Source organism: Apium graveolens, chromosome 7 (genome assembly GCF_009905375.1).
Source record: "Apium graveolens cultivar Ventura chromosome 7, ASM990537v1, whole genome shotgun sequence".
Classification (NCBI taxonomy): Eukaryota; Viridiplantae; Streptophyta; class Magnoliopsida; order Apiales; family Apiaceae; genus Apium; species Apium graveolens.
In genome coordinates, this window is record NC_133653.1 from 56,584,307 (window position 1) to 56,656,395 (window position 72,089).

The following is a 72,089-nucleotide window of genomic DNA, read 5'->3' on the forward strand; positions in this document are numbered from 1 at the left end:
ATGCAGATTATGCAGGTTGTCAAACTGATAGAAAAAGTACAAGTGGTGTTTGTGCTTATTTAGGACAAAATTTGGTTTCTTGGTTAAGCAAAAAGCAAACGTCTATTGCATTATCTATAGCTGAAGGAGAATATTTAGCATCTGGTAGTTGTTGTTCGCCCCTCCTTCTAGCGCCAATGATAACTCTATTTCTTCCCCAGTCTTCCCCTCTCTCACTCGAGCTCGAGCCCAGTCCACATGGCAGGTGATGTAGGAAAAGAAGAGAGCAAACCGAAAAGAACTTGAGAAAATGAAGGAGTCGTGGCGTGAATTAACACTGCCCTAAAGTTGAATTTGCCCCGCTACGTACACATGGCCTCTTGGCATTCAACCTCCAAGGTTACACGACTTCTATTTCTTTGGTGTAGTACAACGAAATTGATTGAAAACACTCTTGATCATTGCCCAAAAATATACTTATATCTATATGAGAGGAAAATTGTTTTGTGTGTGCAAACATGAGGGGGAGACCTCCTTTTATAAGAGCTCAAACTTGTAACTCCAAGAATGGCCAAAAGACACCATTAATACAAGGAGGTAAAAAGGCTCCAAAGTGAAAAGTCACAAACTGAAAAGTCTTGAAGATTTTTCTAGAAGTCTTGAAGATTTTTCTAGATTTTTCTTTTAAAGCAAACTATAGAAATAATATTTATATTAATATTAATTCTAACATTCCCCCACATGCTGCAAAAGAAAAATAATTTAAGTAATTTAATGGGCAATGGATAGTCGGTTTCTTAAGCACCAATGTCTTGTGGACTTGAATTGATACCGGTGCATACAAACATGCCTCAAAACCATGTGAGGTAGAAAAATCCTTGAACCTCTCACGGAAGTTAGTGAAAACATATTTGCGCACTTTAACCTTTCTCAAATCAAGAAGTGATTTCGCAAATTATATTTTTATATAAGTGCCCCCACATTGTACCTGGATTTTCGTGAACGCTCTAGAGGTCCTTCGCCAAAGGACTCTCATAAGGGGTTGGGCAATAGCCCCACATTCACATAGGTAAGTTCATCAAGTTTGTATTGTCGCAAACCACCTCTTACGAGACTATGAACTTATTAAGAGCATTAGCTCATCCTAACACATGTGACAATAATAAAAATACTACATCACTTTATTAATAGGAATGGTAGTAGTATATAAACATGAGTTCTTTTATGATTTCGTTTGACCCATTGAACTTAAACAAGTTTAAGATGGGTGTCCATCACAATTCACTCCACAATAGGCTTTAAACCCATTCCTTGTGCTGACTCCAACACTAATTTTCTACAAAGGCCTTTGGTGAGAGGATCTGCAATATTCCTCTCTGATTTTACATACTCGAGTGATATCACATTATTTCTGATCAGACTTCGAATTATAGCATGCCTCAAGCGAATATGTCTTTTCTTCCCATTGTAGAGTTGATTATTCGCTAGTCCCATTGCAGCTTGTGAGTCACAATGCATTGAAACTGATGGAGCTGGCTTCCCCCACAAAGGAATATCAGCAAGTAAACATCTTAGCCATTCAGCTTCTTGACCAGCCAACTCCAACGCAATAAACTCAGATTCTTGTGTGGATTTAGCATGACAAGTTTGTTTTGAAGATTTCCAAGATATAGCAGCTCCAGCAAGAGTGAATACATAACCACTAGTAGATTGAATCTCATCATTATCCGACACCCAATTTGCATCACAATATCCTTCCAAAACATGAGGACTTCTTTGATAATGCAAACCCCAATTTATAGTACCCTTTAAATACTTCAACAATCTAATCAAAGCACCCCAATGATCACGATTAGGATTGTGAGTGTATCTACTCAGTCTACTAACAGCATATGCTATATCAGGCCTGGTATGATTCATCAAAAACACTACACTTCCAATTATCTTGGCATACTCTTCTTGGGAAACACTATGACCTTTATTCTTTTTCAAATGAATACTAGGATCATATGGTGTCTTCACAGGGGTACAATCAAATTGATTAAATTTCTTTAAAATTTTCTCAACATAATGAGACTGGTTTAACGACAACCCATATGAATTCCTAGTAATTTTTATGCCAAGAATCACATCTGCCTCTCCTAAATCCTTCATATCAAAACAGGAACTTAGGAAGGCCTTGCTAGTATTTACCACATCAATATTGGTACCAAAAATTAACATATCATCAACATATAGACATATGATCACACAACCAAATTGATCAAATTTAGAATAAACACATGCATCAGAATCATTTACTTGGAAGCCATCAGAGATGATAGTTTGATGAAATTTTTCATACCAGCCTTTCGGAGCTTGTCTGAGGCCATACAATGATCTTATAAGCCGACATACCTTGTCTTCATATCCCGGGACAACACATCCTTCTGGTTGCTTCATGTATATCTCCTCATTTAAATCTCCATTTAAAAAGGCAGTCTTCACGTCCATTTGATGCACAATGAGATTATGAATAGATGCAAGAGCTATTAAGGCTCTAATGGTGGAAATATTTGCTACGGGAGAGTAAGTATCAAAGAAATCAACACCTTTCTTTTGTCGATGTCCACCAACCACTAACCTGGCTTTGTATTTTTCAATTGATCCATCAGATTTATATTTCTTTTTAAAAATCCACATGCTTCCCAGTGCTTTACAACCTCGAGGAAGATCACATAAAACCCAAGTATTATTATTCATAATGGACTCAATTTCACTATTAATAGCCTCTCGCCAAAAATTAGAATCAATTGATCTCATAGCCTCCTCATAGGTTTTAGGGTCTTCTTCAAGAATGAAAACATTTATCTCCTGCTCACCTACAAACTCTTTTTCAGTCAAAAAAGTAGTTAGAAAATCAGGTCCAAAGCTAGTCTCGACTCTAGCTCTTTTACTCCTTCTAGGCTCATGATTTGCATCGGTAGATGTAATATTATGATGTGACACTGATGAAGAAGATCCAGATGCTAAACATGATTGCACATTAGCTTTCATAGGAAAAATATGCTCAAAAAATTCAACGTCTCTTGACTCTTTAAATGGACCAAAACCATATGCATCTTTAAGAATAAGTCTATATGCACCACCATTAAAACCAACAAAAATACCATCAACAGTCTTGGGACCAATTTTACTTCTTTGAAAATCTGGGAGCCCAATTTTTCCCAAACACCCCCACACTTTAAGGTAACTCAAGTTGGGCGCGAAACCCTTCCATAATTCATAAGGAGTTTTATCAGATTTTTTATGCGGCACACGATTAAGCACATAGCAAGCATATAAAATAGCTTCACCCCACATATTAGAAGGCATTCCTGAACTGATAAGCATAGCATTCATCATATCTTAAAGAGTTCTATTTTTTCGTTCAGCTACCCCATTTTGTTCAGGCGTATATGGTGCTGTAACCTCGTGAATAATCCCATTAAGTTCACAGAATTTCTTTAGAGTTGCTCCATCATATTCACCACCCCTATCTGTTCTTAACCTTTTAATATTTTTATTCAATTGTTTCTCAACTTCAGCCTTATATATAAGAAATTTTTCTTCGGCCTCATCTTTCGAACTCAACAAGTAGAGCTTGGTGAATCGTGAAAAGTCATCCACAAAAGTAATATAATAACGTTTACCTCCTCTACTCATAGTGTTCTTAAAGTCACCTAAATCACTGTGAATTAATTCAAGCAATGTCGAAGACCGGTTTCCGATTTTATTAAAGGCCTTTTTAGGGTGCTTTGCTTCAACACATACTTCACATTTATCAAAAGATGTATTGCTGAATTCAGGGATTAGCCTAAGTTGTTTAAGCCTTTTCACAGAAGCAACATTTACGTGACCCAGTCTAGCATGCCATAAGGTAACAGATTCAGCAATATAAGCAGAAGCAGTAGCAATTTTATTATCAGTCAAAATATCAAGTACAAACAGCCCACCATTACAAAAGCCTTTGCCCACAAAATCACCATTTTTAGTAAGAACAAGTTTATCAGATTCAAAGGTTAATTTAATACTAGCTTTGTTCAATAAGGCTCCAGAAATCAGGTTTCTACGAATATCAGGGACATGCAAAACATTATGCAAAGCAATAGTTTTTCCAGAAGTAAGTTTAAGAGAAACCTTTCCCTTTCCAAGTATACTCACAGTGCTTGAGTTGCCCATGAAGACACATTCTCCATCAGATGCTTTATCATAGTCCTGGAACATATCCTTATTTGAACAAATATGACGAGTTGCACCGGTATCCACCACCCATCCAGAAATATTGCTCACCAAATTTACTTCAGATACAACAGCAGCTATGATTTCTTCAGTGAGATTGGCCTGAGTCTGAGATTTGTCTTCCTTTGTTTTTGAACCAGGTCCCTTTCCTTGCCTACACTCCTTTGCGGCATGCCCGAATTTTCCACAAGTGAAGCAATTTCCTTTAAACTGCCTTCTCCCTTTGAAGTTCTTAATTTTCATTTTAGTGCCATGGAACTGATTTGGACCTTTACCTTTTGGTCCTTTCGTTTGACCTGCATCTTTTGACTCAACAAGATTAGCAGTAAATGAAGAATGACCAAGTGTTGTTTCATTTGTTTGAATTCGATTTTGTTCCTCAATCTTGATGTGAGACACTAACTCTTGCAGAGTGAAGTCCTTCTGTTTGTGCTTCATAGAATGAACATATGTTTGCCAAGATGGTGGTAATTTTTCAAGAAGACAATTAGCTTGAAACATTTCACAAATTTTCATTCCTTCAGCAATAATATCAGCACATAAATATTCATACTCATGAACTTGTTGAAGAACAGGCTTATCATCAGACATACGAAAATTTAGCCAACGACTACATGCATATTTCTTAGTCCCATAATCATCAGAACCATACTTGGTTTTTAAAGCATCCCAAATTTCTTTGGCCTTTAAGGACTTGCTATAGATTAAATATAAAGCAGATGTCATATAATGCAATAACATTCCACGACAAGTCTTATTATCCTTCTCGAAATCTTTTCCAGAATTTTCAGGGGCTGAGTCTTTAGTGAGGCAATAATCTACTCCAATTTGACTCAAGAAAAACTCCATCTTATCGGACCACATTTTATAATTTTTCCCATCAAAAGGGTCTAATTTAGACATATCAGGAATAAAAGTATTGGAATTCATGGTGGCAGATAAGATATATGCTAACACAAAATTCAACTTTAGTATGTAGGAAAAGAAGAGAGCAAACCGAAAAGAACTTGAGAGAATGAAGGAGTCGTGGCGTGAATTAACACTGCCCTAAAGTTGAATTTGCCCCGCTACGTACACACGGCCTCTTGGCATTCAACCTCCAAGGTTACACGACTTCTATTTCTTTGGTGTAGTACAACGAAATAGATTGAAAACACTCTTGATCATTGCCCAAAAATATACTTATATCTATATGAGAGGAAAATTGTTTTGTGTGTGCAAACATGAGGGGGAGACCTCCTTTTATAAGAGCTCAAACTTGTAACTCCAAGAATGGCCAAAAGACACCATTAATACAAGGAGGTAAAAAGGCTCCAAAGTGAAAAGTCACAAACTGAAAAGTCTTGAAGATTTTTCTAGAAGTCTTGAAGATTTTTCTAGATTTTTCTTTTAAAGCAAACTATAGAAATAATATTTATATTAATATTAATTCTAACAGGTGACGCGTGGTTAAGCTGTTATATGGGGCTTCTGCAAAATAAAACCAGAGGGGGGGCTGTGTCCCGCGGAAACTCGGGTGTGAGAATAAGAATGAGGTTTCTTGAAGAAGAAGAAGAAGAAAATGGAAGAAGAAAATGGAAGAGGGAGCTATTCAAAAATATATGTATAGTGGTGTGTGTATAGGTGTGTAGCAGACAATATTATCCAACTCTAAAAGCCTTTTCTTGGGTCCTTTTATAGGCTCCCATATTTAGGGTTTTAGGAGTTTGTACCTCTTCATCCTAGCCCTTGATGATTCTTGGTTGGTGAGTGATTGGATGGTTCAGATGGACCGTGGGACCCGACTGTCCTTTTGCAATTGGGGTGTCCTGAGATTCATACACATGGACGGCTGAGATGTAGTTGTTCCATTTCTGGTAACATGAGACAGTTGACATTTCTGTCATTTTCCACGTGTTCCGTGGACCATACCGGCTTGGGTCTGGGTGTTGTCTATTTGGGCTTTTATATCATTTTATTTGGGCTTGATTATTTATGGCCTATCAAAGCTATCTGACAATTTGATAATTTTTCGGTAACACACTAAAATCCGTATTAGTTAGGCATAATAATTAATACCTATAACGCCGTAGGTGTGGGTGTATGTGTGCACTTTCACTTTAGTGTATTTCGGAAGACACAAGAGGACTCATTTTATGTTGTGCCATATGCTCAAATAATGTCGGACTTTGAAATTAGGGGGATGTTTGGGCCGGGACAATGTGTTTTTTATGTATCATTAATTTTATGAACTAATCCAACTTATTATATTGTTGTTGTTGTGTATATACAACTATATAGATATTGTTGTTGTTGTTGTTGCGGTAACACACTAAAATCCGTATTGGTTAGGCATAATAATTAATACATATAACGCCGTAGGTGCGGGTGTAGGTGTGCACTTTCGCTTTAGTGTATTTCGGAAGACACCAGAGGACTCATTTTATGTTGTGCCATATGCTCAAATAAAGTCGGACTTTGAAATTAGGGGGATGTTTGGGCCGGGGCAATGTGTTTTTTTATATATCATTAATTTTATGAACGAATCCGACTTATTATATTGTTGTTGTTGTGTATATACAACTATATAGATATTGTTGTTGTTGTTGTTGTATTATGGTTGTTGTTGTTGTTGTTGTTGTTGTGTATATACAACTATAATAGATAAGAGCCTTAAAATAAGCGTCTAAGACTTCATTTCAAATGTTAACAGCTCAAAGGTACGGATGGAGTATTTGTTTGTGTGTCTGGATTTGATGAACTAATAGACTTGTTATCGTTGTTGAAATATAGGTTTATGTGAGTGAGTGGTTTGATATATTGAACGTAAGGGGTGGGTTTGCTTATGTGCTTGTCAAATCTGCTACGAGGGAGCCTGAAAAGGTGGTCTCCAAGTCCATTTGACGATGCTCGTATTTATATGTATATTTGTCCACGTTATTATCTGTAATCAATGAACATGTTAGAGCTTTATTTTAACTAATCTGTCTTATGTTGAACAACATATGTATAATATGTGTTGGAAATTAATCTAACTTGTTTTATTTGTTTTATTTGTTTTATTTATTTATGTTTTGTGTTTTTTGAATAATGGTTGTTACTAGGCCGTGCTATTAGCTTTAGACTAAGTCTTCCAGTGTTTTTAGGAGAGTCATGGGACGATAGGGGTGTTAGAGACTTTCCAGGAGATAGTTGCATGGTTATAGCCACCTTAGTTAGATTATTTCCTTATATATGTATGTACTCAGTTCAATTTTAGTAAGAGAATAACACAAATCATTCTAGTACTTACAAACTTTGAGTATTAGGTCATTCTGTGTGTGCATAAATAGTTTATATAAGTCTTTATTATCTTCATTTGGTATCAGAGCTCCCCAGGTTCGAAGGTCATGTTTATGTCAAAGTATCAACCACGACACACATCAAAATCCATGGAGACACCAAGAACAAAGGAAGGTGTTGTGGCTGTGAACTACCCTATGCTAACCAAGAGCAACTACACTGCCTGGTCCCTAAAAATGAAGGTCTTCATGAAGGAACAAGGTGTTTGGGATGCTATTGAATAGAAAGAACCCAGGGCTGCAGTAGATGAAAGGACTGTGCAGATGGCTCTTACAGCCATTTATCAAGGTGTGCCTGAGGATGTGTTGTTGGCCATTGTAGAAAAGGAAACAACAAAGGAGGTTTGGGAGGCAATCAAGACAATATGTATGGGGGTGGAACAAGTACAGGAGGCTAGGGTGCAGACATTAAAGGGGATGAAAGACTCAGAGAAGATAGAAGATTTCTGCTTGAAACTAAGTGGCATTGTGACTAACATTCAAGTTCTTGGAGAGGCTATGGAAGAATCCAGTGTTGTAAGGAAGATTCTACGAGCTGTGACTGATAAGTTCCTCCAAATAGCTTCAAACATTTAACAATTTGGAGATGTTAAAGTCATGACAGTTGAAGAACTGGTGGGACGTCTCAAGGCCCATGAAGAAAAAATTAAAGGTAGGAGTGAGCATATTGAGCAACAACAGCTTCTCTTAGCTCAGAAATGGAAGGGCAGACTGAACAAGAGCAAGATAAAATGTTTCAATTATAACATTTATGGTCACTTCGCCTCAGAGTGTGACAAACCTCGACGAAAGAAATAACAATGTCAAGAAGCAAATCTAGCACAGCTTCATGACAACGAACCGGCATTGCTGTAGAGGCCATATGAGCCAACAAAGTCAAGCCATACGGGCTTGTGAATAATAGCCATAAGGGTTATGAAATGGATGCCATATGGGCAGGAAATAAATTGCCAGACGGGCAAACAAGGAAGCCAAAAGGAGCTGTGATCAGTGGTGCCATAAGGGCACAGAAAGGCCACATGGGCTGGATCAATGTATTTGCCATACGGGCATGAAGAAGCTGTTTCAGTTCAAGGAATGCCATACGGGTTATGTTAATAATCTGCAGAAACAAGTTTAGATTAAGGGGGAGATTGTTGGAAATTAATCTAACTTGTTTTATTTGTTTTAGTTGTTTTATTTATTTATGTTTTGTGTTTTTTAAATAATGGCTCTTGTTAAGCCGTGCTATTAGCTTTAGACTAAGTCTTCCAGTGTTTTTAGGAGAGTCATGGGACGATAGGGGTGTTAGAGACTTTTCAGGAGATAGTTGCATGGTTATAGCCACCTTAGATTATTTCCTTATACATATGTAAGTACTCAGTTCAATCTTAGTAAGAGAATAACACAAATCATTCTGGTACTTACAAACTTTGAGTATTAGGTCATTCTGTGTGTGCATAAATAGTTTATATAAGTCTTTATTCTCTTCAATATGTTGAACAGCATATGTACTGTTTAGTTCAGTTCAGTTGATGCATTACTTTTTAATTTGGAATATAGTAGTTTACCTTGTTTTTCAGACCTTATCTGATTTCAGATTGAGATTGATACTACCTTGATGCTTTAATTATCCGGGGAGTATTGTTGTTAATCTACATTGTAATGTAAAGAATTTAAGTGACAAGTGGTAAATCTTTTTTCAGTTATCAGTTAAGATAAATTATATTGTCATTGGATATCAACGTATGGGTGTTTGCATCAAGCATCCTGAATTCCTGATGATTATGAGCCGATTACAAAGATGTACGAGTACGACTAGTACAAGCAAAAGATTATGATTTAGTTTTCTGGGTTTTAATGATGAGACTGGCGTTTATTATGGTTGAGGTTTATATACGGTTGATGGTTAATTTGTTAAAACTTCATGTTAAGTATCATAGATTTAACAATAATGGTTCCTACTTAGGGCAGGTGGATAGTCTCACTGTTACTAGAATGCAGAATGCTAATGCAGAAAATGTGTTTGAATGTTAGAATTGATAGGAAGTTAACCTGAAAAAGGGAGAACCGGTAGATAAGTTAAGGCTTTGAACCTCTGTAACCTGAAAGATTATACAAAAATAAAAAGCAGACCCCGATATGCCAGGTGTATGGTGCTATTCCAGTAAAATATTAATTTAATATAAAATATAATAATATTAATAATCCTAATGCTAGATAACAATATTGATATATATTTGGAGTCTATTAACTAGAAGCCGAGAATAAAAACTGAGAATATAATTTTTTTTTTATAAATTCGGGCTACATTAGTTAGAAAATAAAATATGGTAGATAACTTTAGTGAGGTTATATAATAGGGGGCTCCATTTATTTATTTTCACATTTTAATTTTCAATTTTCATCCTAATCTCTGTTTTACTTCTAAATAACTACATAATAATTAAATAAGATATTAATAACCTTTATTAATAAGCGAAATCTCTTTTTAATGATACTTTTGTTTCACTTATTTTTTGGTTCCACCACCTTTTGGTTTCATATTTTATGATTCATGTTATAATTCTAAGTGTATTATTTTTATTTTTTTGATTTATATATGACTTATAATTCTATTTGTATTATTTTTACCCGTTTTTTGAATTTTATAAGCCATGCTTTTTTATTTTTATAGATTTGAATCCTATTTTTAATTTTAAGTTTTATAAGGGAAACCTCTTTGTAAGTAATTATTTGATTTTACTTATTTTTTGGTTTCACCCTTTATGATTCATGTTAAACTCTAGTATTATTTTATCGTTTTTGATTTCTATATGACTTATAATTCTATATGTATTATTTTTACCCGTTTTTTTGAATTTTATAAGACATGTTATTCCCAAGGAACTAACAATGAGATTTACAAAAGGGGGGTTGAATGTAAATCTCAAAACTTTTTCAAGTTTTGAGCAGTTTCAAAATCTAAGTGTATGATGAACAGATGTGTGTGAATTGCTTTGAGCAGGTGCAGACAGATGTATATTCAAGACACAAATGTAAAGAACAAAAAGGCTTTAAAAAATTTTTTGGTGGATTTGTTGTTCCATCAGAGATGTGTATTTAAGAAAATCTGTGATACAAAGAATTGTTCACAGTTGCTTCCTAGTACAAACTAGATGATTTTCTCTCTATGTTTTTCTAAATAGCTCTGAAAAATTCACACCTAATTACTAGCTGCAACTTGGTTTATATATCACCAAGTTTACAAGTGAAGACAAAGATAAAATACAATTATAAAATAGTTCTTCATATTTTTCTTCTTCATTTCTCTATCCAATGCAATCTAAGATAATCTGTGAATCTTTGAATACTTCCTTATTTGCACCAGAATAGAAATGCTGCTTTTTCTTGATTCCTCCAAGTGGCTACCACATTCCACTTATCTCTGTCAACCCATATGCCTCTGTCAGCTTATAAATTATCACTATCAACTGCTATGAAACTGAGCATCCGTTGAAGCTTTCATTCGTTGATGCTTTAGTGATATTCGTTGATGCTTTAACAGTTGAAGCTTTATCCGTTGATGCACTCATCCGTTGATGGATGTTATCCGTTGAAGCTTTAGAGACATCCATTGAAACTTTGTTTCTCATCCGTTGAAGGCCTTTAATCTATCAGTTGATACTACTTCATTTATACAAAATTACAAGGCATAAAATATTTACAATTAGCCCTCCTATTTGCATATCCACTAGTAGTCAACATGACTTATAATTTCCCATAACTTCTAAGAATTATAACTTAAATACAGAGACTGAAATATGCTACAATACTAAACTTATTTCTAAGTAAAGCTACTCCATCAACGGATAGCCAAGATGGTCTTATCCGTTGAGGCTACAAACACTAGATTTCTACTTAAGTGTTTTGTTTAACTTATCATCAAACTAATACATATATTCCTAACAATCTCCCCCTATTTATGTCTACTAGAATTGTACGCATAAATTCAGGATTAACTTGATGATAACAAAACACTTAACAGATATATGAGTTGAAAGCAAGTAAAAATTCAAAAGTGCTGCAAAAGTGTATGTACTGAGATAAAATTGAAGATTTACAGTGTTTTCAAGGGTGCTCCTTTAGTCTGAGCAAATCATTTTCTTTTCCTTTGTTCCCTTGTTTTCTTCCCTAGCCTCCTGTCATTTTCCTCTACTTGGAGTTGGAGTTGTCTGTAGAATTTAGCTTCATCTTTTTCACTGATATCCAACTTAGATTGCATGTCCTTGAGAGTTTCATTACTGGAAATTTTAAGCTGGTCTTCAAGTCTGAAAAATCTTCTGACTCCTTTATTGTCTCTGAACTCCATCAACCAATGAGGTGATTTATGAATTGTAATTCCATGCTCTGGGATGAGTAATGTAATAGGCAAGGAATTTGACTCCCACCAATTCTTCCTTATGCTGGCAATCTTGTTGAGAATCTCAGTTTTGGCAGTCCTGGTAAAGCCAGTATCCCTTTTGATAGCTGAGTAGACTCTAATCAAGGTAGAATAGACCTCACTTAGAATTATTTGAAGAGGCCAAGTCCTTTCCACACTTCCTTTATACTTGAACACTAGCCTTTCTGGTAGCTGTCTATAGGCATTTATTCCCCTTACTTCCTCCAGCTCATCCAGGAAGAGTTCAATATCTGTATATTCTTTTATGTCATAAATGTGAACATAATCATCCTTTGAGGCTTGTGGCTTAGGCTTAGGTTTATGTTTCTGAGTGAATTTACTTGAGGTTAGAGGAGGTGTTGATTTGGATTTTCTTTTCAGTTTCTTTGGTGGTGGAGAAATAGTTAAGAAGGTAGGCAATATTATGGTGTCTCAATCAATAGGTTCCTCTTTAAGGATGATTGTTTCACCATGGATATTTATACTGGGATCAGACACAACAGGTTCAGGAATAGAAGGTAGTGGTTTAGATTTTGATTGGGTTTCCTCAATGTCATCTCCACTCTTCCTTTTTGCCTTGACCTTCTTTCTGTTCCCTTTCTGCCATTCCTTTCTTTCCTCACTTCTTTCCTCCACACTCTCACCAACCATATTCCCCATATCTACATTTATGCTTTCAGTCTTGTTTCTTTCACTCTTGTCTTCAATCTTCTTCTTTTCTTCAATTTGACTTGACTTTAGCTATTTTTCAAGCTTTGCTTGTGCTCTTTTGTCAGCCTTCAGCTTTTTAGCTTCTTCCTTTAACCTCATGGTTCTTCCCTCTTGGCTATTGAGAATTTGGGATGTCCTTGCATCACACAGATGCTCTTTCCCTCTCTATAGATGATAGCCATATTCATTCTTTCCACTGCATCCTTGGTCTCTTTGTGCTTTATGATGTTACCACCCAAAACTTTGTCTTCATCAGGCTTTGGAAGAGGAAAATCCACTTCTTTTAGTTGAGCAAAGCTTAGAGGGTTCTTTGTAGAGTCCTTGTTGAATCTAGTGGTTGGCTTGATTACCATGGATTTCAGGTTCCTTAAAGAAGTTTCTCCAACCTTATTCCTCCTTACTGGCTTGTGCTCCATAATGATTGACTCAACTTTTATGTTATGTTTCACAGATAAGGATTTTGTAGTTGTAGAGCCAAACACTTGTTGCATCCTTTCATCAATTTTTCTCCTTTGCTCTTTCACCTTCATCTCAGTTGCTGCTAGCTGTATTAGATCAATTCCATCAATCTTTCCTTTGATTTGAAGTGTTGGAGAAGTAGTGATGGCAGGAACTAGCACTTTGGATATTTGAATGTGTGTAGATGGCTCCCCTTCCCTTTCCCCTTTATTCTCCCCCTTTTGTTATCATCAAGGAGAGGGGTCAAGCCCTGTGCTTTAGCCAGTTGCACTAGAAGACTAGTCTGAGACTGTTGATTGTGAAGAATGGTGACCATAGAGTTTTCAATAGCTTGAACTCTTTCCTCCAATTTGGCCATCTTCTTTTCAGCATCTGATTCTCTTCTCAGTCTCAATAATAGTTCATGCATGGTACCAAAGGGCATGATTGAATCCAGCTTCTCAGTATTGTAGGACTTCAAGTCAGCTATATCCTTCTTGAGTTCATCCACACTTAGATTATGTCTTAATTGTTGTAGCTTTATGAGATATAGAGAATTTAAGTGGGCTTGAAGAATGGACTTAGTACCAGCATTTGAAGTTTCCTGAATTGCCTTTTGGATAGCCATAACTTTTTTGACTAAGGATACATTGAAATGCCCTGGTATAGACTCCTTTGTCAATGCCCATTCAGGTAACTCTGGAATAAAACTTGGGCCTTCATCTCCCCCTAAGTTCATGCTTCCATCAAAAGAATCAGAGTCATCATCATTAGAATTTACTCCAAATTCTTCAGATGGCACCAGCTGTAGAAGGCATCATATTGACAGCAGCTTTATCCCTTTGTAGAGATTCTGAAGTATATACTAGGTTTAAAGTCTTTTCTGCCTCCTCATTGCCCTGAGTAGCCAACAGTTGATAGGCTGACACAGGATGAGTAAAAGTGTCAGCATCCAAGGAAATATTATCAATTTCAGCTCTGTAATGTTTCTGAAATTGTCTTTCCTTGTCAGCATCATCCACAATCATTGACTCACTAGCAATGGCTGGATCCACCCTTATACCTCCTGTACCTGCTTTTCTCTTAATTTCTCTCTTTTCTTGCATCAGGGGCTCCCCCTGGCTCACACTCCTCACACCCTCACCTTCACCTACTAAGGTGGTACTCCTCTCACCTTCTTTTGCCATGCTGGAAGAAATAGCATGCATATTTAGACCCTCAAGCTCTCCTTTTTCCTGGGATCAACCCAGCCTCTCACTCAAGTTTTCACTCCCTTCCCTCAACCCTAGAAGTGATTGTACAGTAACCATATCTTCTACACTTGGAGTTAATTCAGTTGTATGTATAGAGACCATCAACGGATAAGGAATATCCGTTGAAGTTGAAACTGATGTTATAAACTGATAATTGTTGTTAAGCTTATCAATTGAAGAACAACCACTTGTCAACGGATGAGGGATATCCGTTGAAGAAGGAAAAGAATTAGAAATTGAAAGTGACATAATTATTGAAACTGTGTGGATTGATTTTAATTTAGGTGACACGGATTCTTCAGCTAAGTCTAAAAGAATTGGCTGATGATCCAACAAATCATCTAAAAGATGATGATCATCAGTATTTGAGTGGGGCTCCTCCTTGAGTTGTAAAGAGGGAGAATCAGGAATTGATGTGAATATCATGTCCACATCCAGAGATGGTGATGGAGAATTTGGTGGTTGGTGTGTATCAATTTTGAGAGAATGGGGTTGTGACTCTGTGACTCCACATTTGTTGAAGTCACATCAAGCTGAATTTGTGAAGGCATAGATACAGGTGGTTGTATAGGTGTGCACCCTGTGTTGAAACTAGGGTTTTGACCTTCTTTCTTCTTGTGAAGGCTTTTACAGGTGAGTGTGAGGCTTCAGTGTCCCTCCCTATTTTGTTCTGTGTCCCTGTTGGGGACTATTTTCAATAGTTGCACCCTTTTGGGAGGATGCAACTAGGGATGAGTTTGAATCCTTTTCAACCACCACAGTCTTTTGAGAAACTATGGCTTGGCTAGCTTGGGTACCACTCACCTCTCCTACCTTATTCTGGGGGTTTTCTTGATGTTCACCCCTCCCCTCACCACTAACACCCTGTTCATTCCCCTTAGGGTTTATGGTAGTTGTTATAACTGTTGTCTTTTGAGAGACAACAAAGGTGGCTTTCTTTGACTTGGATTTTGAAACTTTAGGTTTGGTGGCCTTGGTAGGAATCTGTTGGGGCATTAACACAGATTCCATGGCCATACTTGAAGGCAAAGAAATGATGGGGTTGGAAGTAGTAGGAGTTGAAGAAGTATTTACCTCACTTACCTGAGGTGCATCCATGATTGGTAAGTATACCAATGGCACCTGACTGTTGAGGTTAATCCTTAAAAGGTCTGCAATGACCCTCTTCTCTTGTGCCCAGCATTTGGGTTTATTACTCTCATTATTTATGACCAAACCTTCAGCAACATGGTTAGCCAATAACATAAAGAATCTAGCATAATAGATGTTATAAGTTCTATTAGCCTTGTTACCTAACCTAGTACCTAATTCTAGCACAACATAGTTGCTAAAATTATATTACCTATCAGAAACTAGCATATAGAGCATATTAACAAGAGATGAAGTTATTGTATCAAAATTACTAATTTTCCCAGAGAAAACCTTGATAAAGGCATCACTGAGAAAACTTCATTCTTTTCTAAGGCCTTTTCTCTTAATACTGCCTAAACTAGTGGAATCAAGGGAATAGCCTATGGAATCTAACATGCTAGATACATGATTATCAGTGTGTGGTGTCATGACATTGTTTTCAGGTAATTTAAAACAGGATTGTATATGATCAGAGTTAATATAGTAATCCTTACCTTTGAGAGAGAAAGAGATGGTCATATCAGTGGGGTTGAACTCAGCAGTTGTCCAAATCTCCTCAACTACCTCACAGTAAATCATTGGGGCTTCCAGCATTGCATAGCTCAGTTTGCAGTTTTTGATGAAATCCATCATCTTATGATAATCTGAGTGGGCTTCATTATTTTCCACCAAAGCTACGAAATTGTTTTTCTCATAGACAAACCCAGATTGGGACATTATCTTTACTACTGGTGCCATTGTTGTGGGTAGAAGTTGCAGAGAAAAGTTGAGAGTTTTGGGAGAGAAAGAGAGTAAAAGCTTTTGAAGATTGCAAGAAAGCGTAAAGTGAAAATAAGAATTCAAAGGGACTTTTATACTTTCTCAAATTAAAACATAAAAAGAATGATTAAACAATATTTTTAAGTGAATTACAGCCGTTTGAGAATAAAAGAAAAACTGTATGTATTCTAAAAACTACCTTTAATACAAATACATACAACTGTATATATATGTATCAACGGTTAAGAAAATAGAATCAACGGCTGTGACTTGCTCAAAACGGCTGATGTGACACTTCAACGGATGAGGTAAACAGTTATCCGTTGAAGATTAACACAGTTTTATCCGTTGAAGGATAAAATTACCATAAATGTATTTGTCTTTCAATGGATAATGGACATCCGTTGATAGAACAATTTTGACTTTCAACGGATAGGGAATATCCACTGATAGAATAAACTTTACTTAAAGCCAACTTTGTTCTTGCAACAAATTCATTTCAGGCTACGAAACAAATTACAATTAGGACATGAATTTAGGAATAATTAAGCATACCTAGCTCACTTACCAATCTTGTGAATGTTGATTCATTAAGTGGCTTGGTAAATATGTCTGCAATTTGTTTTTCACTTGAAACAAAATAAAGTTCCACTGTACCATTCATCACATGTTCCCTTATGAAGTGGTACTTGATGTCAATGTGCTTGGTTCTTGAATGCTGCACTGGATTTTCAGTAATGGCAATGGCACTTGTGTTGTCACAGAATATTGGAATTTTGTCAACATTTAGCCCATAGTCAAATAGTTGATTCCTCATCCATAATATTTGTGCACAGCAACTACCAGCAGCAATGTACTCAGCCTCAGCTGTTGATGTAAAAACAGAATTTTGCTTCTTACTAAACCATAAAACAAGCTTGTTCCCTAGTAATTGACAGGTGCCAGTTGTACTTTTCCTGTCTATTTTGCAACCTGCATAATCTGCATCTGAGTATCCAATTAGATCAAAACCAGACTCTCTAGGGTACCAAATTCCTAGATTTGGAGTCCCTTTGAGATATCTGAAAATTCTTTTAATAGCAACTAAGTGAGATTCTCTGAGATCGGCTTGAAATCTAGCACAAAGACATGTAGCAAACATTATATCAGGTCTACTGGCAGTTAAATATAGAAGTGAACCAACCATGCCTCTATAGCTTGTAATGTCCACAGACTTTTCAGCCTTGTTTATTCAAGCTTAGTGGCAGTGGCCATGGAAGTTTTTGCAGATGAACATTCCATTAAGTCAAACTTCTTTAAAAGATCATAAATATATTTAGTTTGACTAATAAAAATTCCACCACTAACTTGTTTAACTTGTAAACCAGGAAAATAAGTTAGCTCTCCCATCATGCTCATTTCATATTTACTTTGCATTAACTTAGCAAACTTTTTACAAAGTTTATCATCTGTAGAACTAAATATAATATCATCTACATAAATTTGAACAAGTATTATAGAGCCATTAACATTTCTAAAGAAAAGAGTTTTGTCAACAGTACCTCTTGTGAAATAATTATCTAGGAGAAATTTTGACAAAGTCTCATACCAGGCTCTAGGTGCTTGCTTTAGTCCATAGAGTGCTTTCAACAGATAATACACATGGTCTGGAAAATTTGGATCTTCAAACCCTGGAGGTTGGCTCACATAGACTTCTTCCTCCAATTCTCCATTCAGAAATGCACTCTTGACATCCATTTGATAGACTTTGAAATTGGCATGGGCTGCATAGGGTAGAAAAATTTTGATGGCTTCAAGTCTTGCAACAGGAGCAAATATCTCATCAAAATATATTCTCTCTTATTGAGAGTAGCCTTTGACAACCAATCTAGCTTTATTCCTTATGACAATGCCATTTTCATCCATCTTGTTTCTAAATACCCATTTTGTGTCAATAGAACTCTTGTTCTTTGGCTTGGGTACCAGCTTCCATACTTTGTTCCTCTCAAATTGGTTTAGCTCCTCTTGCATTGCTAAAATCCAATCTAGATCCAATAGAGCTTCTTCCACTCTCTTAGGTTCCTCCTGTGATAGAAAACTACTGTATAGACATTCATCTTGAGTAGCCCTTCTAGTTTGTACCTTAGATGTTGCATCACCAATGATTAGTTCAAAGTGATGATTCTTGGTCCATTTCCTTTGAGGTGGTAGATTAGCTCTAGATAAGGTGGCCTCAGTGTTGTCATGATGTGAGATAGAGTGTTGATTGGTTGAAACTCCCCCTGAGTTATTGGTCCTTTGCAAGGAACTGGGAGTTCTATCAACTGATGATGTAAATTGATTATCCGTTGATGAACTATAATCAACGGATGCACCATTATGTACTTCAACGGATGATGCACTTTGTCTTTCAACGGATTCAGCATTACTTCTGTCAACGGATGCTGAGTTATGACTTTCAACTGATGCAGCATTTTGTGCATTATCCAAAGGCAAATTTTGAATCCTTTTTGAAGTGTCTTCTCCATCATTCTCATATTCACTATCATCATAATATATCTCAATATTGTCAAATTTGAGTCCTTCATGATGTCCCTCATCTGTTAGTCCATCAATATTTTTATCATCAAACACAACATGCACAGATTCCATAATAATGTTGGTTCTTAGATTGTAGACCCTATATGATTTTCCAGCAGAATAGCCAACAAATATCCCTTCATCAGCCTTTGCATAAAACTTGCCTTTATGATCAGGTTGGTTCCTTAGAATGTAGCATTTGCAACCAAAGACATGAAGGAAGTTTAAGGTTGGTTTTCTTCTCTTGAACAATTGATAGGGAGTCATGCCTTTTGCCTGATTGATTAGAGAAATATTCTGAGTGTAACATGCACAGTTAACAGCCTCAGCCCAAAAATATGTTGGGAATTTTGACTCTTCAAGCATTGTTCTTGCAGCTTCAATTAGTGATTTGTTCTTCCTTTCCACCAAACCATTTTGGTGTGGAGTCCTTGGAGCTGAGAACTCATGCATGATCCCATTTTCTTCACAGAAGAACCTCATGGTAGAATTCCTGAACTCAATTCTATTGTCACTCCTGATATTCCTTACTTTAAAATCTGGATGGTTGTTGACTTGCTTGATATGATTGATAATGATTTCACTAGCTTCATCCTTTGTTCCAAGAAAATAGGTCCATGAAAACTTTGAGAAATCATCTACAATCACTAGGCAATATCTTTTCCTTGAAATTGACAATACATTGACTGGTCCAAAAAGATCCATGTGTAGCAGTTGTAATGGTTCATCAATTGATGATTCAAGCTTCTTACTGAATGATGCTCTCTTTTGCTTTCCTTTCTGACAAGCATCACACAGTGATTCAATTAATTCCATTTCCTTTTTATTTTTCGTCCAGGCATTCTCACATAGTGATTCAATTCCTTGAACCTTGACAATTTAAGCACTAACGTCCCTAGATGTTTTCCAGGCCTTGATTACCTCTTCCTCACGTTCTAGTTGTTTAGAAAGAATTTTTACTTTCTTAATAGACTCTTCTAGTTCACTCTCAACAGATAAGCATTTGATTTTAATCTTTTCAAGCTCAATTACCTTACCCTCTAACACAGCATTCCTATCACTTAAGAACAGATTATTCTCTTTAATTCTCGTGTTCTCTTTAGCCAGTGATTTAAGGGAAACACGTAAATGATATAATTCATTGGACATATCATTTATAGCTTCATTGCATTCATTTTTAGAAAGCTGAGAGAGGTCAGTAGTGATTACCTGGTTGCTTGATGAATTAGTTTCATTTTCATCAGAATTAGCCATCAGGGCTAAGTTGACATACTCCATATCATCATCTTCATTGGCTCCATCAGCTGCCCAGTCATTTTCCTGAGTTAGAAAAGCCCTTTCCTTTTGTTTGAGCAATTCGAAATATTTCTTTTTGTAATCCACTTGCTCAAATTTCTTCTTTTCAGAGGTTAGCTTTCTGCACTCACTTGCAAAGTGTCCACTTGTGCCACAGTTATAACACTTGAACTTAGACTTGTCCACCATGTTCTTGTTTGGCTTAGTGGCTCTAGTGTTTTTCTTGAATTTCATCTTTGCAAACCTTCTGGACAGAAAAGCCAGATGTTCATCAATATCATCAGAGTCATCTTGACTGGAATTGTCTTCAACCTCAGCTGCTTGCTCCTTTCCCTTGCTTGATTCTGATTTGCTTGTGCCAATTTTAAGACTTGGCATTGTCTTTTCTTCATTCCTGGCTTCAGTTCTCTCATTTTCAGCTACAAGTGCAACTGATCCACATTTTCTCTTTCCCTTCTCCAACAACTCATCTTGCTCCATCTCAAGTTCATAGGTCTTCAAAATTCCATATAATCTTTCAAGTGTGAAGTCCTTATAATCTTGAGAATTCCTTAGTGAAACAGTCATAGGCTTCCATTCCTTTGGTAGAGACCTCAGAAATTTTAAGTTGGAATCCTTGACTTGGTACACTCTGCCATACAGCTTCAATCCATTCAACAGTTTCTGAAATCTATTGAAGGTATCATTCAATGATTCTCTTTCTTCAGAATGAAAATATTCATATTGTTGAATGAGAAGCTACATTTTGTTTTCTCTAACTTGTTCAGTACCTTCACAGATAAGTTGTACAGTATCCCAAATTTTCTTAGCAGTTTGGTTGTTAATGACATTACCAAACATATCTTTGTCTAGGCCATTAAACAGAATATTCATGGCCTTCTTGTCCTTGTGAACCTCTTCAATATCTTCATCAGTCCATTCTGCTTTTGGCTTGGGAATAGACTGTCCAATAGCAATTGTGGCAGTGGCAGTTGTGGCCACTTTGTGAGGGATGTGAGGACCATTCTCAATGCAGTTTATGTAGCTTTTATCTTGAGAGAGAAGATGTAGATGCATCTTCACTTTCCAGTGATGATAATTATCTCTTTCCAGGATTGGAATCTTCACTCCAATATCCTTCTTACTCATGATGTTAGTAGAATAGATCTTTAAACTCTTTGTATGTCAAGAGCTTGCTCTGATACCAATTGTTATTGCCAAGGAACTAACAATGAGATTTACAAAAGGGGGGTTGAATGTAAATCTCAAAACTTTTTCAAGTTTTGAGCAGTTTCAAAAGCTAAGTGTATGATGAACAGATGTGTGTGAATTGCTTTGAGCAGGTGCAGACAGATGTATATTCAAGACACAAATGTAAAGAACACAAAGGCTTTAAAAACTTTTCTGGTGGATTTGTTGTTCCACCAGAGATGTGTATTTCAGAAAATCTGTGATACAAAGAATTGTTCACAGCTGCTTCCTAGTACAAACTAGATGATTTTCTCTTTATATTTTTCTAAACAGCTCTGGAAAATTCACACCTAATTACTAGCTGCAACTTGGTTTATATATCACCAAGTTTACAAGTGAAGACAAAGATAAAATACAATTATAAAATAGTTCTTCACATGTTTCTTCTTCATTTCTCTATCCAATGCAATCTAAGATAATCTGTGAATCTTTGAATACTTCCTTGTTTGCACCAGAATGGAAATGCTGCTTTTTCTTGATTCCTCCAAGAGCCTACCACATTCCAATTGTCTCTATCAACCCATGTGCCTCTGTCAGCTTATGAATTGTCACTATCAACTGCTATGGAACTGAGCATCCGTTGAACCTTTCATCCGTTGATGGCTTTATCCGTTGATGCTTTAGTGACATTCGTTGATGCTTTAACAGTTGAAACTTTATCCGTTGATGCACTCATCCGTTGATGGATGTTATCCGTTGAAGTTTTAGAGACATCCGTTGAAACTTTGTTTCTCATCCGTTGAAGGTCTTTAATCTATCAGTTGATACTACTTCATTTATACAAAATTACAAGGCATAAAATATTTACAATTAGCCCTCCTATTTGTATATCCACTAGTAGTCAACATGACTTATAATTTCCCACAACTTCTAAGAATTATAACTTAAATACAGAGACTGAAATGTGCTACAATACTAAACTTATTTCTAAGTAAAGCTACTCCATCAACGGATAGCCAAGATGGTCTTATCCGTTGAGGTTACAAACACTAGATTTCTACTTAAGTGTTTTGTTTAACTTATCATCAAACTAATACATATATTCCTAACACATGCTTTTTTATTATTTTTATAGCTTTGAACCTTATTTTTAATTATGTTTTAAAATAAATAGGTTCAGAAATTGGTCCAACTAAATAACCTTTATTAATAAGCGAAACCCTTTTTAAGTGATAATTTGGTTTCACTTATTTTTTTGGTTCCACCACCTTTTGATTTCACCTTTTATGATTTATGTTATAATTAAGTGTATTGTTTTTATTCCTTTTGATTTCTATATGACTTATAATTCTATTTGTATTATTTTTACCCGTTTTTTGAATTTTATAAGCCATGCTTTTTTTATTTTTATAGATTTGAATCCTATTTTTAATTAAGTTTTAAAAGTGAAACCTAATTCTTTGATTTTACTTATTTTTTGGTTTCACCACCTTTTGGTTTCATCGTTTATGATTCATGTTATAACTATAAGTGTATTATTTTATCTTTTTTTATTTCCATATGACTTATAATTTTATATGTATTATTTTTACCCGTTTTTTGAATTCTATAAGACATACTTTTTTATTATTTTTATAGGTTTGAACCATATTTTTAATTATGTTTTAAAAATAAATAGGTTCGTAAATTGGCCCAACTAAATAGGTTTCGAAAAATATAAACCCGACCAAGTAAATAGGTCATGTGTTTAAAAATGGAATATTTTAATTTAGATTTTTTTAATTTGTTAGTGAAATTTCATTAATAATCTTTATTAATAAGAGAAAACTCTTTTTAAGTGATACACAAGTGTTAATTTTGGATTCACAAATTTTTGATATCACCGGCTTTTGGTTTAATTCTATTTTTATATGTGTTTTAATTCTAATATAACTTTTGGTTATCCCATGTATGTATATCTTATTCTTATACATGTATTATGATTGTATTAAGTTTGATCTTATTTTTGTTATATTATATTTCTACATGTATTAAGATTGTATTAAGTTTTATTTTATTTTATTTTATCGTAGATAACCCGCAGCCGCTACATTTCGGGTGCGCACTGGGTAAACCCTACGTGCTCACGCAATATCCTGCAAATCACGTGTATTTTGATTTCACCTCTTTGAGTTTTATTTTGATTTCACCTTTTTGACTTTAATTTTTGTATTCCTAATTTTCTTTTTTATTGCTAATTCAATATTTTTTTTTGCCAGAGCTAATTCAATATATTAGATGTACTATAATAAATGTATATATTTTAACCTTTTCGAATCATATACTTTTTTTAATAAAATTATTAGAATAATATTTTTTTTATATTTCTTGATTTCTAAGTAACACCGGACCATCCTGATTCCATATATTGTTAGCCGTTTTGATTACTATAATTAGTAGAATTCTATTTTAGTTATACTTCTTGATTTCAAAATATCACGCAGGTTTTCTTCTTTAATTTCTATATGACTTATAATATATATGTATTATTTTACCCGTTTTTTAATTACAATTCTTATATTGATTTTAACTCATTAATTTTATTTATCTATCATAGTTATGATCTTTTTATTTATTATAATTAATAATCTTTATTAATAAGTGAAATACTTTTTAAGTGATATTTTTGTTTCATTTCTTTTTGGTTTCCTCAACTTTTGGTTTCACCCCTTTTGAATTTTATTATAACTCTGAATGTATAATTTTTATCGTTCTTTTACTTCTATTTGACTTATAATATTATACGTATTATTTTACCTATTTTTTAATTACAATTATTTTATTGATTTCAACTCAGTAATCATATTTCCTTTATGACTCAATAGTATATTTTAATGAAATGATAAATTATTTGAAATTGTATAATAATTATAATATTTTTATTATAATCATAACACAACTATCATATCTTTATAAATAAGTGAAACCCTTTTTATATGGTCCCAAGTTTGATATCAACTTATTTTTGTTTGACCCATATTTTGGTTTCACTCCAATCATCATATTTCTAATACAACTCTATATTGTTTTATTTTTAATGAAATATAACTAATTTGTTGAAATCACATTGTAATTATTCTTATTTTTATTTCAGCTCGATAATCCTATTTCTGATATGACTCTATATCTATAGTATTTTTTAATGAAATAATAAAATTATTGATATTATTATACTTCTAATGCAAATAATGTGTGTATCACATGTATATTACAATTTTTTTTCTTTTCTTAAAATAATTGTAAATAAAATTAAATTAACAATAAATTTAATTCCCAATTTGTTCTCACATTATTTCACCTCTAGATTCATATATTTTGTACAATTATAAATTGTTTTTCAATAAATTAATATGACTATTAGAATTATATTGTAATTATAATTTTTTTAATAATCAATTATACTCTAATAAATAATATATTGAGATAATTATAGTGATGTATTATAGAAATTGCACAGACTACCCCACTTTTAAATCCGGATACCCGAAAATACATATTAGCTTGGAATAGTTGTTAAAAAATAGAACAATTAATGCGTACTTATATTTTGTTGAGTTATACACATGTTTCTTATGCGTGATTACTACAATTAAAGTGTTGAGTTTGCTGAATTCGAATATAAAAAAATTATAAAAATATGCGTGTTCGACATGTTTCTACCTGGATATATACAAAACATACATTTTCGTGATGTATATTCAGTTCACGAATTACCCACTTTCGTGTTTAATGGTTATCTTGGGCAATCCTTCTCATCACCGGATAATTTGGGTAGTCTGAATTGGATTTTGTGAGTAAAAATTAGAAATTTTGACATAACATCCATACGATTTTTAAAAATTATTTAAATAAATTAATTCAGCCATACTTCGCACGGGTTATCAACTAGTATTACTAATAATTAAATACTAGGACTGAACACTATAAATAATAATTTTATATATTAAATATTTTAACTCCGTTCGTGCTTCGCACGGGTTATCGGCTAGTTTGGATAATACGCGGTAACGACCAAATTAGTCGTAGTTCTCATGTGTGTTATTTTTAATGCCAAATTATAGGTATGACATTGCTTGAATTACGATAAAGAAGCTGATCATATTTCTTTCGAGAGCTCTGAGAGATGCACAAAAGGCTCACCGGGATGGGTTTTGATTGAGCCTTAAAATACCTGAGCTTTGACCGTGGTGGGTTTTTCGGGTTTTGACTTACATCGGGTTGGGTCGGGCTTTCCGAAAATGTCAGAGCCCATTTGTGCCCTCGAGGCGGGCCTAACCGGGCTTTTTTCGGGCCGGGTCGGATCGGGCCGTATTTTTTTCAAATTTAAATCGGATCGAGTTTTATTAGAGATTCCGAAGACTAAATATGTTAGCAACTAGATCATCGTAAAAATGTATTAGTTTACGTGGAATATTTAATGAAATATTAACTCGTCGAAAACATTTACGTTCAGGAAAAAATAAACATGTTTATAGAATAATATATTTTATCATTGTTATCCAAATATATATAGTGTACTTATTATATCTTATTTCATTATTTATATAATGAAATATATAAATAATATTATTAATTATAAATAATTAATATTTAAATATCAATGTAACCGATGATAACACGTTGAATATTATTAAAAGAACTTCCTTTTAAAACTTGTAAGACTATCCTTGACAAAAATATAAATTATAAAGCTTATGTTCATTTATTTAATATATAATAAAATACAAGTGGGAAAATGACTTTATTAAAAAAATTAGAAACAAGTAAATAGAGTACACACTGAAGTAGTAACATCATTCATGTTAAATAAAAAAGCACTACACTAGACCAGGGCAACGGTCTTAATGATTGAGCTAGTGTTTTCCATCTTACCGATTAAGAAGTTTATCACCCCATTAAGATAAAAAAGGAAGAACCCAAACAATCTTAATGACTAAAACATATATGTTAAGAAGGATTAAGAGAGATTTAAGATGAATACAAATGACCCCTAAAGGCTAAATCATATGAAAAGAATAAATTACTTAATGCTAACCGCAGAGATAGCCCATATATTTTAATGCCGGTCTACATTGTGGATTGCACCGTATAGTTATAGTTGTCTGATATAAGAAAAATATTTTTATTATGCTTGGAATAAATAATTGGTTGCAACTACAACAGAAGTCATCATTGTTGACCTAGAGTGTAAGGCTCTACGGACGAACCGCTCACAATCGAATCGCATTTTGTGGATAATCGCGAAACGCGGGTTGATTGTGAATTTAAATTTTAAAAACCGCGAAATTTGGATACGGTTTTAAATCTTGAAAATTGCAAAACTGTAACCGCAACTCGTAACATATATTTATAATAAATTATATTTCAAAAAATATAGTTGATATCATATAAATTAATAAGTATACACATTTTTTAACTAACTTAGGTTAATGTTAAGATTTCGTTTATAAGATTCACAATTATTATAAGATATATAACCAAACAAATGGAAAATGTAATCAACATTTAATTTTTTTTATTCTTCTTTTTTTTCTTTTCTCTCGCCTCCATATTTTTGTATATTTTTAATATCTTTGCTCCACACGGAGCATTAGTTTGTATTTTATTTTTGAATGTAAATTTATCACGTAACTTAAACTTGAATTTATTAATATTTCGAATTTATTTTTTTGCAAATTATTAATTATTTTAAAATAAGTGGTTGAACCGCAAACCGATCCGCAATAACCGCAAATTCGCAACCGCAATTGACGCGGTGCGATTGCGGATAACAATTTTCTAAAACCGTTCTTCGCGTTTTGGTTCGACTTTTACCCCAAAACCGATCCGATCCGAATCGCATACATCCCTACTAGAGTGTGATCTGAGGGCTTTAAGAATAAAATGTAGGCAGACTTATTTCCATTAGTAGAAGTAGACTGACGGTTTCATAGTGATATCTGACAATTTCTACAAAAAAATAGTGATAAAACACAGTCATGAGAACACTACGGGGCATTTGGATCGGCTAGGGTAATGGGTTTCGGGAATGGGAACCAGGGGTAGGGGAATGTGCATGAAATGGTAACCCAAGGGTAAAAAGGGTATGATTTTACTATCTAATGAGAATGAGATTTATATTCCCAACCATCCAATTGCCATTCCAAACACTATAATATAGAATTGCAGTTCTGATTCCCGTTAACTAATCTCATTAAGCAGACACCCCTTAGTGTTTATAGAAAACATTTTATTCTTTTCCAATTAAGTGTATTTTGGTAGCACCTGAATAATAATGTGCAGGGAACAATTGTACACATACCGGACTCTAACTAGAAGCAACCTTAAAAAATTGAACTGAAATGGCTGCTAATCAAGAGACTGTGACTGTTGTTGTATTCTTGAGGGTGTAGACGGAATGAAATGATTGTTATTATGACATGTTCTGCCCTGTTGAGACCACAAGACCTCACTAGTGCACAAAAACTCAGGTCATGCCCAAGGTGTTAGCCTCATTTATGCCGTGGAACACAAACTTAATCCAATGTATATAATTCATCCGCAAGAAAAAGATGCTCCATACAGTATGCGAAAATTCTGATAATACTCAATAATATCAACCAAAACATATAAACATGATGTTCTAATCATGGAACTGCATTGAACAAGAATGGAAAAGATGCTTACACAAAATAATGACACTCGAACATCAAGTGGTCTAACATATATGTCTAGTCCTGTAATAAAATGTCCACAACAGTGTTAGAATTAACTTCAAAATCCATAACCACATCATTCATCAACTGAAATGATATAATTTAAAGTTTAGAGACAAATCCTAAGCTATCCAGTCTAGATATATATTAGCAACTGTTTTATTTGATTTGAATGAATGATCACTTGTCTGATACAATTATTTTAATTAACACCATGAATCTATCCTTTCATAATCTGTAAAAGCATATTGTGGCCAAATGTTCAGAAGTGCTGTCTACTTGCAGGAGAGTAAAGAATCAAAAGCACTACAGAGACTGAATCTGGTTCTTCATACACTACCTAATTTGGTTGATCTAATAATTCGAATACATTCTTTTCAATGGCTTGATAACAACACCCAAAGCCATTTTGATTTATGCTTGACAACTCAAACTTAAGGTGACTAGTTGATCAAAAATTCTATTTTTTCAAGTAGCAGTGACACTGACAATCGTTCAATATATACTGCAATATACAATACACTTTCTACTCACAAACAACACTTACACAAGCTCTTCGTAAAACTCGACACTGAGAGATGTCAAGTACAATCAAGCTGTGCATGTTCTGCACAACAGAAATTATTGTGCCCTTTGACGCAAAAAGAGGGATAGAGTGTCCTGCATGTGGCAATATCAACATTTATGGTGGCCCTCCTCTTATCAGACATTACACGGCCAATGGACCTCAACAAGGTGGCTATCAATATCAACATCCATCTCCACCACATCCTAGGAGATCAGCACCACCACGAGGTCCTCATGGTGGGCTGACTCAACCTGATTATTACCAACCATGGCATCCTAGAGCCTCAGATGATGATTACATTGAACACCCACCAACTTCTGCACAAGTATCATTTTGTCCCGTCGGATCTAAGAGATATTCTTATCAAACGACACCATCGTCACTACCACAAGCATCACCTCGTCCTATGCATAATCCTATCTATTATCAACAACAACCACCACGCAGACCATCTCATCCAACATATACCAATGACTATTATCAACCACAATACCTACCACCTCAACGCTCATCTCGTCCACTGATAAAAGTGAACGGTATCTATGGACCATCTTTACAAACATCAACGCCACAGGGCTCTCATCGCCCACTTCATAATGCTTACTACCAACAACCACCACAAGCATCATCACAACAGCCAATGGATGATGAGGATTACTACTATCAAAATCAAACAATCCCTCAAGCACCACATCACCCTGTACATGACAACAATGGTTATTATGAACAAGAAACACCTCCTTATGATGATTATTACCAAGAACAGCTGCAAACTTCACGACCTCGGCTTCATACTAATGGTTATTATCAGCAACCTTTACGCACATCCTGGCATGATAATTCATCAAAATGGATCGAAGATAATCATCTAGTGAACTACTAAAAAATAGCATACACTGACACCCTAACTAGTAGAGTAATAAAATAAGGATACTTGTATGAATGCCACTGGCAAATTGTACGAGCATACGTGATGATTTAATCTTTGTTAACAATATGTGTATTGTTTTACCTTGAGTGTCACGGATTGTTTTAGCTTCCTAGTCCTAGTGTATTCTTATAGTTTTGCATTGCTATTTACCGGGAAACAAAAGTCTATTTTATATCTTTCTTGTTTTATCTTCAAATCACTTTCATATATGGGACGTCAGATCACTTGTCGACGAGGTCTTGTTTCGTTTTCTTGTTGTTAAGTGGACACGGTCTTTTTCACTAACAAGCTTAACTAGACATATAATACCATACAAACAATGGGGGATTTAAAAAGTTAGACAACAAACAGAAATTACCTTGTTTTCCCCATCCAAAATGAAATGATCTGATATAAATGTAGATATGACCTCACTTTGTAACTGCATTTACAAGCATCCAAGTTCTATACTACTTGTTTGAGCTTAAGTAGCCAGACATGAATGGATAATCACCCTCAATCGAATTCATATAAAGGTACAAGAAGCGGGGGACAAGTCATATGCTTCAGTACTGATCACTTTTCTAAGTATACATCAGTAAGTATATTTTTACATTAGAATGATTTTCATGGTCACTATGTGCTTGTGAGTCGTAACTGCAGGCTTTCTCCGGAAAGCAGAGGTCAGTATTTTGAACATACTTGCTAAAAACATATTTCAACGACTTTAATGCAATAGTTTGTAAAAAGTACAATTTTTTAGTACTAATATTAGTAATATATTATAATATATATTATATTACTATTTATAAAATATAAAATATTATTTATATATTAACACGGGTTTCAGGTCGGGTTCGGGTCGGAACGGGTTTCGGGTTTTCGGGCCGGGTTCGGAACGGTATGCCTTAAAACCAAACCCGACCCGAAAATGATTCGGGTTTAAAAATCAAACCCGAAATATTCGGGTTCGATAAAACCCGATCGGCTCGGTACGGATTGGGTATCCATCGGTTCGGTACAAATTGTCATCCCTAGTCAGACGAAAGCTATTGATGGATAGTCCTGAGATAACATAATAGGGTAAGGGAAACAGGATGCAAGAGTCTTTTTAGTCAAAAGATGTATCTCTAAATATCCCCCTTCCTTTTTGCCAAGTCTATCCCTCAGTTGTAGCATTTCTATGGTTTAAATAGCCAATTCTACTATGTATCAAATAAGAAATCTCTAAAAGCTGTTAGAACTCAACCTTAAAGTTGATGCACCTTAGCCAAATAGTAGACTGTAGGTGAATCTGGTTCTTCATAATCCCATCCGGCCATCCTTTGGTTGATACCAGAGGATAAACCATAGAAGAATATTGTCCTCTACCAATCAAACTATATTTGAGAATCAAGGATTGCCTGGACGGTGCCAGAGGTGTTTGATTCCCACCTTGCCTTCACTAATAATGAAAAACATATCAAAATTTTGAAATAAAATTAAAATAAGAATTGGCTTACTACTAGTGTTCATACTTCACTTCATATAAATCACAATGAATATTTACCCAGACAATTAAATAACTAATAAATGTCAATGAACAAATCAAACCTAAAAATCATTAGAAATCAGCTGTTTATATTCCAGCTTTCTCAAAATGCTGAGGGGGTTCTAGTTGTGGCCATCTTTGTTCAGCCTGTAAAAGTATATTGGTGGTTCCTCCGAGATCAGTACAACAATTATGACCAACAACCTGTAACGTCAAATGTCAATTTCATCAAAAGATCATTTTAATGGTTTGAATTAAAAACCACAGCCACAAGTTTTAATTGTTAAGCCATACAATAAAATTAATCAAAAATATAATTGTTGTGTAATTATATTGTTTTAATTTAAAAATTAAAATCGACGAGATTAAACTTGAAATTGATACTACTAACAGAAAGTAGAGATTACCAGCTTTGATTTGGTTACTTACATGACTGATTTGGTGAACAAAAACACGATGATATTACAGATTGATTCCAAGAACTCCAAACCCTAATTACAGAGATATTGGGGAATTTCTTGATTTTTCTAATTTTTTTTCTAATTTTAATTAATTAATTATTATAAAATCAGTTGTTTATATTTTTAATTAAAATACCCCTAATGAAAATTAAGGCCCTAATTATACATCTAATAAAATTAATTGGCCCTAAATTGTATAATTTTTGGGTATTAATTTTGAATTTTTAAATATCCAATAAATACAAAATGTATGTCAAAAATTTCCAAAATTGGTGAATAATATAAAAATGTAGAGAAAAATGATATTTGATATTTTCATGATCCTATGAAAATAAAGATATAATTTTTGCGGGGCTTTTGACACCCGAAGGGGATCGGAAAAGTCGTTTTCGTGAAACGAGAAAATTTGTAAAACGACTGGATGTTCAGAATATCGCTAGGGTATAGGTTATACTCGGAAAAATAGGTCAAATGAGCCTGCAAGGGTTGACTCAGTTAGTTAAAAAGTGGATAACTATCCTCTTGGTCACAGGTTCGAATCTCACGAGAAGAGAATTTATGATTATGCCTCCTTAGCCAGAGTCTGTCGCTTAAATACGATTTACCTTGGTTCACGTGGTTACCCAGTGTGCACCCGAAGGGTAGCGGCTGCGGGTTACCTACGATAAAAAAACAAAAAAATAGGGCCAAAATTTTTGCATGAAATATCAGCTATTAAAACATTGTTTGAGCCGTATAATTTTTAACATAAAAACATTTAACCTAGAATAAGACATCTGATAATTACCCAAAACACGTTCTGACCGAGACCGCATACATATAGCACACAACAGCTAGGGTTTTACAACTCAACACACTTAATAACATAATAAAACACATAAATAATATTCATTAAGATATAATACAAACGTAATTTCTCAGTCGTTACATCCTCCCCCTTATTAGGATTATGTCCTCAGAATCTCGCTAGAAAAATAAATGGGGATACTTTTCTAACATTTCAATTTCAAGTTCTCAAGTTAACTCTTCAACCATAGGATTTCTCCACAAGACTCTTACTAGTGGTACAGATTTATTCATCAATACTCTCTCCAAAATAAAAATAAATAATAATTATTTATTACACTATATATATAATATTATAATTATAATTATAAAAATGTAATTATAATTGTTGTTTTAATTATATATATATAGTGGAGAAAGTTTTAATTGTTGTGTAATTGTTAAGTTTTTATGTGTTTAATGGTTTTGTTAAAGTTTATAGCGAGTATAAGACAATTCGTGCGTGTTAGTAGTTTATTTTGTAGTTTGTAGTTTTTCTAAAATTTAAAATAAATATAAGTTATTTTACTTAATTTAACGTAACTTAATAAATTTTTAATATAATTTACAAATCATTTAAAAAAATATTTTTATTTTATAAAGTAAATAGACAATTGGATGAATATTAACTAAAAAAATAAAATTTACAAAGAATAGAAGTCGATTTGTATTAAAAACAAAGTTTTTTGAAAATAGAAGTCAACTTATGTCAGGTAAGAACCAAAATTTGGTAATTCGGTACTTTTAGCACCAAATTATACATGGTTTCGCTTATTAATAAAAAGTACTAGCTTAAGGCCCGTGCGATGCACGGGTCTTGGTTAATATTTATATATTTTTAATTTTATTTCATATAATTTTATTAAAATTATATATAAATAATTAAATACTAAATAATAATTATATAATTATAATTTCAAGTTAGGTTCAAATAGTATAAATAATATATGATTGATGAGATCTTATTCGTAAATAATAATGTAAATGTTTGTTGTTGGTGAGTGAGATTCGAATCCAAAAACTTATATGCATCTTTATAAATATTATACATGTTTGTTGTTAACGAGATTCGAACCTGAGAACTTATAAGTATTTTTATAAATAATAATATAAATGCTTGTTGTTGACGGGATTCGAACCTGAGAACTTGAGGAGTGTATTTTTTTAGTACGTGGATCTAACGGCTCTGATTATTTGATGAAGAAGATCCGACGGTCGTGATGTAAAGGGGTAATCAAAATGAGGGGTCAACCAAACTATAAATTATACCCCATTCCGGTTATTATAGTATATCTATACTATACTATTATAAGCAGAACACCCTCTATTTGGTAGTTACTCGGTATAGTTGTTTGGTAGTTGCTCGGTACAGTTGTTTGGTACGACAAATGGTACAGTTGTTTGGTAGTTGTTCGGTATAGTTGTTTGGTACGACAAATAACAACCGACAGATCTAAAATCAGAAAAATGAGAATCATTGGATACAATAATAAAATATTATTATATTAATATTTAAACTGCTCTCATGTATTCGGGGTTCGAACCCCGTCAACAACTTATTATATTTAAACTTTTATATTCTTTATTTAAACAATATATTATATTATATTATTTATTTTCAGTCAAGTATCAAATTATTATAAAACATATGTTGTTATAATTTATTATATTCTTCGATTTATTTTTCAACTATTGAAAATTATATTATAAAATATATTATTAAAAACTATCGAATGTTAAAAACAATCCGTGCATCGCACGGGTTATAGGCTAGTATATATATATATATATATATATAGGGTCTTACTTCATTGAGAACCTTTTTTTGGTGAGATATGAGATCTAATCTCAACCATAAAAATTTAAATCTATTTTTAATCTAGACCATTCATTTTAAATCTCATCATCTTCTCCAACCATCATCTCTTCTATCTTCTTCTTTCTACTTACCATCCACCACCACCTCCAACAACCAACAACCACCATTTATGGCCACCACCACCGCCGACCACCACCACCTTCGACGACCACCAGAAAATCACCACCGCCAAATCAAAAATCACCACCACAATCACCGACGACTTTCAGAAAATCACCACCGACAAATATAAAATCACCCCCGTCAAGCCAAAAATGATCACCGGAAAATTAAAAAATCACCACCAGAAAACCAAAAATCACTTCCGCCAATCAAAAAATCACCAGATTCAGCTATTATCTATTTCCATCAGATCCGGTCATGGTCACCAATTCCGACCTCTATATCAACATAACCACTGCAATATCATCATTAATCATCACTAATCACTATCAATCCACACAAAAAAACACATTATTAAACAATCTAACCACTGCCTACAATTTTCACCACCACAATAACATCACATCGTGTTCATTACTACCACACACCATATCTGAGTTCGGTCCATCATAATTTCGTCGGAGAAAATTAAATCGAAATTCAAGATTTAAGAGCTAGCGGGGAGTAACGGTGACAGCAAAGGGTCATGCCAAAGCTGTGTCGGGGGGAATGATGTTTCACGGTGACGTCGGAGGTGGGAGGTGGAGTCTAGTGTGGAGGGATGTAGAGAGAAGGAGAGAGATGGGGAAATGAGAGGGAGAATTAAGAATGAACAGATCTGTTATTTTCCGATAACGGCGTGACGGCAACAAGGCAGCGATGGCTCGGTGGCGGTGAGGCGTTGAGAGGGGCTTGTGGGTGTGGGTGGGTATAGAGGGTGGGGTGCAAGTAAATGAGAGAGAGATGAAATATAAAGAATAGAATTAAAAATATAAATTGTGTGGTTATGATTGAATCTAGGAATAAAAATGTGTGGTTGAGATTGAATCTCAGTTCTCACAATAGTATGAGATCTCATTTGAGCAATTCCCTAAATATATATAGGGGAATAATCAAATATAAACTAAAATTAAAATAGAAACTAGAAACCAATCTAAGCCATTAGATTTACCTAATCTAATGGTCCCCTAAATCACCCCACCCAACTGCACCATCCCATACCCAATTTTAGCTTTTCCCCTCCGTTTTGAATGTGATTTTTCCCGTCAAACCGTAAGTTATTTTTAAAATCCGATTTCACTATATTTTTCTACATCTCTCAACGATCAATTTGCATACCATATGTGTTATATTTCGAATTAATTTTTAAAAAAAATTGTTTGATTTCTAGTTTTTATTCTAAATTGATTTCTATTGAAGTAACCCCAATATATATATAAAAGTATAGATATATTTGAGATTTTTTAGTTAACTTCATCCTGAGGGAAGATCTAAAAGTGCACAGATTCTTACTAAAAGCAACATTAAGTGGAACTGGGATGGATTTTGAAAGGCTCTGAATTAGGAGAATCACTGGTATTTTACTACTCAGATCATGCACCAATGCTGTCGATGTGACTATTGGCTTGCTACAAATCTATATTTCCATAATTTGTAGAAAAAGATGCTCCATAAAGCGAGTGACAATGTGATGATACTCAATAATATTAAGCGAAGCAGTTTTGGCTATAATTTTCATGTTTTTAATTATGGAACTGCATCGAACATGAATGGCAAAGATTGCACGAAATAAAGACAGTGGAACTTAAGTTAGTGTTAGATATATGATTATTTCTGAAGAAAAAAAAAACAGAATATGTAAACGGCAATGTCAGATTTACCTTCAAAATCCAAAACCAAGTCTTGGAGGGCGAAGATGATACCTGAAATGACACTATCTTAAAGGTTAGGGAAAAAAAGCTAAACAATCCAGATCTATGATCAAATGTATGATACATGGTACATAATACCATGTATCTATTCTTTCTTTATCTGTAAAAGCTTAGTAGTGTGTTGAAATGTTCAAAAATGCTGTCCACTCACAGAAAGGTCAAGAATCAAAACTACTACAAAGACTGAACCTGGTTCTTTCATACACTACCTAATTTGGTTGATGGAATATATCTAATATATTTATTTTATGGCTTGAGAACAAGAGCCAAAGCCATTAACATTTTGACATGATGATTAAAGCTTAAGGTGACTAATTAAGCCATATATTTAAGCAATAGTTAGATTATTATTCTAAAAATTGCTAGGTGGGCAAGAAGATGCCTGATGCATGAACATGATTACAAAAATTCTATTTTATTTTATCTAGTAGACAATAGTGAAAAATCTTTCAATTATATATTGCGATAAGAAAATAGACTTGTTACTCACAAAGCACATAAGAATAAACTTCTCTGAAAGCAACACATTGAGAGAGATGTCTAATACAATAAAGCTGTGCAAGTTCTGCAGAGCAGAAATTAGAGTGCCCTATGAGGCACAAAGAGGAATACAGTGTCCTGTGTGTGGCAATATTAACAATTTTGGTGGCTATCCGCTTAACAGACACTATGCTGCTAATAATGAAAATGGACCTCAATACGGCGGCTATCAGTATCATCATCCATCTCTACCACCACCACGAGGTCCACACAGTTCTTACCAACAACCATGGCCACCTCGAGCCTCTGACGGTGATTATATTGAGCACCAACCACCTTCCAGACAAGGATCATTCCGTCCCATCAGACCTAACAGATATAGTTATCAATCACCACCACAAGCATCACCTCGTCCTATGTATTATCAATCACAATCACCACGCAGATCATCTCATCCAACATATAGTAATGGCTACTATCAACCACAGTTACCACCACCAGAACGACCATCTCATCCATTGATAAAAGTGAACAGTATAGACCGACCGTTGTTACAAACATCACAACCACAGGGATATCGTCGCCCACTTCAGAATGGTTACTACCAACAACCATCACAAGTATCATCACAAGTGCCAATGGATGATGAGGATTACTACTATCAAAATCAAACAGTTCCTCAAGCACATCGTCCAATATATGAGAACAACAATGGTTATAATGAACAAGAAGCACCTCCTTCTGATGATTATTACCAACAACAGCTGCAAACTTCACCACCTCGGGTGCAGACTAATGGTTATTATCGGCAACCTTTGCGCACACCCCAACCGCAATCAATATCACATGTCGCACGACCTCAGGTACCTAGTAATGGTTCTTATCACAGACAACCTTCACGTTTAGAGTCACCGGCTCAACAATCTTCACTGCCAGAATCCCAAGCTCAGTCACCTCGAACTAATGGCAGTAATAGTCAACATTTCTCACAAAATCAAGAGGAATCACCGGCACAACCTCCTCCTCAATCTAGTGTCAACGGATACAATCAGCAACAATCAGGACGTTCATCTCATATTCAACAAACATCACAAGCACAACCAGCCTATGGAAGGAAGCGGGCAGTGGTATGTGGTGTGAGCTACCTTGGACAAAAAAGCAACCTTGAAGCAAGCATTAGCGATGCCCGGTCTGTTAAAGACTTTCTTGTTAAAAATATGAGATTTCCAGATGAATCCATCTATCTCCTCACAGGTATATATGGTTTAATTTACTTCCCTTGACAATGTGTTGAGTTTTTACATTTCCATTTTCTTAATATAAATTGTGACACACTACAGAAGCCGAAGTAGATCCGTCCCGAATACCAACGAGGGCCAACATACTAAAGGCCTTAAAATGGTTAGTTGAAAGCTGTAAAGCAGGAGATTCACTGGTTTTCTACTACACAGGCCATGGCTCGAAAGAGCGTGATTTTGATGGAGACGAAATTGATGGCTTTGACGAAGTGATATGCCCTGTTGATTATCAGAGTGCAGGTAAGATATTAGATGATGAAATTAATGCTACAATTGTCCGACCTCTTCCTCCTGGAGCCAAGCTTCATGGCATCATTGACTGTTGCTTCAGTGGAACTGTCCTGGATCTACCTTTTCTATCGAAAACGGACAGGTCGGTAGCATGTTGACTTCACAATATAAACATGTTTTGATAGTAATATAAATACACATGCATACAGGCACAGTTTACACCACGAACCTCTTAGCCACTCACTGTTGTTCTAAATTATCCGTCTTTCACTTCCATTGCATTATATTTGCTACACACATTTCGCAGAGGAGGGAATTTAAAAATAGATGTTACTAATTTTGCATCAATAATACTGCAGCAAAGGAACAACTAAATGGGTTGATCAGAGGATACAATATGCAGCATATAAAGGAACAAGTGGCGGAATTGCTATCTCCATTAGCGCTTGTACCGATCATCAGAAATCCGGAGACACGACTGTATGATACCACTCTTTCATTTTCTTCAATCTTATAAATAGTTAAGTACTTGAGTAGTAAAATACTTGTATTCTGCAGGCTTTCACAGGTAGCTCTACTGGAGCTTTAACTTACAGCTTCATTCAAGCACTAACAAAGCAACCGAACATAACATACGGAAACTTACTCAATACCATGCGGATCAGTATCACTCAGGTTCAAGAAAGACTAGAACAACCACCGCAGGTATATCACATACCTATACCTTCATGCATAAGGTTTTATGTAGTCTCTATATTAATGTTATGCGCATAAACAAGCCATGCTAATAATTATGCTAACATCAGACTACTTATTCTGATTTAAGCTTCTTCTAACTTCTGTAGGAGCCTCAGATATCTGCCTCAGAAAAATTTGACATTCACTCAAAGCCTTTGATCATGTGAACACCTAAACACTAAAGCCGAGTTCTGGTAGAGCTGTATTGATGCCATTCTGTAATCCATTTTGATGATTCAGTTAAAACTGCATAATTATATAATATACACGCATGTTGAGAAAATTTTTAAATGATAAATAATCAGAGATAAATCTTAAATAGACTCATTTCATGTCATCGGACAATGTTGCTTTCGAAATTTGCAAAACACCCATTGATCTTTGGTTTCACCGGAAATTGATCACTACTTCAGCCTCCGAGGTGGTGATGAATATGATACTCGTATAGCATTAACAGAACTTGTATATGAGAGACAACGGAATTCCATCACTGCGGTCCTATGCTAATCCCTTTTATTGGAAAGAAGTGTTGTTTTTCGAACTCTACATAAAATTTAGTACAAGATAAAAACTGATTTTTTTTGTCAAGTTCAAATAAAATTCAAGCATTAGTTGAATTCGTCGTACATATATTCCAAACAAGCAGCAAGTGCGTTGATCTATTTGTTTCACTCCTGAACTAATCCTGTAATTGATTAGATTCAGCTAAAATACATGCATATATTATTTTGCAGACAAGTGTTCGAAAGGGAAACATGCAAATGCATTACATACAATAATTATTGGATGCTCATGGTATATCATCAGTGTATCTAGTGGTAGGAGGGGGGAGAGCAATAACAATTTGTAAAAAGTGCAACTAAGTTGTATTTCCTTCTCAGACAAATGAAGGGTGTTTCTTGTACACGAGCTAGTTTGGACTTACCTTCCCTTGATTCTGATCTGATCTCAATATGCTTCCAAACTATTTTTTATGGTTGTATGTTTAGTGATGGCAAACAAAATACCGATGTACAAGTGGTTGGGTTAAAGCTAGAACACCACTGATATCTATTTGGATTCGTCCTGAATATTGGCAGTAAACCTGTTGTAACTCATAATAGCTGAAACAAACTTGCAATTAGTTGGGTGGGAATGAAATTGCAATGACCAAACCGCATTATCCACCAATATAACTTGGAGAAACCACATTGCCAACATATTGTGGGCAGTTGGCCTGTGATTGCAACTGGCTAATGGTCAAATCCAGCAAATGTTTTGCCATACTATCTTCAATCTTCATTCCAGCCCTATAACATAACTAGTAGAAATCAACTCATCTGTGTATCTTCGCATCTACATAAACGTGAAAAAACTTCTTCACAACTAGGTCGTTGATCTGGTTCAGCCCAACAATCTGTCACAGTATCATAAAAATAAGATTAAAAATATATATATATATATATATATGTTCTTAGAATGCAATTTTAGTGTTTACAGGTAAAATCAACGACAATTAGAATACTATTAAACAGACCTGCAATTAGCTCACCCAAGGGACCATCAGGAATTTCTAGTCTAGATCCATCATGAGCAACTGCATATATCACCTGTATGGCAGATACCAAACATAGTCAAGCTGGGATCCTTAGTCACAACTATCATAGTGTTTCTCTTCAATCTGTCTTTTTCTCAGCAAATAAAATAAGTAGCGATAAACCACTCACTTGAGCTGATGGTACACCTTGCCATGGTCTCTTAAGAGTATACATCTCCCATATTATGACACCAAGGCTAAAAATATCACATTTCTCCGTAAATGGTTCATTTCGAATGAGTTCTGGGGCCATCCATTCAGGAGTTCCTGCAGATGAAGAAGCTCTCATAGGCGTCATGCTTAGTACACGTGAGAGCCCGAAATCACAGATCTTGACTGTCCAATATCTGCTCACTAAGCAATTCGCACTTTTCAAATCACGGTGAGCTACTTTCATTCGGTGTATGCACATCAGACCCCTTACACATCAGAAGAAAAATGCACTTACTTTATTCAACAGGCATAAAAAGGGGTTGTAAATCACTAACCTTAACTAGCTTTATGCGAATGCTGTATAACATATTTATACAAATATTTTATTATCTTTGATTCTTTTCTTCCTAAAATGTCAATCCAATTTAATTCCAACTAAAGTTAATAATATACTCCCTCCCTCCCATAACTCTTCTCAATTTGACTTTTCAACATTAAACTTTGACTATCAATTTACTAATTTAGAAATACCCATTTACGATTTCACCAATTTATAAATTGGTTCATGAAATAGGGTAATCAAAATTAACTATGATAATTTTCAAAAAAAATACCATTATATAATCTGTTTAATTTGATGGTAAAAAATGGTCAATTTGACTTTGAAAAGTCAAATTAAGACATAAATTATAGGAATGAGGGAGTATTTTTTTTTAATAAATCTAGGTTATTTCAATTCATGTTGTATTTTTGGAATGATAACAATTCCTGATATGTTATGGTTATTAATTTGTTCTAATCATATATTCCTAAAATTCGGTAAATTCTAGTGTAGACACTTGTTGGTATTATATCAGATTATTTGCTGTCATCTTTTTTCTTAAAAAATGAATAGAAAATTTCATTTTCTTTTAGTATTATCTCATGTTTAGTGTTATACTGTTAATTTTTGATGATTTAATTATAAATTGCTTACATTATTTTAATTTTAATTTTTTGTTTAATCTTTATTTTTTCCTGAAGTATTATGCATGTCACGAAACATTATTATGAAGTTTTTATAATAATTGAGCTTAATGGTTATCATTAATATATAAATCCTGATTTAGTTTATGCCATTTTTGTACTTAAATATTAGCCTTTTATACTTTAAAAACAGTAATTATAAGACTTATACTACATTGAAAAATATTAACTTGTGATATTGTTATATATTGAAGGTTTTTTTACCTAATGTGTCGGAACCTATCATCAGTCGACCACATCATATACAAACATATATAATTTTTTTCTTATAATATTATTATTTTATCTAACATGATGTGTACAATATAATTATTATAATATTATAATCAAATTAATTAATCTTTTGTAATTTTATATTAGACTACACATTTATGCATTTTATAATTAAATTTTAATTTTAACTTGAATTGAATATAAAGCGTTTATTAGTTTTAACTTTTAAAATATGTTTTTATATTCTACATTATATATCTTTATGTACTATGTTATTAAATCTTTTAGTCAATGTGTAGTTGGAGCCATTCCATACAACATTAACCCCTTTACTCCAATTATATATAAGGAAATAATTACCTAACTGCTAAAATAGCACCCTTAGTCATGCTAGAATCTTAACTGATCATGGAATTAATCAGGGCCTACCAAAGTACAGGTGTTTGACAATATTAAGGTAGCCAAGTAAAGAGTATGACTCATTGACTCTATGATTGTCAAAGCTCATTTGCTTACATATTTAGAAAGTGTTTATTTATTTCCTGGACTGTGCATGTGAAAGAATTTTAGATTTTTGTACATTGCATGGTATATACGGTAAAGTTTTAAGGGCATGAAAGCATAAGTGCTATGTTACAGTGGGAACTAAGTGCAAAATTGACACAACAGACCTGCATATATCACACAACATTTTGAGTCTCCTGCGCCAGCTAAGTCTCTTTTTCTGTCCACTAACATGGATCAGATAATATAGAGATCCCATTTCCATAAATTCAGTGATCAAGGACAAACGAGGAGGCGTTGTGCAAGCACCAAGAAACGAAATAACTGAATATGAAGAGATCACTTGCTTCAAAACTACTCACATAAGTAAATTGCATTGTTGATATGGAAAAGTAAGAAAAAACTCCTTGCATCCTAAACAAGGTCAGGTTCTCCTCCAAAGGCTTAAAATGAGAGTCTAACGTTGTGTTTGGTTGGGGTGAATAAAATACGAAGAAATGAAATGAAATTTGAACTACAAAATGGGTAAATGTTCAACACTCGTATTCCTTCCTCAATTCTATTCCTAACAACCTAAAGAAAAGTTAAAACCCCCAAATTTAAAAGATATGCTCCATTCTCCATCACTCATTTTCTAGCCAAATCTCAGTACAGAAAATTTGCCGTCACTTAACTTTATTTCAAATCCTCCCTCTTAACTCTATTGTTTCACTTCAATTCCATCCATCCCATTCTATCCAACCAAACACAACATAACTTAAATGATTGCACCAAATTTGTCCAGTTTACTCTAATATGGCCACTCGCTAACTTCAAACTTCCAATAAACAGCATATTCTCATCCTTAAGTGGACGGATAATTTCATATTACTACAAGTTTTAGCACAATGTATTTGGGAAAGCAACAACATAAAAGAATTTATACAAAATACATTGAAGTTAAGTTGATTACCATTTGGGTGGCGCAGACGGCTGAAGAACAAAACAGAAGTTAGCTGACGAATAAAAAGTGAGAAGGGAAGGTGGTCAAATACAAGGACAATGGAAATATAATATTTTTCGTCACGTAACTTATGTTTTTAACATATTACTTTTACTGTGATAAGAAAAGTGCATAAAAAACTTTCTTGACCAATATTTAATGTACACATATCAATAATAATACTGTAATATACCTCAATATGGATATTTCGTTGCAGAAATCTTCAATATTATCAACAGTCAGATCTTGCTCGAGTAAAACTTTAATTGCAACCTCTATTCCATTCCAGTGGCCACGAAAAACTTCCCCAAAGAAACCTGTCAGGAAAAAAAAAGTTTTAAAAATTTTAAACCTCAGAAAGAAGATTCTTATACTTGGAAACTATAAGTTCTGCTTAGCTAAGATAAATAATAATAAAAGAACATACAAGGTGTCATATAAACCACAGTTTACTTAAGTATTATTTAAAACCAATAGCCATTATGTATGTATCTTGGTACGTGATATTATACTTTTGTTTGTGTATGTCTGAGCATGTACGCTGTCCTCTTCTTTCCAGAATCGTGCCTTTAGGCTGCCAGCACTGCTATGGGATTTGCAGATATTATTTCAATAGAGACCATATACACACAAACTATTCCTATCTAAGCTACTACTTTGCTTGCTCAGTATATCGCGTGGATAAGAGTTCTGTGGTATCTATAGCAGGTCGGTTTTATAGTGAACTAGAAAAGTTGCTGTTTAAGATATATTCCCTCAATTAAAATATGTTACCCACAATTCAACAATTTTAAAACATGATGCAAATATGTCTACATATCATAATGTAAAAAAAGTGTATGAATACAACTAAACTGAGTTTCGGAAGAACATTCAAAAGAATAAATGTAAGAAAAAAATACTAGTAGTTAGGTAGATGTCTTGAAAAAACCTTTCCAATATTTAGCAAAAAAAAAAAAAAACCTTTCCAAGTAGCCTGAGAACTTTGCAGCAAGCAAATGTATAATGTATGTAAAGTTTTCAAAAAAAAATTGTATTTGTGGGAAAAGCTAAGACTTAAGCTGGAGCTGTAAAGCTACTGCCAAATCAAGAAGGATGCCACTAAGTTCAGATCCTAGGTAAGGACAAGGTCAGCTAATCATTACTAAATTTAAAGAAAAATAAAAGAGGTGATAAACTGAAAGAGAAGAAAAAAGAAGATGCAGCTATGAAATTTATTTTGATCAGTGAGAGCTTCATGCATTCAGTTTTATTAATTACATATTCTTCTATTTCATTGATATGGAATGGATCCAGTACATGTGAGATCACACCTAAAGGAATCATAGTTTATAAATAATAAAGTATACCTATTCCTACACGAGGTCCGACTGTTAACTCGGAAATATCAATGTTCCATTCTGGATATGGTAGGAGAGGCTTATTCAAAATTTCTGATGATCTAATCACATTATCCCAGGTCGAGATCATATCAGTGCTGCTCACATACTCTATGGCTCCACTCCTTTCAGAATCAGAGGAACTAAATTTATGAGGAGACGAAGGCAGTGAAATCGCTTTCTGATAACTATTTCTTTTCTTTAGAAGAGTATAAGCTGCAAAACTTTCACCAGATAACTTATCACGCTCATCTTGATGCAAATCTGAAACCTGTAAAGTGATGAAACACTTGACAAACACTCTGAACCAAAAATTACTCAATTGATAAAAAATGCACTCAAATAGGATATTGCACTCAAATAGGATATTTAACATGGGCAATCATATATCATTACCGCGATAGATTGCACGAGATGTACAACATTCTTATTTTGTGTACTCTAATAAAAAAAAATTACTTATACACACATTTACTTGCAGATCAGGATTGTTATGATCTTCACCAGCAGAAGAACTGCTTAGTGCATCGGCCTCCTTGGGAAGGTTCTTCAAGGTCTCACTCATTGCTCGCACAACTCTACACGGAGATTCACAAGACATGTGAATATAATATTACCCTCAAACATCACCAAAAAACAGTTCACTGCTTTACGTTGATGCTAATCATATTAAAGGATAACCAAAAAAAATTGCAAACTTTTGCTAATTTTGTAAAAAACCAGTAATCTATTTATTGACATATATGATGCACGTATGTCTAACGTTCATTTTCCTGGATCACTTCACTAAAACCTGCCACAGAAAACTAGCATGGTTGAATTTACCGCTGATTTTCGATAATTTAGGCCTAAATATCCAATAATCTAATCCAATCTAATTACTTTAAAATCTAAAAGGATCTGAGAAGTAAAACAAAATCAAGAAAGAAGAAACTTTTAATCAAGTTACAAAAAATCTGAATGTTTAACATCTTTATCTGCATTAGTATAAATGGTCAGGTATAGTATATGTCTGCAAGCAGCTTCCGCAGTGGACTAAAAAATAGGTTGGTTGTGTAATGCTCATTAGTTAGATCAGGAAAGCCAATCCAAACAGGTTGATTTCTGAAATTTTAATATCTCTGAAGTAAACAGCATGTCAACACTTGAGAATGATAACTAAAACAAATTAAATTTTTTGAAAACAATTTTTTTTGCATCACAGGTATCCCAGTTACAACATTGCAAAAACGAGCCTAACGAATTCAAGGTAAATATGCACCAACCTTACAATATCATCACTGATTTCAGGAATCATACTAATAGACCGCCTTCGTCTTCTACGAGATTCTGTGGGTGAGGCACCGGTAGACCTGTTAAAGTGAATGCCAAGATTATAAAACATAACCTACAATCGGCATCACCTTTCTTAAATTATATATACATTTAAACTCACTTGTTTTATTGCCAATTTATGGGATAGATTAAAATAGATTTTGTCTCTCTGCCTGTATACAACGCTCTCGCACTTCACCTCACAGCACCGAACACAAACTTCCATCTCTCTCTCACTCGACATATATTTCGTTTTGGAAAAGAACCAAGATTATACAAAGACAGCAGAATTTTATTTGAAGCTTGTTGGGATGAGCTTTAGATTAAGGCCTATGGTTGAGGAGCTGAACCACCAGCTCCTACATTTAAGGAGAGTAATGCTAGCTCTGAGAGGTACTAAACAAGACGAAGATTGGGAATGTTGTGTTTAAAAAAAAAGAAGAAGAGAGAATATAAAAAGGGTGGAAGGAGAGCAGACTACGAATTCCTTTCTTCGGTGCTACCTTTTTCTTTCCAAGTACCTTGCAGCAAATGCAAAAGTAGAAAAGTAGTCTATGTTTGTCTTGGGATTCATCATTTCTTCTAACTTCCCATTGCTCAAGTCAGTGTTTAGTACATTTCGATGACATCGATAATACATAAAGAGCAAGTGGCATTATATAGTCCCCCAAAATAAACTAGAAAGTGATAAAAAAAAAAGTAGTGAATGATCATTTTTAAAAGTTCAGTATGATAAATTGGGTAGAATAAACATTGCAGGAAAATACATAGCTTTTTCTAACGTTCAGGAGAGGACCTTTAACCGAAGAACAAAAATTGTACTATGCTAACAATGCTAATTGATCTATCACCTTCAATGCTGAATAGTCTTTCTTAAGCATTAAAAAAAGGGAAAATGGGTTTCATTTTATAAAAATCAGTTGCATGGAAATCACTTGACGAGCATGATATAACACAACAGTAACATTTTGGAAATATTAAATCACAATAAGGAAAAGGACAAACACGCAAACACACAATTTCTGTTAATTGTTAAACAGCGTATTTACACAGAAGTGCAGCTAGAATTAAAAAAAGAGAGAACCTTGATGCTTCTTTGAAATTCAAAAGTGAATCTGCATGACGGCCAAGATTAGATCTTCCGCGTCCTTGCGTGTTAGTATCTGGACTAGAAGTACTGAAAAGAGAGAAAGGAAGAGAAGGATAGAGTGGGGCAGAGAGAGAGAGAGAAAGAGAGAGAGCAGTTACTTAGCAAATTGACCAACAATGAACAAATATCTACAACAATCACGTACTAGAAGAATCAATCAATTATATGAGGTGGTTTGACTGCAAAAGAGACTTTCTGCATAAAGTGGAGTATACAAGTACAAAAGAAGTGTTCAACTATAATTCGTGATAAGAAAAAAAAAAGGCTCAACCATAACTTAGCCCTTAAAGTATGACACGCCATACACTTAAACCCTTGAACAAAAAAGTCGTATATTTTTACCTTTCAACTATAAGATTTGTTCACTTTAACCCTTTTGCTAAAATTTCTTCCGACATTCCCCTCAAGGGTTAAAGTGTTAAAGGGTTAAGGGGCAAATATAACCAATATATAAAAAAAAGGGTTAGAATGTATAAAACTCGTAGTTAAGGGGAAAAAATATATAGCCCTCAAGGGTAATATCAGAAGAAGTTTCAGAAAAAGGGTTAAAGTGCACAAAATCTGTAATCAAGGGGCAATAATATAAAACTTTTTTGTTCAAGGGTTTATGTGTACGTGTCATACTTTAAGGGCAGGATTATAATTAAGAAAAAAAAGTAGCACAAAGAAACTAATTTCATTGTGAACATATAAATAAGTATGCTAACTAAAAAATTGAAGCAGATACCAATGACACTTCTCGGAGGCTTGGTGAACACCTTCTATTTTTGTATAAAAGTGAGCCAGAGATACCTTAGAGAGGTTCTGTGGTGGAAGCAATTATTAACAAGTGGTGTTAAAGGAAGAACAAGTTTTCCAACAAAAAGGAGGATATAGAAGGCTACTTAGCACAGGAAAAATCTTAAAATTCCTCGCTGAATTTAATTTAGAAACATGGTAATTGTGCACCAAGATGTATTCATAAAAGAAAAACCTAAGATATGCAGGCACGTACATTGTAGATTGTACAGATATCCCCATGACAGTCATTCTAACTGGTCATGCATCAAATATTCACTTGAAAATATATTATACATGCGACAGAGTGTGGCATATAAATTAGTCATACTCCATGTATCATAAGCTTGTACTTTGAAAACCTACAATGCATTATGTGGTATGCACAGCATGCAACTGAATGCATTATAGTATCAATACAGGGTGTCAGTAATTAAAAAGGCCAAATGTTAAATGGTCAACATACAGTAGACAAGAATATTTTTCATTTCTAAGTTAAATGAAAACTTTCAGTACATCTCCATTATATTTCCAGGAATTTGCACGGACAGGAATATTCTTATTAATGTACTTTAGAAGAAAGAAACGTTAGGTAGAAAGAAGAATTACAAGATCCTAGTTTGTACACCATCCCACTATTCAGATTTCGGATGAATTGAAGGCCCAATCATTATGACTCCTTAAAAAACCAAATTTTTGGTTTTCCTTTAGAACTTCCCATGCCAGCCTCACGAAAGAGATAGAAATAAAAATTTGTAGACAGTTAATTTTATACAAACTAGTGCCTCATATGATATAACTGACGAATGAAGGACCTAACTTATGTCGCATAAGAGAAATAAATTAGACAGAAGTAACATTGTAATGATACCTTGAGCTACCTGTCCTTTGCTCAACGTTAACATTCTTCCCGCTGCGTACCCAGAATGTATTTGGCACGTAAGGTACACTATGAGATAAGCTGGAACATGGGAGAGTAAAGTTCAAAATGTCATACTTGATAAGACTACCATATACCTGGACAAACAGAAATTTGAGAAACAGCTAAACCGAGAAGAAAGCAGAAAAAAGTTAATCGCATACAAATAAATCAACAAGCAAGTTGGCTTCTTGTGTCAAACTTAATGAAGGTGTAGGGTCATTACTTTAGTTGTTCCTTCGTCATTGTTTTCGACCTTCTGTTCATACATGAACCAGATATTGCCACGGCTGCTTCTAGTCTACGCTGATACAAGTTCTGAGGGCTCTCGTCATACTCAGTACTGTAGACATAAGGAACTAGACCAGATCAGATATATGACATGGTTAATAGCTTTAAGGAACACAAGGCATCCTTTTCTCCCTTGTTTGAGAAAACAGAATATAGATATTGAATTGCATCCTCTTACCTTTCAAGATCAACATGGTCTAACAAGTTACAGAAGGGACTGGTGGGCTCAAGAGGCGAATCACATGAATCATTATCTGGAGATTCACATCCTCCGGAAAAAAAAATGTGAGACATAAGTATGGCTTTGGAAGAACATAGTATTAGCTGACCCGGATGACGGACAAGGTCAACAAGTGTTTCCACAGAATCTAACACCACTACCACAGACATGTGCTTATATGAGTCTGTTCTCTCCATTACTCCTTCACGAGGTAAACCCTAGTTATAGAAAAAAGAGGTGCAAAAAGTTAGAGAACAGAAAGTTAGCCTCAACCTAGGTAAGTGCTCGGCCAATATAGAAAACACGCCGAACTTAATTCTGCTGATAAAGTACTCAGTACTCACAGCAACAAGTGTGCTGTCAAGTCCTGCAGCATCTGCAAGAACTTTAAATAAGATTGCCCGCGGATGACAAGAACCATGCCTCATTTGACCCAGCACGTGGATACCTTGACTCTCCAAGGCATCTGATCCTTCCAACAATGCGTCTTTCACATTATATGGCTTGCAACAATCAGCAACCTGTGAATTAAAAAGTAGGTCAAGGGCAAAGAAAGAATAGATAGCATAAAATTTTATTAATGCAGATATGATAAATACAAAGACTGCTCGTTTAGAGTTTATCATGCAATAAGAACTACATAAAAACCACACTATCTTCGTCAAGAAAACAACTAAGGAAATGCAGGAGTCTGGAATTATTATTTATCAATAACACATAATCACAGAGGCCCGGAAAAAAACCTGTCCTGCCTGATATCATTTGTGAACAGAAGAAATTAAATACTCAGATTTATCAAATAGATATCACAAATAACACTTCTACTTGCCAACGACAAATAAGTAAATGATACCCATTCTCCAATGAATAACACTTATTGTAATTTTCCACTTCCTTACTGTTAATATCCCTTTCAGATTGTTTTCCTCCTGTATATACAAAATGCTCGATTAAGATGAGATCCTTATGTAAAGATAAATTTGAGCTGAAAGATCTCCTAAACACTACCATAAGTCCATCATTAGACAATTGGAATTAGCAAATAAACACGGAGTTTCCAGCCTCTAAAAAAAATTAAATTTGAATAGTAAGGAAGTGGCAAGTTACAATCACTGTTGGTATGTACAACAATAAATCTTGAATTAAATGACTAAATGAAACACACATAGAAGGTTAAGATGGCTTCCTAGAAAACAAAAATATGAAGATAGAATTAATCAGATATTTAGTCACTCATCCCATTTGATGACCGCTAAATCTCACTACAGCTTCACCAGTGAACAGAACATGCAACCAGTCAACCACTTAAAAGGTATCTTAGAAACTTCAAAAGGATTCTTCTCACTGGTTGACTTTTAAAGGAATAGAAATTCACTAGAATAAAGAACAGATAATGTCCACTTTCAGAACAACATAATGTTATTGATCAGAATAAATCACAAGGTCTAACTATACATACAGAAAACAAGACCAAAAAACACTAGCTAAATCTTCTTATTTTTTTTACAAAATAATTTGATGTTCTACAATGACGATAAATTATACATAAACCTAGAGAATAAAAAGAAAACTACGGAAAAATATTACTGTAATAGAAATATTGATTTCAGAAATACTTAATATAACTGGTCTAACTAGAACCAAGGTTCGATTGCAACAAGTGGGAGACTGGAATTGGGTCGTGTCGATTTATTGTAATCCGTCTGGGCTCTAGAGAGGACCAGGTATGGGATCGCTTTTCATGGTGACAAACAAAAAAATCTCTCTATAAAAAACTCATTCTAAATCTTTGCACCAATTAAGAAAACTCCAAACATAAAGAATACAAAGAAACTTACGGAAAAATATTATTGTAATGGAAATAGTGATTTCAGAAATACTTAATATAACTGGTCTAACTAGAACCAAGGTTCGATTGCAATAAGTGGGAGATTGGAATTGGGTCGGTGTCGATTTATTGTAATCTGTCTGGGCTCTAGAGAGAACCAGGTACGGGATCGCTTTTCATGGTGACAAACAAAAAAATCTCTCTATAAATATCTCATTCTAAATCTTTGCACCAATTAAGAGATCTCCTATCATAAGTGTATCGAATTAATGATCTACCATTTGTATTGAATTCTAAAACTTGTAATTTACCCTATTAATATTTATTCTATTTTTAGTACTATCAATTAAAGTTGGTGCTTCAAAACTATTTTTGCAAAACCAAATACTCCTCCAAAATCATACAAACAATCCTCAGTTTGACAAGTTCAAGTCAAAGCTATTATCAGCTAACTATGTCACTGTACACCATTTTAAGTATGCGTACAGAACCACACACACACACACACACACACACATATCAACCTTCCGTATCTCTGACAAGTGCATACAACTGTTTCCTATCAGTATCTGATTCCTGAACAATCTGTAACAAGTAGCAACAATACGTTTATGATTTATGTATAGTGTACGTCAACACATGAACAAAAACACCACTTAAAGAATAAATAGGATGTGAATTGGCATGTCAATCCAACTAATAAAGACCCCCTTTTCAAGTAAAAAAGTAGTTTAGAAGTGTTAGATATGTATGACTAGGAAACACACCAAACCAGCTATCTTTTTTATCACTGCTACTGGATTTGAGCGTAATCCTTTAACCAGAGTCAGAGTCAACTGCTTTAACATAGAAAGCTTCTTATCTTTACGCATATCAACAATAACAACATCAAGTGCAACACCCTTCAGATCCATAGCATAAAGCTCGTCAAGTGAAGGAATCATGTCGAAGAGCTCCTTGATTCCCTTCTCCTGCATAATAGTTCAAATGAAATCAGTTCTAGTAATGTCAATCCTAGCTCATAAGTTTAAAATTGAACATTAAAAATCAATATATGATTCTGAAAATAGATAAATTAAATAGTCAACACTAAGGAACAATTTTGTAATTAAAAAAGATTACACTATGTCGGTAGCATTGTTGTCACGGTGATCAACTAGTCGACGACTAATCAACTAGTCGGCTTGGGAAAGTCGACTAGAGAGCTCGACTTGCGAATTGTTGACTAGTTGGTCGACTAATCGGTCGACTAATCGGTCGACTTATCAACTAGTCGGTCGACTAGTGCAAAATCCAATCAAAATTTAAAACACACAAAATTAAAATAAATTCTAATAACCTACTCAAGTACTCAACATCAGCAACAATCAACATGCTAATTTCAACATATATATCTTTATGTGGGTGTGTTTATGTATGAATAAATTGATTAAAACTGATTACAAGTAAAATTTGTTTCTATATTTGTATAGTCAGCTTATCCATGTGAGTATATAGAAAGGAAAATATAGATGTTTGTGTTTAACATCTCTATTTTGTGATTGAAATATATGAGTATGAGAATGTTAGACTTTTGTTGTAGAAAGCCAAGTATATAAGATATATATATATATAATTATATATTATTTAATTAATTATTATTAATTTATCGACTAGTCAGCGACTAGTCCACGACTATTCGACTAGTCCACGAGCTCGTCCTCCATCAACTCGACTCGACTTGTCGACGTGACAACCATGGTCGGTAGCAAAGTAATACAAATTATACAATGGTAGAACCTCTATAATTATAAAGTTCCTCTTTCACTTGACAACTACATGATCAAATCAACTTGGAACATATGGTGTCAGTGTAGTATACTGTGCTCAATAATATGCAACGTGCATTGACTGAATACATTATTTGACAAGACAAAGATAGTAAACTTAAATGATTAAATGAATTAACTACTGCCAATTGATGGCAGCGCGAACTTAATGCAGTCTACTTTTACCAGCATACATACGTTCAATGGCTATACGATATTGCATGTCATAATAATATTGAGAGCAATAATACATATGACGACCATAATAAAATTTTCTATTCTTTCATCATATATCATAATTAAATATGTAAATTTGAAAGAAGGAACCTCATCTCCGCCAACTTAAATTTACAATTTCATTAGAAACTTGTAACAATTGTAATCATGATTTAAGGTATCAGTTTTAAACACAGAAATGGGTCTTAATTTCATTAACTTGGCGTTTGCAGCTCCATGACAATCTTTTATACAACACCTAAGAATAATAATACCTCCAAATTGATGCAACTAAAAGTCTCATGAAATTTAAGATAAAACTAGGAACAAAATTGGTTACAAAATTTAGCTTTTACGTCTCTACAGAAGATTGAATCCACGCGCTCCTCTAAGATGAAAGCTCTGGTCATTTCTTGGACTTACGTTAAGAACTGCCAAGGAATATTTTGTTGATTACCTATAATTAATATAAATAAATCATAGAGAAACAATGGCACAAAAAGCAGTGGAGGAAGGAGTGGATTCAGATACAGATAGAGTCTTCGGGGTCACCACATATACATGGCTAACAATCAGTTTAATAACTGTACAATGTCAATGTGAGAAAATATGAGATAGAATAGGGGTAACAAACCAATTGAGAGGCAGACAAATCTTGTCCCGGTTAGTAAGGAGTGGGACAACATGCTAAAAAAATAAAGTATTAGGTCCTGAAAGATATTTTATATTATATGCTTTTCTGAGATGAAGAGTTGTTTTGCCGCATACTTCAATATTTAGTTTTTATCCATTCATACTAACACGGATATCTACTCCACAATTGTAAAACTGTGTGATTAATTATTTTCAGCTGTTTTTAGTTTTCTTTGCTTTTGCTAATAGTTCACCTACCAACCAAAGGTAATCATCCCGCTTACCTTACGTTCATTCAAAAAATGAAGAGGATGTTTCCATAAAGACCCTCGGCTCTAACAATGCAATAAAAATTCATATACAAAATGTACACATGAGACAGATAAAATTATTAAGCGAGAACAACAATATAACAGATATCAAGCATGCAGTACTCTGGGTAGACCTTCGCTAACAGCGTAACAGTATGTAGTACCCACATCAACAACGAACGAAATTCTGAAACAAGTCAATGCGAAGAATGCTGGAGAAACTTGAGCAGTTATTGGTTTGTGGAAAAACACCAAAGTCAAAACATTTAACATGTGTTCACTTCTTGAATTAGTGATTTATGATGTGCATTCTTACTATCATATAAGTGTGTTCCTGCTAAAAAGAGAAAAGATAAAAAGTTGTTTGCAGCGGCATTTCTGTGAACTCACCAAGAGAATAGAATAAAAACCATTAGGAATAGGTTCAGAAAGTTTTCCATGGTCCCATAGAATCTGTGATGCTTTTCTCCCTATCAACCCCTCCAGATCACACTCACCTTTTGGATCCTTACTAGCTGAGGCTTCTTTTGAGTAAACCTTTGAAACTGCTACCGGATTTTGCATGAAGTCTAAATCACAGGGTGTGGAAATAGCAGCCACTGGTTTATTAAGCTTGATACCATCATGCCTCTCCCCCATGTCCTTAATGATGAAAATTCTGCAATCATTTTTTCACATCTAACCCACTAATAATGAAATTCATGTGCTGGCTGGCAGAGTATATGATTCACATCTTCCATAACAAGAAATATGTATAACCTGCAAAGATATGGAAAGAAAAGTTATTAGTTGAGCATGATGTTAGCTGGGTTAACAGTGATATGCTCTGGCCAGTTCTAGTCTTAAAGTTATGACATAAAATAACTCATAGTCTCAGGCATGCATATAACAACTTGAATCTTCTTGGACAAAAAATTATGCAAATAATTTCTTTGTCTTTATGAATTAAATTTGAAAAAAAAATCAAGAAAGAAAAAAATGAATACACATGCACAAATAGGATAGTGTATATCCACAAATGGAAAGTTTATGCAAGATAGATACAGAGAGAGTAATTTGCAAGTTCTCATTACCGTAGACTACTAATTGTTGTCTGACATGCCCACAAATATACACAAAGCTCTCTAAAAATGTTATACATTGGGCAACTCAATAATGTAAGCGAATGACCCCAAAAATCATTTCTTGACATAAGCGTGAGAAAAGATAATGGTTCCAATCGTACTTTAAGGATAGTTAAAGAACACACAAGCACTGAACCCTGTCGAAGAACCAGGGGCTTCGAATTTAGAATGCACGGATCAAATTTGAGGTCACTCCTTCTCTTAGCATAAGATACCATCCTAGGAGATGAGAGATCTTAAAAGATAGAAACAAATGGCCAGTAATGAAGTGAAGATGTCTGGCAATGTGATCCTACCAATAACCATAAGTGTAATACTGTTCTATGAGTTAGTCTATGACACTAAAACAAAGGATCCCCAAAAGTTACCTTCAGGTAAGAGAAGCTAAGACCATTTCAACTGAAGCCAGGTTCTGTTGTAGCATGGTCATTCTAATTTGGTGACACTGATATGTTAGATGCCCACTAGAAGTTTAGAGTTTCATTTAAGCTTTTGCTTTTAAATCCTTTCCGAAAGTATTTATGGATCACATATCTCTAAAAATACTTTTTACGATAAAATAAGTGTCCAACCCTTATGATAGTTACTAGGCAGGGAGAACAAAAAAGAGTACCAACCTGTAGCAAGTCGCCATAAACCTGCTAAAATATGGAAAAGTCTTGACTCAGAGTTTTGTTTATATTTTACAATATATTGGTAAATTGTACTCTCTGCGTGGATAGCTTCGAGAGAGATGTATAAATATTTACAAATTGTATAAACCAGATAAAATTGAATTTAAAACAGAAAGTACTTCCTTTATCTTTTTTTTTGCTAAATAGAAAGTACTTCCTTTTAACATTGAAGAGTAAAGACACTATGCTGGCCTCTTATTAGCTTCGAAATTTCTCTAGCCACAATGCACTAAAGAATGAACTAGTCATATTGCTTTTGGGTTATGCATACAATAGTCGAGTTGAGGGGTGTTCCGAGTATAACTAGTAAATCAATTATGTAATATTATGAAAACTAAAACTCAAATTTCAGTAAACAAGAGAAATAATAAAGTAAGTAATAAATCTACCTGCTTACAGTATGCAGTAGGGGAAAAACTAGTTGGACACATACCTAGGCTTATGAATGTAAACCGGATATATCTAAAACCGAATAAATATCAACTACTCATTAAATATGTGAGGACCCTTTGACATGCCGTCCCACATCATTTCACCTACAACATTCTCTGTTAATGGAAATCACCGCTCCACCATAACATGTATACAACTTAAAACCATTTACCGAGTGGCTGCCTACACTTACAAATGAGTAACATTATCAAATTGCATCCAATGATCCAACATATGTAAAATAACATATACATCTAATTATTTCACAATAAAATAATATACCGTAACATAGAAATAATTAACCGCCGCATAAATAGAAATTCCTTTAAAACGAAAACCGCAGTAATCTATAGTTGTATACTAAAAAGCATTAAGCCATTGATCCATCCAGAAATTAACAATCTCTAACAAGTGACTACATACACAAACAAACGATCAACCTAATCAGAATCCTTTGAATTAGATATTAGTTAGATACGAAACGAAAACAATATCAGGAAGCTAATGATTAACGCCACATTGCCACATGTTAATGATCAGGCATATAATGATATAATTACATCTACAATTCACTGATTGCAATCACACTTACACTAAACAACAATAAATATGTCAGGCGATGAGAACAATAATCAGCTATCGAAAATACATAAATAAAAATGTACATAAGCAATGTATAATACATAGAGAGGGCGATGAAATGTAAAATTACCGGTGATTTTAATTGTTTGTATTTGTAAATTGTGGTGTTATAAATGCATACAAGTGTATGTGTGCAAGTAATTAAAAGTTTGTGTAGAATAGAACGACAAGTTTGAAGTTGGGGAAGAAGTGACAAAAAATGATAGAATCCCGAGTTTAGTGACAGGCAGGTGGGGCGATTGTATCTATGCACTATTTAGATTTGTCATTTAAATTTTACTCCCATCCTACTCCCATCCTCCCAATCATTTATTTACACTTCCATTTTTGAAATGTCAAATTCTTAACATTTAAAAATTTACCAAAAATAGTAAATGTGTTCCATTATTTTTCTACTTTTCCCCCTTTTCACATTACTTTTTACTCCATTATATTCTTTTTATACATTAAAAATTAACGGGTCTTACTACTTCACTTACTTTTCTTTCGCTTTTTCACTACTTTATACATATTTCTTAATTTTCGTGCCCAAACCAAAGGTAAATAATTGGTCGGGACGGAGGGAGTATAATATAATAATTATAAAACTTAAAATTTAATTGAATTTTATGAAGATTAACTATATAATATATATTACTTATATCAAAAAATCACTATAATTATTAAATTTAAATAGAGATTTTTTCGAAAATACATTTTTTGAAGTTTTTTTTTGGCAAAAATATATTTTTTCAAAGAAGTTACATATGTAATTGCTTGAGTGTCTTTACCAAAATAACTACTTACAAGCTTAATTGTACAAAATATCACCGTTATATATACGGTATTACTCCGACGAGAACCCTCACTATTATGAGATATTAGATTTAATTATATTCACTCATTTTAATTCATCATATTCATCTCTCACCGTTGATTTAATATTTAATATTTTAATACTTCATCATCTTTTATCTAATTCAACCACCCATCAACCACCATGACCTCCGGCGACTATCATTTTCGGCCACCACCACCCTGTTAGGAGACCAACAACAAATCATTACCGACAGACATAAAATCACCACAGTCAAATTAAAAATCACCACCGTAAAGCGAAAAATCATCATCAGATTATGAAAAATCACGCCGGTAACAGAAAGTCACCACATCTTACAACCATTTTTACCTAGCAGATTCATCCATGGTGACCAACTCCGACTACTGTACCAACATAATTACCGAAACATCATCATTAATCACCACTGACTACCACAACCTCCGATCATCTCCATCAAATACTATCGGCACACAACCACCTTTAATAACTACAATAACCCACACTAATTACAACTGTATAAACTCTCATATTTTTCAGCGACTCCACGCCACCAATTTCTCAACCACCTGCTGGTATAAACAACTGAGTAAAGCTCATACGACGTCAATGAACAAAAACTTATCTCAGCCAATCAATCTTAATTCACTTTTGATATCGACGATGTGAAATGAAGTAGCGATGACATAAATCGATGTTGTGCAGATCAATGATAATAGGGAACATTCAAATTCAGATGTGGTGGTGAAAATGGAGAAGGATGGGGAGAAGGGAGGTCGCGGAAGGTCAAAAACCGGACGGGACCGATCCGGACTGGACCAAAACCAGAATTTTTCAAAATTAAGGACCCGGGACCAGACCGGCTCTATTCGGTCGTGGGATCGGACCGGAAAAACCAGGTTTGGACCGGAATTATATCGGTTTGGACCGATTTAATTAATATATATATAAAAAATATTTTTATAATTTTATTTTAATTTTTCTTTTAACTTTATAGACATTAAAAAGTTTGTTACTTGGTACGCTAATAAAAATTTAAAATTAAGTACATATCTTATTATTTTAAAAGTAAATATTAATTTTTAAGTGTATGAATATCAATGTTTTATCACATGAAATACGAAATTTAGTAATTTAAAGTGTAGTGTCGATCTATTTTATTATATTAATTTATTAATAATTAATTTGGATCAATAAAATATGATATGGGTGAATGTTTAATATTTATATATATGATCGTATAAGAGATAAAGTAAATATATAAAATTATATATATAAATCCAGGTCCATTCAGGTCTGGACTGGATTTTTTCAAGTCTTGGACCGAAGACCTGATTTTTTCAATTATAAGGATCAGGGACCAGACCGGGTATGCTCGATCTGGTCCGAGTCTTGGACCGGTAGTCCCGGTCCGGTATGGGTTACAGGTCTAGACCAGAATTCTGTGCAACCCTAGACACGGTAGTTACCAGGTGGGCGGGCGTTGGTAAGCGGCGGCGGCGGCGGGAGGTGAGGGTGGAGAAAGACGGTGCATGGGTGAGGGTGGGAGAGAAGGGATAAGGAAAAAGTTGGGTGAGAGAAAGAAATGTATGATAGTGATTAAAAGAAAAGTATATAAATATTATAAAATGGAGGATTGAGATTAGATGGCATATCTCATTATAATTGGGTTCCTCAATTAAGTAACTCCATATATATATAATATTTGTTAGAAGAAATTGATGATATAAGTATTTAAACTATCAGAGTTTATTGATCAGCATTTGATATCAGTATTTAACAGTGGTGACGTCATCATCATTTATCATCAGAATTTGCTGATCAGCATTTGTCATCAGGATTTACTTACACCAGTTTCTGTCGAGCTAGAAATCAGGAGATATCAAAGGAGGAAATATCAGAATATATGTTGGTGTAAGACTTTACTTATTGTAGCAATCAATAGATGGATATGTTATAGGATTCTTTATTATATTGTAATAGGATTACTTATTGATTGTGTAACTGTGCAGTATATAAGCACATATTAGGTTTACACTTTGTTTGTTACGAATTGTTATATTATTCAAATAACTTAGAAGCGCTCAAGTATATATGTTCATACTTTGAAAGAGTATTGTAATCAGTTTTTATACATCAATCATAAAAACTGTTCATTGAATGGTATCTGTTATTTCAATTTGATTGTTTAACTGTATTCACCCCTTTTATAGTTGATTAAAGACCTAATAATTGGTATCAGAGTTTCTTGTTGATACACAAACAGTTTAAGATCCATAGAATAATTACTAATGGTAGACAAAGAAGCACAAAGGATTCCCCCACCTCCATCAGCCACAAATCTAATCAGCCACAATATGAGTAGATGTGAGGCTATCAAGGTACCAATCCTGAAGCCACTCCAAAGGCAAGGATATGATTGCAAAGTCTGGTAATGAGTCATCAAACTCTGATGATGACTCAAACTCTGAAGGTGAATCATACATTGAAAGTGATCATGACAACAATGAAGATATTGAACAAATGACTGCTTTTTTGGTTAAAAGCTTCAAAAGGATGGTCTATAAAGACTTCAAGAAGGGAAGAAGGTTTTCCAGGAAAGGCTCGAGTTCGTCAAAAACTGATGAGAGGAATTATAAAAGAAACTCTGATGAGAAGGAGTCAAAGTCTGGAAAATATGATAAGTCAAAGAAAAAGTGCTATAACTGTGGTAGAGTAGGATACTTTGCAGCTGACTACAGGAGCCAAAGGCTGAGAAGAAACACCAAGAAGAAAAACTGGGATGATACATCAGAATCAAATGATGGTATTAACTATGCTCTTATTGAAAATGATGATATTGAGGTTGATACTATTGAGTTAAAGGTACCTCAAACCACACTTGCTTTTAATATTGATGATATTTGTGAACTAAGCTTATTTCTTAAATCTCTGCATGTTAGTTATAGGGATCAAACACTTGAAAATGCTAGGACTAAAACTGAAAATTTTGATCTTAAGAAAAAGAATGTTCACCTAGAATCTGGGTTGATTTTCTTGCTGAAAACTCAAAAGGAAAGAGATGATGCTTTGTATGTTAAAGAACTAGCTAAAGAAAGAGAGGTAATTAAGCTTTGGACTATTTCAGGAAAAACAACTCAAGGTTTAATAGAAAATGGTTGTTGGGGTTCAGGATTAGGATATGATGTTAAAACTAATTCTGATAAGATAATTGGAAAAAAAACTGAGAAGGCTAAGCCAACAAGTATTGATAAAAAGGTAAAACTGAACAAGTCTTAGTTACGACCTATTAAGTTTAATTTAAGTGTTGATGTAGTTAAGTCAATTAATGAAAAAGGATCAACATCAACATCTAAATCAAACTTAAAAATTGATGAGTGTGAATAAGTTCACACCAAGTTAGTTAATGTTGGCTTAATGACTCAGAAACAGCTTAAGCAAAAGCTGAAGAAAATAAAAATAAAAAAAAGGAAAAACAGCCTAGAAAGAACATAAATGGAAAAGTAGGTGTTAATAAGGAGAACAAATATAAACCCATTCCTAATGCACCTAGAATGGCTTGTTTTAACTGTGATAGTGTTAATCATCTTGTTGTTGCTTGCAGGAAGAATAAAGGGATACATATTATTCCTCATAAGTCAGAGTTTAGGAATAGAACAGTTAGATATAAACCACATAATCCATGTTTTCATTGTGGTAGTGTTTGACATTCAATTTATACATGTAAAGAGTATCATAGTTTGTACTATGATTATTATGAACTGAAACCCTCTTTGAATAAATCAAAAATTATTTCTGCATGTGTGAACTCTGATGTTAAGAATGTTAGCATAAACTCTGATTCAAAATCTTTTGCTATAAATGTTAACAAACTTAAAAAGACCAAAAGATCCAAGCAAGTCTGGCCCTTAAAAATACTAACTAATTATATATCTAATTACAGGGTAACAAGAAAAATTCTCTTGTCTTGGACAGTAGATGTTCGGGACACGTAAGTGGAAATAAATCCCTGCTATTAGAGTTTAAGGAGGAAGTTGGCCTAAATGTTTCTTATGGAGATGGCAACTTAGGAAAGACTTTGGGATATGGAAAAAATCAAACTTGGAAATGTCATCATTGAGAATGTAGCTCTAATTGCAGGACTTAAGCATACTCTGATCAGTGTAAGTCAAATATGTGACAGAGGTTACCATGTGACTTTTTATGAAAAACATTGTGAAATTTTCAGTAAATCAGATGACAATGTTGCAATGACTGGTTACAGACATGGTAACTTATATGAAGCTAGGGTCTCCACAAATACTAATAATTCTGAAATATGTCTACTTAGTAGAGCATTTGTGGAAGATAGCTGGAACTGGCATAAAAGAGTTTCTCATCTCAATTTCAACAACGTCAATGAACTTGTGAAGAAGGATCTTGTGAGAGGATTGCCCAATGCAGTATTTACTCCTGATGACTTATGTGACTCATGCCAGAGAGCCAAATTAAGGAAATCATCTTTCAAGAGTAAAACTTAATCCTCAATTCTTGAACCATATCACTTGCTTCATATTGATCTTTTTGGTCCAATCAATGTAATGTTAATTGCAAAGAAGAGGTATGCACTTGTTATTATTGATGAGTATACAACGTACACATGGGTGTATTTTCCGCACATCAAGGATGAGACATCGTCCATTCTTCTTGATCATGTAAGGGAACTGGAAAAATGATCAACTCATACAGTAAAGATCATAAGAAGTGATAATGGAACTGAATTCAAGAATAACATTATGGAAGAATTCTGCAAATACAAAGGGATCAAATAAGAATTCTCTGCTCCTGGAACTCCACAGCAAAATGGTGTTGTTGAAAGAAAGAACATAACTCTCATAGAAGCTGCAAGGACCATGCTTGAAGAAGCAAAATTATTAACTTACTTCTGGGATGAGGCTCTGCAAACTGCATGCTTCATACAAAATGCAACATTGATAAACAAGCATGGCAAAACACCTTTTGAGGTGGTGAAAGGAAATAGGCCAAATTTGAAGTACTTTCATATATTTGGTTGCAAATGTTTTATTCTCAAAACTCATACTGAACATCTTACCAAATTTGATTTAAAAGCTGATGAAGGCATCTTTGTTGGATATCCACTGTCAACAAAAGCTTTCTGAGTTAATAATCTGAGAACAAGGGTGGTCATGGAATCTATTTATGTGTCTTTTGATGACAATAATATTATAGGTTTAGAAGATGTAGATGACCATGAAGAGTTGCTATTTAAAAATAAAGTACCATATACTGAACAGTTAAATCCTGATGATCTGATAAATTATGATACTGCAAGATATCACTTTAAACTTTGATGAGCCACATGTCAGTGGAAAATATACAAATACTGAAGCATATGTTGAGGGGAATCAACATGATTCACATCAAGAGTCAAGTGATTCAAATCAAGAAATATCAGTAGATACTCCATCAGACTCTGATTCCTCAATTACTGATGCAACACATACTGATAGTACTGGAAATACTGATTCAAAGGGAGCTTCAGAAAATAATAGTGGTACAAAACAAAGTGAGACGAGAGACTTCATGGATCAAGGGGGAGGCTTCATTTCAATAAGTCAACTTCCTTCTGCAATAAAATGGACTAAGTCACACACACCTGACTTAATTATTGGAAATCTTGGTAATGGTGTAAAGACCAGAAAAGCCACTCAAAATTAATGTCTCTACCATTCTTTTCTATCTCAAACTGAACCCAAGAAACTGGAAGAAGCTCTTCAAAATGCTGACTGGATCACAACAATACAAGAGGAGTTGAATGAATTTGAAAGGAATAAAGTCTGGACATTGATACCAAGACCAAAGAATAGATCAGTAGTTGGTATAAAATGGGTATTCAGAAACAAGACTAACAGTGATGGAATTATTACAAGAAATAAATCAAGGCTGGTTGTAAAGGGTTATTCACAACAAGAAGGCATTGATTATGATAAGACTTTTGCTCTAGTTGCAAGGCTTGAGGCAATCAAAACTTTTCTAGCCTATGCTGCTCACATGAAGTTCAAGGTATTCCAAATGGATGTGAAGAGTGTATTTCTCAATGGTGAACTTGAAGATGAAGTTTATCCAGGTCATGTTTATAAGCTGGATAAAGCACTCTATGGACTAAAGCAAGCTCCAACGATATGGTATGAAACACTTTCTCAATTCTTATTAGAAAGTGGTTTCAAAAGAGGTACCATTGATAAAACTCTATTTTATAAGTACCATGGTAAGGACTTGTTGTTAGTTCAGATATATGTTAATGATATCATTTTTGGTTCTACTAATGATAAACTTTGTGAGAGATTTGCAAAGCTAATGTAGTGAAGATATCAGATGAGTATGATAGGAGAATTGAGTTATTTTCTTGGATTATAAGTCAAGCAAACTGAAGAAAAAATCTTCATCAATCAAGGAAAATATACCAGGAATTTGCTCAAAAGGTTTGAGATGCAAGACAACTCATCTGCAACAACTTTTATGGCCACTGCAACCAAGTTAGATTTAAATTCTGGTTCATCAGTAGATATAACTAACTATAGATGTATGATTGGTTCACTCCTATATCTGACTGCTAGTAGACCTGATATCATGTATGATACATGTTTGTGTGCAAGGTTCCAAGGTGATGCAAAGGGAACCACATCTATTAGCTGTGAAAAGAATTTTTAAATATCTCTAAGGCACCACGAATCTTGGATTATGGTATCCTAGAGATTCATATTTTAAGCTAATTGGACATTCCGATGCAGATTTTGCAGGATTCAGAATAGGCAGGAAAAATACTTCAGGAAGCTTCCAATTTCTTGGTGGTAGATTGATTTCTTGGTTTAACAAGAAATAAAAGTTAATTTCCACTTCAACTGCAGAAGCTGAGTATATTATTGCAGGAAGTTGTTGTGCTCAAATTCTTTAAATGAACAATCAGTTACTGAATTATGGGTTAGAGTATTTTAAAATTCCTATATATTGTGATAATCAAAGTTCTATTGCAATGACAGGAAATCCAATACAACATTCACTGACTAAACACATCAGCATAATGTACCATTTCATAAGGGAACATGTAATGGAAGGTATAGTGGAATTGTAATTTGTGCCTACAGCTCAACAATTAGCAAATATCTTCACCAAAACCACTCCGTGAAGCAACTTTTACAAGACTGGTGAATGAATTGGGAATGATTTCAGGACAATTCTCAAACACCGATGGATAAGTTGTTATCTATGACAGATAAATATGATCAGAGTGTGGTATATTTTTCTATGTATCAGTATTTCTTAAAGTCTGATAATTGTGTTAAACACTGATGCCATGTATTCATGCTAATTGTTACTTAAGATTGTAGTTGAGTTTAAATCCTGACAGTTAAACTTTGACAATAGTTGCTTGATAAACTCTAATTATATAGCTAAATACTGATATTGGTCAAAGTTGAGTTGACTGATAAGTCCTTACAGTAGTTGATTAAATACTGATAATAGTTAAATCCTGGTTGATTGTTAAACTCTGGTGACTTTTTGAATTTATTCAAAAATATTATAAAAGCAGTATTTTAATTAAAAACAGTGATGTAGTAAAGTGGGTAATTTTATGTAACTGATTACAGGTGTAAAGCTGATGGCGTGAGTTTAGGAAAACATGATTGAGCTTTTGTAAAATAGTATCTTGTGTAACTGTGCACGTAATTATTGCACATTAATATACGCTCCATGATTGTTTTCCAGGTCAATGACAACTTGCCATGTGTTCCACTAAGTTGAACCATTTGTGTGAGTTAGAGTATAGTGTTAAACAAAATCACTTTTCTGATTTTCAATTATCACTTTATTAATTTCTTATCATTCTCTTAATCTCTAACTCTTTTCTTCTCTCTATGATAAACACTGATACCCTCAGTTTTTAAGCTTTTCTACACAGATTAATCATGACTTCATCTGCTACATCATTGACTTTTATTCATGGAGGTGCTAAGTTTATCACCAATAACTACACTGTTATTCTGGATAACACTGGAATAATTCCTGACTTTCACATCTTTCAGGATTTATTAAAATCCAGTGAGTTGGGGTTTGCTTTGACTGAACCTATAGTTATTTCTAGGAAACAAGTTCTCGCTTTTTGGAGAACTAGTATTTATGATGCTGGTGGTGCCAGAGGATCTCCAAGAATCACTTTCGACTTTAATGAGAAAATTGAAGGTTATTACTCCTCAAACGGTAAGAGAAGCTCTACATCTTCCAGCTCATCAATCTTATACCTCATTCATTAGAGATGCTAAGATGAGGAGGTTTTTCTCAGAGATTGGATATGATAAGGATATGAAGAACAAGGGGAAGTTGAAAAGAAATGGTCTAAGGAAGGAATGGAATTTCTACTTCGACTGCATTACCAGGGCTTTCAACAAAAAATGCACTAATCATAACACAGCAAATTGGGTACATTCTAATCAATGGTGCTCACTATGATTTTGGTAGAGTAGTTCTTTGTTTTATTGGGGATAGAATAAAAGCTGATTCTAATATAGTTTACTATGCTGGGGTTTGTTAGTTAATTTTTTGTAATATATAAGTGATGATGTCAAAGATTACTGAAGATACCAATATCATTAGTGTTCCTGATCAAAGTGTGAAGCAAAGCTAAATGGACATCTGATCTAAGGAGAATAATGAACTGTTACTTTTCATAATCTGTTAAACTTGGGGTTAGTCTTGTTAACAGGCATGAATGTGTGTTAAGCAACCTTCTCACCAATTGAGAGAGATTGTTGTGCAAGACATGCCTGTATCTCAACAAGACTAAGTCATATTGACAACCCTAAGTAAGTTGTATTGTTATCTTAGTTTGTATTTGTACTTGTAACACTTTAAAATCTGTAAAAATGCAAATGAGCTGACTGGAGTCTTTTTCCTGAAACAGTATCAAGCCTAAGGATTCTATTTGGAAGAAGATCAAGAAGATCATGCCTCAGGAGAATTTTGAAGAAGCTTGGAGTTGAATAAATCTGTTTGGATAAAAATACTCTAAATCAAGATCTCTATAAGTCACAGATTTAGTGTTATAGAGAAGTCATTCGAGAACTCCAAATGACTTATCGAGAAGTTAGGAAAGCTATTAGAGAACTCATAGAGATATCGACAAGTCCAGAAGACATTAAGGTTGGAGATATCGACAAGTCATTTCTTCACTAGAGAACTCAGAGTTATCGAAAGTCTACATTCATTAGAGAACTCTGAGTTATCGATAAGTCAAAGTCCACTAGAGAACTCAGAGATATCGATAAGTCAAAATTCACTAGAGAACTCTAAGTTATCGACAAGACAAAGTAAAGACATGATACTAAGAGATCTCAACAAGCTAAAGTTTCATTCGAGAACTCAGAGACCTCTATAAGTCAAATTCACTAGAGCATTAGAGACCTCTATAAGTCATTATACTTATCGAGATGTCAAGATCTTTATATGCCTAATTGGAGATTTTGAGTAAAATTCTCAAAGTACAAAATCACAGACCAATTCAATATTCAAGATTTAAAATCAACAAATAATCCAAACAGGTGGATTGACAAGTCTACAAAAAGCAGCTTGAAGAATGTGCAAGATCAATGGTAAAGATTAACTGACAGAGGAAGATTAAAATTATCACAGGATGCTAAAGATCCTTCCGCTTTTGTAAAAGGGTTCGGATGCTAAGCCAGAAATGGAAGATCTACTTTTCTATAAATAGAAATGACAAGTGACAGTTTAGAAAAGCTAATAGCATGTCTTATTGTACACTGTGTAAACCAGCAGTTAAACTGAATTATAAATTAACACTGGTCCTTCAGTCAGTTGTAATAATTTAGATCAAATTTCTTGTAACACTCTCAAGGAGAAGCTAAGCTCTTTATCAACAAAGAGCCTAGAAATTTTGTAGGAAAACATTCTTAATTTTAATATAAAATTAAGTGAGTTTTGAAGATTTGTGTTCTTTATTTTCTGCAAGCTTAATTTCTGCATGAACACATTTTACTACAAGATTTAATTTACTTTGTTCAACCATAAACATTCAAGAAAAGCCCAAAAACAGTAAAACACATTCACCCCCCCTCTCTGTGGGTTATTCATTTCCTAACATTTTTAATATCTATTTTTTCATTACCCCAATCCCTGCTAATCAAATTATTTCAGTGTTTAAGCTCACAAAAAGGGCTTTCTCTGATTTGATATCTAATAATAAAGAGAAAGTTGCTCTTGCACCTCTCAGGCTGCTACTCTCTGCCAGGAACTTGTTAATTGCAAGGATTCCTGAGACTTATGGATTGTAAAATCAACAGAGTGCTAAGCTACAGGAAATTACTGTTAGGAACCCCCGTGTAGCTAACCCAAACACCACAACCCAAATACTTCCTCAAACACAATCCACCTCAGGTGCCTCTCGAAAGACACATGTTGTAAAAAGGAAGAAACGAGCAAAATCTAATGCTTCTATTGAGAACCCACATGACATTAAGGATTCTATTGAGAACTCACAAGACATTATTGCCCAGTCTGATAGGCCTTATAGTAAGAGAGTTGTGTTGAAGTTTGAACAGGACACTGGAGCTAATACCATTGCTGGAAGATCTAGTGGTTCCAAGATACAAGTTTCTCCTTCTTCTAAACCTTCATATATTATAACAAGAAAACTTGTACTTCCCGAGATGGAATCAGAGGATGAGGACAATGCTACTTTATCATCAAAATTCAAGAAGCTAAATTCTGATTCTACTCAGATTTCAGTTGTATTACCAACTGAGAAAGGCACATCAAATTATGATGCTGTAATTACTGATTCAAGCCCAGGACCAAGGAAAAAATAAGTTGTTCAAGACCTACTTTGTTCAATAAAAGCTGAAGCTCAAATAGAAAATAGATGAGGAGGGATAAGATGTATTCATGTCAGCACAACCAATTACTGATGCTCACGAAAATATAATTGTTGATACACCTGTCACAATTTCTAATTCTCTAGTAAAACTGAAGAGAGAAGTAAGAGAGGTCACTCATGAGCAAGTAGAGAAGATAGTTAAAAGGCTGCATAAATAGGGAAAGTTTCATGGATCAAGCACACAAGAACCTGTATCTCAAAGGGATGCAATAACTACTACAAATCCTGATCCAGTCACACAAGAAACTACATCTCAAAGGGATGTAGAAGACATTGCACCTCTTTCTACTCATTCAATCCAAGACTGGCATGATGCAGCTACAGCTAAAATAACTCATGAGGTATCAAAGGTCAAAGATGTTTGCATGGATATTGAGTCTCATTCTTCTAAGAAGACATCTAGGTTGAAACTTGGAGCTGCACATGAGTCTGATACTGAATATGAGGAGAGAAGTACACAAGAACCTGAGTTTTAAAGTAATCCAGCAACTCTTGAATCTCCAGCCCCACAAGAACCACTACCTTCAAGTGGTAGTGAAGGCTTGACTCCTGGTCCAGTATTTTGGTAATTGATCCTGAAGGAAGGATACATCCAACTCCACCATCTACTGATATTCTATCAGTACCTCCTTTGGATGCTATCTTAGAAGCTGATCTTTGAGAAGCACAAGGTATAAATACTAATCTTTCTTTATCAACATTTAATTTAAATCCTGATATGGTTATGTTATTTTCTACTAAGTTCTATAAATCCTGATGGTATGATCATGCCTAGTCCTTTACAAAAGGGTACCCCTAATCATGTGATCACATACGACTCTTCTCAACCACCTCTTATTTATGTAGGACAAAATTTTCTGAGCCTTTCATGTGAGGATGAGAGAAAAAATTTAGAGAAAAACAGAATTAAAGGGAGGCAGGATCCTTACCAGGCAGAAGGAGAGGTAGATGACTCTCAAGATTTAGTTAATCCTTGTAAGAAAACTCTGACTCTTAAAAGTCATGAGACGAGTGTAGTGAGAAGTAGTGAGACTATATTATAAGAATATAGAGATTTAAGTGGTTCTTTAATTGATTTTACAGGTGCTCAGAGTAATAAAGAAATGGTTGCTGATATCCATCCTGTAATCCCTATAGTAAACTCTGATGATGCTGATAATTTCCCTGCAGATCTAAGTACTGATACTTTCTTACAGTCCACTCATATTTCTATTCCATCCATTGGTATTCTCCATGTTCTTGTTGATGTTCAAGAAGAAAAATAGTCCACTCAAATTCACTCCACAATTCCTGAATCACCACAGCACTCTACTGGCACTGAAGTTTTGGAAATACCCACCGATGTTCAACTTTATATGGCTATAATTTATGAAGATGTAGAGTTAAATGATGATGGTATGGCAGTTTATGAAGCAGTTAGATCACATACTGCTCCAATTCCTGACTCTTTTTTAATGCTGATGCTGAATAAGAAGTGGCACAGTTAGTCAAGGAACCAGTTGTTGATGAAGAATTTGTTCATGAAAGTGAGCCTAATGATGGAGAATATATAAATATACAACTAGATTTTGTTGAAGATCTTGATGAAATTATCTTCCCTGAAGGTATGACCATTAGAGAGAAGCGATTGAAATTAGCTGAGTCAAATGCTAAAATGAAAAAAGAGTTTTTTGATGCAGAATGGGATTCTAAATGGAAGGATTCTTCATATCATATCTTTGTTGTTAATGCTTCTAAACATTTGGAGACAACAGAGAAGAACATTGCAAATTCTGACATTCTTACTCATCTTAAAGCTTCTACATTACTGATTAGATCAGTTCAAAATACTCAGGCTAATGCTAACTCTCAAATTGACAAACTCAATGATGCTTTCTTGGAAACTAAACTTACCCTTGGACATGAGATGACCAAGCAATTGAGTCCTATCATTGCCAGACAGGACAAATTGAAAGCCAACCAAGCTAAGTTGGAGGCAACTCAAAAAAAAATGTTGGGGTAATTGGATGAGGTACAACAGTCTTTGGAGCTTATTGTTTCACTTCTGCTTGGTGATGATGCCAAAAAGGGGGAGACAATTTTGAAATCTAAATGCAAACAACTCCAACTGAAAGATGTTGATGACAAAGATGATGGTCCTTATGGAGGGAGTAAAGGAGGAATAAAGGAGAATCTTGGGAAGATAGATGGAGAACTAGTTGGAACTAGCGGTACTTCTAAAACCACTAATAGTCAATCTAGAAAAGGTGGAGAGAGATGGAGAAGTGGAAGACAACAAAAACTGACTGTGACTACAAAGCAAACTCTAAAAGTCATAAATGCTGATGAAGACCAAGGTATTTTGGAGATAGAAGCCGGTGCTGAAGAAAGTTAATTTTTATAGACATTAAAGTTTAAAGGAAAGAAGACAACTCTGTTCTACAAGGATCCTAAAATACAAGCATTTGATTCTGAGGTGAGTAGAAGGATTTTTGAAAGGGAAAATCCAGGAGTTGATCTTGAATAATTGAGGCTTATCGAAGAGGAAATCAAAACTTTGAGACAATAACTGCTGATATTGTCTCACCATATGAAGACTTGGACAAAAATCAACCAAAGGATTAATGATAAAAAATCAGCCAAACTAAATCTGAAAGACATGTTCTAAGGTTTCAAGCTATATTAAATGCTGATAGGAGTTATAAGGGAAATGAGAAGATTGGTGAGAAGTTTAAGCCAAAGTTTAAGAAGAAATCAACATCTACTAAAACTCAAATACTGATAGACCCAATATATTTAGTAAGTCAAGATCATGATGATGCTGATGAAGAGAAGATTTTTGAAGAAGAAGCTAATTAGGTTCATAAAAAGAGAAAATTTATTCCTGGATCTGATTGGGCTGAGAAATTATAAATCATTCCAACCCCTGACAATGCTCAAGTTGGAGAAGTAATTGCTAAAATTCAATCAGTCACAACCACTGATACTACTCAAGTTGACAGTACAATTCAAGGAATAAAAGATGATCTTTCAAATCCTGACAGAAATTTAAACTCTGATTTAGAAGGCTCAAACTCTGATAAGCCGGAATTAACTCTTGAAGAGAAGAATAAGCTGTTATGGGGAAGTAAGACACATGCACCTAAAAGAGATTCTTCTAAGACTATCAATAAGATTTATAGTGGTAACTCACAGTCTAGAAGAGCTGGAAGAAGAGGTGGCTTGGGACTTCCAAATGCTGATACATATACTAGAAATGCTTTGATTCTAAGAGAGCCTGGAAATCTGACAGGAATGGGAGATAATGTACAGTTTGAAGATTTACAGAAGATCATATCTGTTCAAATAATGCTTGATTTGTATGACACAAATAAGCCTAATGAAAAG

General features: G+C 34.2%; 2 protein-coding genes and 1 long non-coding RNA gene across 9 annotated transcripts; 1 reads left to right on the plus strand and 2 right to left on the minus strand.

Annotated features, from left to right (window-relative positions):
- Window positions 1–28,285: 28,285 nt before the first annotated feature.
- LOC141670885 (uncharacterized) lies at window positions 28,286–31,582 on the minus strand. Its single transcript, XR_012554804.1, has 4 exons — window positions 31,451–31,582; window positions 31,084–31,225; window positions 30,740–30,934; window positions 28,286–29,408 (listed from the first exon to the last, which is right to left on the minus strand). It is a non-coding gene; the product is annotated as an uncharacterized LOC141670885 (long non-coding RNA).
- Window positions 31,583–36,537: 4,955 nt separating this feature from the next.
- LOC141671329 (uncharacterized) lies at window positions 36,538–39,652 on the plus strand. Of its 2 annotated transcripts, none has more exons than XM_074477527.1 (5): window positions 36,538–37,773; window positions 37,860–38,190; window positions 38,408–38,528; window positions 38,607–38,753; window positions 39,521–39,652. In XM_074477527.1, the coding sequence occupies exons 1-5, from the start codon at window positions 36,576–36,578 to the stop codon at window positions 39,563–39,565; spliced, it is 1,842 nt and encodes a 613-aa protein (XP_074333628.1). In that variant the 5' UTR covers window positions 36,538–36,575; the 3' UTR covers window positions 39,566–39,652. The 2 variants fall into 2 exon arrangements, with proteins under 2 accessions (XP_074333628.1, XP_074333627.1); XM_074477526.1 differs by lacking the exon at window positions 39,521–39,652 and adding an exon at window positions 38,894–39,267.
- A 393-nt stretch (window positions 39,653–40,045) lies between these two features.
- Window positions 40,046–57,187, minus strand: LOC141671328 (uncharacterized). Of its 6 annotated transcripts, XM_074477521.1 has the most exons (18): window positions 57,029–57,187; window positions 56,318–56,499; window positions 54,477–54,845; window positions 51,886–52,089; window positions 49,635–49,811; window positions 49,249–49,508; window positions 49,006–49,122; window positions 48,732–48,821; window positions 47,018–47,110; window positions 45,885–45,971; window positions 45,089–45,197; window positions 44,590–44,890; window positions 43,434–43,557; window positions 43,211–43,230; window positions 42,426–42,582; window positions 40,493–40,781; window positions 40,303–40,375; window positions 40,046–40,182 (listed from the first exon to the last, which is right to left on the minus strand). In XM_074477521.1, exons 3-18 carry the CDS (start codon window positions 54,723–54,725, stop codon window positions 40,097–40,099), a joined length of 2,436 nt encoding a protein of 811 aa, XP_074333622.1. In that variant the 5' UTR covers window positions 54,726–54,845; window positions 56,318–56,499; window positions 57,029–57,187; the 3' UTR covers window positions 40,046–40,096. The 6 variants fall into 6 exon arrangements, with proteins under 6 accessions (XP_074333622.1, XP_074333625.1, XP_074333621.1 ...); XM_074477524.1 differs by lacking the exon at window positions 56,318–56,499 and having other exon boundaries at window positions 45,095–45,197; XM_074477520.1 differs by lacking the exon at window positions 56,318–56,499.
- Window positions 57,188–72,089: the final 14,902 nt, after the last annotated feature.

Coding starts and splice junctions, on each gene's coding strand:
- LOC141671329 (XM_074477526.1), top strand. CDS start 36,576: ATGTCTAATACAATAAAGCTGTGCAAGTTCTGCAGAGCAGAAATTAGA. Junction 38,191..38,407: donor TTTCTATCGAAAACGGACAG/GTCGGTAGCATG, acceptor ATAATACTGCAG/CAAAGGAACAACTAAATGGG. Junction 38,754..38,893: donor GACTAGAACAACCACCGCAG/GTATATCACATA, acceptor TAACTTCTGTAG/GAGCCTCAGATATCTGCCTC.
- LOC141671328 (XM_074477520.1), bottom strand. CDS start 54,725: ATGGGGGAGAGGCATGATGGTATCAAGCTTAATAAACCAGTGGCTGCT. Junction 43,558..44,589: donor CGGACCTCGTGTAGGAATAG/GTATACTTTATT, acceptor TTTTCCTGACAG/GTTTCTTTGGGGAAGTTTTT. Junction 40,376..40,492: donor AAGGTGTACCATCAGCTCAA/GTGAGTGGTTTA, acceptor TCTGCCATACAG/GTGATATATGCAGTTGCTCA.